Below are 63,892 nucleotides of genomic sequence, written 5' to 3'. Positions count from 1 at the left end.
TATTTCTTACATAACTCTCAGTGATGAACGTGACAGTGTTTATGATCTATAAGAGTACAATTAGCAGGGAAAGTTTTCCCACATAACTTAAAATAAAACGGGTTTTCCCACTTACCAAATGTACTTTATTTCATCCACTGAATAAAACAGAAGTAGTATTAAATAAAACTAGCCCTCTGTGTATAATACTTAATACACATCATCATCATCATCAGCATCATTTAAAGTCCATTTTCCATGCTGGCATAGATTGGACGGTTTAACAGGAACTATTGCACTGGGCTCACACTAGGCAAGAAGTTAAAAAACTTTTTGGCCTAAAACACTACCTGGACCCTAAGTAAGGCATGTGTAAGATTTGAATGAAATTGGTTGTGTAGTTCTCAAGTTTTAGGGATTCACACAGACAGACTCAAAGACACACATTCTCATCTTTATATATATATAGTTATCATTTTGGTTGTTTGTGTGTTTCTGTATGTCTTTCAACATATAGACAATGCAACACAGCCTCTAAAACAAGACTTTCACTATAATGACAGGTTGTTGTTCTTGTTTTTGTTGAACAGGAAATATAGTGAGAGAGGGAGAGAATGAGATAAAGAGAGACAGACAGACAGAGTGGGGAGAGAAATAGAATTAAAATCTGTTTCAAGACAAAAAACAAACAGGTTGTTGTTGTGCATATCAATGTGATCACGGTATTAGCTTCTGCAGAAGTTTTTTTTAATCTTGGCAGCATAGTGATGGATGACTAATTATGTTAACAACAACAAAATAATTTCTTATTTTTGAACTGGAGAGAGGTGGGGGGGGGAATCAACTATGACAATCCCAGCATTTCACTGGCACTTTATTCTATGGACTCCAGACAGATATAAGACAAAGCTGATTTCAGTAGGATTTGAACAAGTTTCATTCCTTTGTTTAATTGCCCATATGGTGAACTTGCAAGGTGAAAATTGTCAAAAAAGCTATTTTTTCACCTGGAACCACAGAGGCCTCTAAATATTATTTTACGCCTTGTACATCATCAATATTTTTATCATGGACAGATCAGTCCCCAAATTGAGGAAGCTCACCAGAGGTTTCTGGTACTACACATCTTAACCTTATTGGGGACCCTTGAATGTTGATTTTTTTTTTTTTTTTCCCCACCCATGAAAAGGTTTATATTTGAAAGCCAATAACTCGAAAATAAAGGGAGACAGAGCGATTCCAATAGCAGATTCTGACAGGCTGGGTTCAAATTCAGTGAAACACTATGATTAGTTTTAAAGATACGCAGCACCAAAATCTGTATAAATTGATATCCGCGCTCCACAATTTATACAGAGCGCAGACATCTGTATAAATTGATAACCGCGCTCCACAAAATTCGAGGGCCAAAATTTTGTGGCCCTCAAATTTTGGTGGGGCATATCTTTGGAACCCTTACAAGTTGATCCCTAAAATTATGCACTTATTCCTTATGCATTTAGAGGTATTACCCCCCCCCCAAAAAAAAAACAACAAAAAAATGGAACCAAATCTGAGTTGGTCAGGTGCAAAATGTTTTTAATTTTGGTTGAATCCATATGGAATGACCCTAACGTTTAACAATTCTGTCAGCTCGATTTTTAACACAGACACAAAAGTACAAATTTTAAGGGTGGGCATAGTCGCAAAAATCGACCTCGTTATTTGAAGTAGCCTTTACGTGGTGCTGTCTCTCTGTCGGAAACTACAAAACGGTATTATTTCATCCACCCGCAAAATACGAAATCGAAGTTAACTTGTCAAAATTTAGGATTGAAAAATAAAGGGACATAACTATTTTAATTGTTATTGTCCCTACATTGGAATTGTCTGCAAGACTCCAGGAGAAAAGTTACAACAAATTAGTCAACTGGTATTGTTTAACGGTTTCATTGCTTTATTTAAGAAATGGAACAAAATGTGACTCACCCGCCACATACGTTTACTGCCATATGAATTGTGTTATTGTGTAGAAGTTATGTTTAATAAGTGACTTTGTTTTATTTCTTTAACAATGATTAATTATAAAACTATTAAATAACATGGTTTGGGAAAGTAAATGGATAATAACAGTTGAAATTAATTCAAAACAAAAGCAAAGAAACAAATAAAATGTTAGGTAACTGAATTATTTGTATAATAGCTTTACAGAAAAAATAAATTCAAAAACAAGTAAACAAATAAAATGTTAGATAATTAAATCATTTGTATAATTACTTATTTATAGTATTTAAATAATATATGACATTTTTCTCTGTGACATTTTATTCTGACAAAAGTGATGATCTTTCTTTTGTGACTTTATTTTCCTAGTATAGAATACACCTTAATAAATATGATAATTACAAAATGACTATTTTTGTTTTAGATTACTAAAAAAAAAAAAAACATGAATTAATGAAATATTCCGGATCACTCAACAATTTTTGCAACACAGTTTAAACAATCTTTTGAGAAATAGGAAAAAAAAAAATGAGCAAAATGCTATAGAAACGAACCAAAACGTATTTTGCATAACTTTATTAGTATTAACTATTGTTGTTATTATTTTTTTTATAGGCATGGCTGCATGGTAAGAAGCCTGCTTCCCCACCACACGGTTCCGGGTTCAGTCCCACTGCGTGGTGTACCTTGGGCAAGTGTCTTCTACTATAGCCTCGGGCTGACCAAAGCCTTGTGAGTGGATTTGGTAGACGGGAACTGAAAGAAGTCCGTCGTATATATATATGTGTGTGTCTGTGTCTGTGTTAATCCCCCCACCATCGCTTGACAACCGATGTTGATGTGTTTACGTCCCCCGTAACTTAGCGGTTCGGCAAAAGAAACCGATAGAATAAGTACTAGGTTTACAAAGAATAAATCCTGGGGTCGATTTGTTCGACTAAATGCGGTGCTCCAGCATGACCACAGTCAAATGACTGAAACAAGTAAAAGAATGGAAAAAAAAAGAAAAATTCCAGAAAATCAGAATTAGAATTAATTTTAATTTATTTGTTTGATGGCTTAAAAAAAATATAGCCAGAAAGTAGATAAAATAAAATATTTCAGTTCAGTCAATCAAGTGATTTCTTGTTATTTCCATACAAAATTTGGAGAAATTACTAAAACATGATCTAGCTTTCAATTAAATGAAATAGAAACAGAACAAAGTATATTTTGCTTAACTTTATTATTCTGCTTTATACGATTCTGCTGACCCCACAACCACTTTTTGCCTCATATATTAATAATCCTTTCTACTATAAGCACAAGGTCGGGATTTTGAGGGGAGGGGATTAAGTCGATTACATCGACCCTAGTACTCAACTGGTACTTGATTTATCGACCCCGAAAAGTTGAAAGGCAAAGTCGACCTCTGCGGAATTTGAACTCAGAACGTAGCGGCAGACGAAATATCGCGCGGCGTGCTAGCGATTCTGCCAGCTCGCCGCCTTCTCCCATATATTAATAATAATAATTGAGAAATGATAATAATTATTATTATTTCTCTTAATTCCACAATAAAAATTAGAATAAATTTTATTTGGTTAGCTTACTGACTTTTTTGAAAATTTTCTCTTGACAATCAGAAAATAGTTATAAATAAAACAAGTTCTGCACTTCAAAATGCACTTTAAGTCAGTCAAACAATTATATCTCTGGACATTCGACTGCTGACTTAAATGCAACAACGGTGTATTTCCGGTTGACAAATCGCTTCTGCCATACACTTTGCCTTACATCCCGTGCAGAAACTAACAATAAATGAATGGAAACCGTTATTACCAAGTATCTAAAAAGTACACGAAGTTCTCTGTCAACTTCAAATTGTGTTGATCAACAATTTAGTATTGTGTACTGGAGTTTTTCTCACCTGTTTATTTAATACACCGGGTCTTTTAGCCTCGCAGACTGTCAGCATGGTTGACACTAGTGGCAACCTTTCAGATTCACCCTATGACAACATTCCTCCAACTCAAATCCAACGACAGCACTTTTATGCTTTGTATACTTTCCACTCGACCAGGTAATCTTTCGCATTATTCAAATGTCATGATACAACAATATCATATATCCATGTTTATGTGTGTGTGCGCGCGTGTGGATGTGTGTCCAGTAAATGTTTTGCTGTCAAGTCTAAAGTACACACGTCTTAGAAAAGTTTTGTTGATTTATTTATTTATTCAGTGATTTCTGTTTTGCTCTTTAGTTGTTTGTTTATTCGTTGTTGTCTTCTTTGATCTTTGTAGCAGACAGAAAATTATGTTCAACGTAGGCAAAGTAACCATCTTATATAAGAATCTACTGCTTCTGCTGCTAAAAAGTGTCTTCTGGGGCTTATAGACATATCTAAACCACAGACACGTACAAGAACGAGACGATGTTTCTTTATCTATAAGCTCATATGGATTTTCATTGTGTATGATTCGCTCTAGCTTTTATGTTATTGATCTTGTTTATTAAGGACAAAGAACGTGTAGCAACATGAATATATATATATATATATATATATATATATATATATATATATGGGTGGTACTTCTAAGATTAAGCAAGTGTTTCGCGTTGGAAAGTCAAATAGGATTTTCTTTGGTCTGTATTAGTTACATGTAAACATGTAGAAATGTTCCAATAAAGAATTATATGGGTCAAAAGCTGCTATGCTTTCGAATGCCAGATCATCTGTTTGGCATGGAAATAGCGATACAATCAACATTCGTTTACACAAACTCATTCATACATACAATTCACCTTAATACATTTCGATGTAAACAAACCGTGTCTATTTCCTTTGTCATAAAATTCTAGGTTGTTTTACGTTTCGTTACTATTTTCATTAATGGATCGTTATCTATAAAGATTCTCCTCTCTGTACATATTAATGATTTAAAAGAATTGATTTTTTTTTTTATTATCAGAGGGGCGGGATTGGTGATAGTACTAACTTTAAATCGATTTCCTTTTCTTTTTTTTTTTGTTATAGATATTTTTTCGTTACCTTCTTGTCGATCTTTGATTAATGCGTGTCACTTTCACTTAGATCGTTTAGAATTTGGTGATGATTGGTGTTCGAAATGTGATATTAAGGAATTTTGGCTGCTGTTTCTAGCAAGTCAAGCGACTGCATAGAGGCGAGAATGCTTTTCTTTTAACGAAACATTGCCGAAAAATTAATTTGTTTCTGTTTTGTAGTTTTAGAGGCAAAATAAATAAATTATTAACTGGAGTTTTGTTATCAGCTTTTGGAAACTCTTAAGTTTTCCCTTCAGTTTTGTAAATGAATGCCAACAGTATGCTCTGATAATAATTTTGAACTAAATGAAGGACGTTTTTGGCCCGTGTTCAACCACCGCAGTCAAAGTAATTTTATATTATGGAAAAGTAAATCCATAAAATAAATAAACTGTTATAGGCCATATTGATCAGAAATGGCAATGATAATCTTTTAAAATGATTGCCCACCACCTCTATCCCGACCTTATTTATACCATCATTGAAATTCTTTGAGATTGATTTCATCTAAAAGACGGCGCTGTTCTTTCATTCACCTTCGGTGAATGTCGCTTAAGACTAACTGAGGTTACTAGGCGGTGTCCACTCGATCCTGTTTATAAATGTCGTTTATCATCACTGGAATTCTTTCACGTAATTCTTAAAAATTCTTCGGTGTTTTGGGATTTTTTTTCTTGGCATGACACCAAAAGGACACAATATACCGTATGTTTGTGCACTGACAACTAGCAGAATTGGTGAAATACTATCACAACATACTATTGTAGTAACGAGCATGTGTATTAATTCTCTTCCGTCAGAATATTATTTAAACGACGAGCAGTTTTAGTTTCTCTAACGAAATCTATTTCTGCAAAAGCGGAAATGGTTGTTATGTTATGCAACAAACTATCCAAATTTAACAGCTACAAAATTTTCAAAACTCGTGTACAACCCCCTCCCCCTCCCCTCTCTTATTAAACAACTGTAACGCCAAAATATCACCTATGACAACTGGTTGCAGCTACAAAAATCTTCCGCGGTTGCCAAACCGATATATTACAACCGTTATTGTAAGGATATGGAAGTTTAGTAAACCCATTGGCTTCAGATTTCCGGACATCGAGGTCAAATGAATTCGCAATGTTTACATATATATATATGTATATATATATATGTGTGTGTGTGTGTGTGTGTGTGTGTGTGCGTACACGTACACACTTTTATTAGTTTTAATCTCATTGGACTGTAGCCATACCGGGCCACTCAATGCCTTCGTGGGTATTATCGATTATATTAACCTCTCTACTTGATTGACTAGTATACATTTTATTGAATTCTGAAGGATGAAAAGTAAAAATCAGTTTATAGGGGTGTATGCATGCATACATGTACGTGTGTGTATGTGGAGGTGGCAGTAGTAGTAGTCGTTTCTTTAGTGATAGAACTAAAACGTCTACAACTAAAAAAACCGTACTCAACGTGTTTGAAGGCAGAGTTTGTAAATTGACATTTCGAAGTGCACTTAAAAATTGCAAGAACTTTTCATTTGGAAAACAGCAAAACTGCTTCTAGATTGTTATAGTTTTGGATGTAACTAGGAGATGATGTTGGAAAATGTTCACTGTAAAGTGGTACTGGTGCAAGTTTGTGTGATTGTATGTGTACACAAAGACATGTCTTTTAAAACGTAAGGGTTTGCATGGGTTGAGGTGAGGATAGAAAAGTTGATGGGGGGAGGGAAAGAAAGGATAGACTGTTTGGCCTTCAAGATATAAATGTACATATTTACATACATAAATCGTGGCACTCCATCAGTTACAATGATGAGGGTTCCAGTTGATCCGACCAGTGGAACAGCCTGCTTGTGAAATTAACGTGCAAGTGGCTGAGCACTCCACAGACACGTGTACTCTTAACGTAGTTCTCGGGGATATTCAGCATGACACAGAGTGTGACAAGGCTGGCCCTTTGAAATACAGGTACAACAGAAACAGGAGAAAAGAGTGAGAGAAAGTTGTGGTGAAAGAGTACAGCAGGGTTCACCATCACACCCTGCCGGAACCTCGTGGAGCTTTAGATGTTTTCACTCAATAAACACTCACAACGCTTGGTCTGGGAATCGAAACCGCGATCCTACAACCACAAGTTCGCTGTCCTAACCACTGGGCCATTGCACTCCATACATAAATACATATACACAGACATATGTATACAAATACATCTACACAAGAGTATACATACAGATGCACCTATGCAGATAAGTATCCAAATAAGCACATATATTTGGGAAGTTTGTTGGGATAGAATCCCCAAGCATTTCTTCCATAGGATCGTATCATAAGTATCTGCCATTAACCTTTCCTGCTGAATTTCCAAGCATGACCAAGTAAAACTATGGATGTTATCCAACCACCTCATTCCTGGTGTACCCTTATATCTCTGTTTGGAGTAGTGAGGCATGAGAATTTGATAGTGCATTTATTAAATATGTTGTAGTACCTGTGTTGGGGTGGAAAGTGTTTACTCATATAAAGAATATTTTAGCAACAGGTGTTGCAAGATTGAAGATGGGGCATATTTTTTTGTAGCTCCTGGCTGACTGATGCTTTGTAAGTGGAATTGGTTTTGAAAACAGTACAGAGGCCTGTATTCGGCTGTAGGAAATCTGCCTCAATGAACTCCATCTGACCTGTACAAGTATGGCAGAGTGGACGTTAAAACAATGATGAAGACAATGATGGCTACCTCCATAAAACCATCTGCATTGCATCCTGTTTTTATTGCCAATAACAAATGTCCTTACCTTTTCTGCTTTGCTTGCACCCTATCTTTCTTACCATTGTGAATTACCCTCGACATCATAAAAGTTACTTTCCATTCTAGGTCCAAACCTCGGAAGTGTCAAGAGAAAAGTGAAGCTTCAGTAGAGGACCAAGAGAAGGGTGATGATGATATTGAAGAACTAAGGTATGATATGTGTATATATATATATATATATATATATATATATATATATATATATATATATTTGATGTAATGTTCACATTGTTTAATTAAATAGAGTCGCATGAAACGATCATACTGCATTAACTTTGGATATCCTTGTTGCTTATTTTGACTTTATATATATATATATGGGAGAATGTACGAAAAAAACAACAGACGAGGACAGGTGGTGTAAACAACAAAAGGATGTATTAGTATGACGCTCGGGAATATGGAAAGTTTTTAACGTTTCGAGCTACGCTCTTCAACAGAAAGAATACGGAGAAAACAAGGAGAAAAACACGGAGAAAAAAAATTGAATGGTCTTTGGTCAACGATCTATCATGATGGATCCTCTTGTCATGAATGACAATTTCAGCAAAGTGGTAATCATGTTCTATGGATGCGAATGTGTTTCTTGAGGTCTTCTGGTGCCTTGCAAACCTTTGGCTTTCATCAATGTATTTACTATGTTTTTGAGTATTAATCATACATGTGTTCCTTTTTAGTCTTGTCATTAAATTCCCAAACAAAATTTTAATTAAACTTACATTAAATTTTCTTTTGAATTTAATTCTTATTACCATATATATATATATATATATATATATATATATGTGTGTGTGTGTGTGTGTGTGTGTTTATGTTGAGTTATAATAAAAATTATTTAACATTAAATGGAAGGAGTACTCAATACTTTGGTGAAATACATATCATTGCACTTTTCCAAGAAGAGGAGTGGCAGTGACTTTGAAATTTCAGTCTGCTAGTCTTCATAGGACAGTTTGACAAAATCTAGCAGGCCAAAGCTTCAAAGTCACTGTCACTCCTCTTCCTATATATGTATACATTTGTATATATCTTTTTTTTTCTTTACAGTCTTTCTATTGTAGCTACAGATTTAAATGCAGGGATTGAAATTGAGTTGCGGAAGTGTTTGGTACAGCGTTTATCGAAAGGTGTTGACTGCATTGGTAGCGGAAATGTTGTTAGCTTAACTTCTAGGTGAATATTGAAATGTTCTTTTTTAAATTCATGAGGATTTAGATTTTGAAATATTTTAATGGAATTTTCACTCTTTGGATTATGGATAAGCTCCGTAAAATTTCTTTTCTTTACCTTCATCCAAACTTTAGTTATAATTATTTCTTTTGGTGAGGCATAATACCATCTCTTACCAAAAGATTCCCACAGTGATATGAAACCTGGTACTATGCGGTTGCCAAGCGATCTTCTTAACCATGCAATCATTCCTGCTTTCTTCAAATCTTTCTGATACTTGTAAATGTCAATACATTCTTAATTATTATAACTAGCAAAAAGACTGCCTTCCTGGTAGTTTTCTGCTGGTCACTAAATGATATTTACACATCTGATTCCCAACTTGTTTCATTTTACTGATATGTTACCATTAATTTTCTTCTGTATCCTTTATTAGTCTAATGCTGTAGTGAATAGAAATTACTTTCATGTTTGAATTGAGTAGTTGAAATCTTCAATAATAAAAGATGCTTGAAAACCAATTTTGATACAAAAATATATATTACAATTGGAATTTATAAGAATTTTCTAGATAATATAGACTTTAATAATTGCTTTCCTTTAGTAAAAGTTATATACTCCAAGCTAATTAATAAACAGCTTTCTTTATCACATAGATAGATGTACACTTATTAACTCTAGTACTTTGCTCAGCTCCACAATAACATTTCTCTCAGATTCTGATTGAAACTTAAATTCGGTCAGTCATTGTAGAAATCTCAGAATTCTGTTTGGTTGACTAATTCATACTTTAAATTAAGGATCAGATCTCCACTCTTAGACAAAGGACAGGACTCTACCTGTCCAGCTAAATATTGATCCATTTCACAGTAGAGTAGCTGAGAGTCCTGTTGTTTAGCTCTACCTCAGCATTGATATGTGACATTCCATCCATGACTACCCTCTCTTTTTCTTTATCAAGGACAACTTTAAAAATAACATTGTCTTCTTTTGACTTGCCTGCTATTTCTAGCTGGTAGTATAACCATTCTGTGAATTTATTTATTATTTATTTAATTTCATACATGATTCATTTTTGTTTCAATTTTATAAAAAAGAAATAAATTCTTTTTCAGTGAAAATTCAGATTTTCCATCAGTCTGCTATTATTGTCTATGGAAATCTGATTCAAATCCTGCCTGCAAAAGTACACCGGTGCTACCCCCATCACCAAAATCTCGGACAACATCTACTGGAGATTATTTAGTATGTTTCCTGTTTAGTCAAGAAGATTCACTTGAACAATATCCTTTACTATTAACTTGTTGTGTCCATCTTCTCTTTCTAGTATTTTTATTCTCTTTCTTTTGCATTGAGTTAAACATGAATTTTTGGAGTTATTTTCCGTTTTGTTTTCTCTTTTAATTACAGAGACTAATGGTTCTTTGAACTTAGTGATTTAGCTTCCTATTAAAGGACTGGATGCGGAATGGCTCTGTCCTACATAATGTATACATGTGTGTTGGTTTGTTTGTGTCTCCTTATCTTGACATTGTGCAATAGTTGTAAGCAAGCATCATCTCTATGGTAGAAGACACTTGTCTACAATGTCATGTAGAGGGAATGAACCTGGAACCACATATTTGCAAAACAAATTTCATAATTATGCAGCCATGTTTATGTACCTATGCAATATCAAATACCATTTACAATACAATCTCAGCTGTGAATTCATAATCTGTTAATATTTGTTATTCGTTTTCTTGATCATATTTGCTTTGAAGGAACGGAAACAAAATTCAGAGGACTGTTCTTATTGGAGACAAGACAACCTTTCTTGTACTGGTGCCAGAATAAAATGTACCCCGTACACTTAGTAAGGTAGTTGACAAACAAAGGCAATATAGATAGTAGTCTCTTTTTATCTGGCTGTTGATATGACAACTTCTCTAGTGCTGTTACCACAATAATATGCACCCAGTACACTCTGTAAGTAATTGATAAACAAAAACATCATAGAGGGTGGACTTTATGGTCTAGATGAGGACAGCAATCCTTCTAGTGCTGGTGCCACATTAAAATACACCTAGTACATTCTGTATAGTGGTTGGTGTTAGAAGGCTATGCAATTGTAGAAACCATAGCAAAAATGAAGTATAGGGGTAAGATATGATCCTTTGATTTGCTTTTGAGGACAATCATCTGAATAAGAATGGATATGAAAATCTGTTCAACCTATGCCAGACTGGAAATGTCATAGAACAATGATGATGATTACAACACCGTTAAAAGTATTGGAACACATAGGAATCTGTTCCTGATAAACTGAAGGCCTTCTTTTATTTATAGAATTTAACATAATCATCATCTTATGCAATGAAAGAATTATAGAATCAGGTGTTGCACATCATCATCATTTAATGTCCATTTTCCATGCTGGCATGGGTTGGACGGCTTGACTGAGGTCTGGAGATCCAGCGGCTGCACCAGGCTCCAATCTGATCTAGCAAGGTTTCTACAGCTGGATGACCTTCCTAATGCCAACCACTCCGAGAGTGTAGCAGGTGCTTTTTATGTGCCACCGGCACAGGAGCCAGTCAGGCGGGCCTGGCATCAATCATGTTCGGATAGTGCTTTTTACATGCCACCGGCATGGGGGCTAGTCAGGGGGTACTGGCATCAGCCATATTTGGCACAACATTTTATTATTCATCTCAATTGTCTTGACTTAACGAACTGTTTGAAGATCCATCAATATTGATATTTAACCCTTTAGCATTCAGATTACTGTCAAATGCAATGCATTTTTATTCACATTGTTTTTGAATTAATCATGTATTACTTCATAACTTCAAGAGTTCAATAATGTGATTGTATATTTTAAGAATGACATTGCAGGTAGGTGTGAGAGGCCAAATCTGGCCAGTTTGAACACAAGTAGAACACAGGTAAAATATTTCAGCTGGATGTGACCGGATTAACTGCTAAAGGGTTAAACAGTTATTTTTTTTCTTTTGTCTGCAAAAAAAAAATAAATAAATAAAATCAGAGAGTAATTGATAAATTAATCACGCATTATTACAGATTTCTATACAACCATCTACATCCTTTGATTCTCCTTAACAATTGCCTACCTTTCGTGTTGATCTTGATGATTATAGTGGAGGTGTTCTACAATACCTTGATGCTGAGGTAATATAGTCACTCATATTTTATGATCTTTGAAACTAAACCAACATAAATGTGTATGAATAATTTAGATGTTTTGTCTTCAGGTTATTTCTTTTGTTTTGTTTTGTTTTGTTTGTTTTTGTTGCATCTTGTAACTTAATTAATTTCTTACACTCCACATTAGTGTGACTTTTGTAGTTTTTGTTTTATATATATCAGAATGTATTTATCTGGTTTTTGTTTGTATTGCTAACTCAGAGAAATGGCTTGTTATGACAGAATAGAAAGTAATTTGCTTGTCTAATTTAGTGTGAAACCTTGTATTGTTTATATCTATAAATACACACAGACACACATAATATATATATGTATATACTTTATTAAAAAGCAACAAAAATAACACAAAAACGGTTACTCAGATTTTCCCGTTCCCGTTCGTCAGACAGCTTTGTTTAGAATGGAACAAGATCAAGTTATATGCAGAAACACAATTACTTTGATAGATACACATTTGAAAATGGTTTTGTTTCATTGGTCCTTTCAACTAACGGTCTTTTCAATAATCAGTTGCATAAAATAACAAATTGCAGTATAAAATCATATTATTATAAAAATCAAAGAAGACCTTAAATCAAAAATAGCTTATAAAGAAGGGCAGAGCCTGACTACCCAGAGTAAATAATTAGCTGTAAAATATTAATAAATTAATTCAAAATTTTAATTTATTAATTGATTAATATTTTACAGTTAATTATTTACCCTAGGTATTCAGGCTCTGTCCTTCTTCATAAGCTATTTTTGATTTAAGGTTTTCGTTAATTTTTATAATAATATGATTTTATACCACAATTTGTTATTGCATGCAATCAGATTGGAGCCTGGTGTAGCCATCTGGTTTCACCAGTCCTCAGTCAAATCGTCCAACCCATGCTAGCATGGAAAGCGGACGTTAAACGATGATGATGATGATGCAACCGGTTATTGAAAGGATCAATGAAACAAAACCATTTTCAATTGTGTATCTATCAAACTAATTGTATATTTTTGCTTATAACCTTATTTTTGTTCCATTCTAAACAAAATTTGAAACAGCGAAAATGTATTCAGGTGGTCATTTTAACATTAATGACGAACAGGAACGTGAAACTCTGAGTAACAGTTTTTGTGATATTTTTGCTGCTTTTTAATAAAGCATATTGCTCTACCTCTGGTATTCGAGTACTATTTTTTCCACTTTGTTTCACATTTATGTGCTTATTCTGGTATATAATATATATATATATATATATATATATATATATATATATATATATATATATATATATAGTGTGTGTGTGTGTATGTTTGGATTGTTGTTATTTAGGTTTAGTTATTGTTGTCAAAACTTGATTTTATATAGCATGATATAGATACTAATATCGATAGATAAATAGATATTTTGTATATTCATATAGGAGAACAATATCATTTTCTCAGTATCTATTGTCAGTTGGGTGTACATAATTATTAACTAACATCAGTATTGTCGTCAGACTTTTAATTTCACTGTGAAGTTAATTTAATCTTAAAATGACCACCTGAATACATTTTTGCTCTTTCAAATTATGTTTTTTATGTGGTCGATTCATTATTTGTAGGAACATGGTTATATGGCTGTCTCTTTTAAAGAAAAAAATTCACTGGAATGATTTCTTTTCATTTAGCCTAATTGTCATTAGTAGCGGTGGGGTGAAGGGCTGTATAGTTCATTGAATCAACCCCAGTATAATACTGGTACATATATATTTCATTGGTTCTGGAGTCAAAACTTTCATGAATTGAATGCAAAGTAGTGAATTGTTAAATATATGTTAAGTGTAAGGCAGCAAGCTGGCAAAATTGTTAGCATGCCGGACAAAATGCTTAGCAGTATTTTGTCTGTCTTTACATTCTGAGTTCAAATTCTGCCAAGGTTGTCTTTGCCTTTCATCCTTTTGGGGGTCAATAAAATAAGTACCACCTGAGAACCGGAGTCGATATAGTTGGCTAGCCCTCTCCCCTGAAATTGCTGGCCTGTTTTTGATATTTCTGTAAATCTATAAACTAAATCATTAATGTTCTCTTTAGCTTTTGAAATTTTACTAGAATAGATTTTTAATTAAATTTAGATATTTAGTTAATGAATATCTAAGATTTAAATTCAAGAAACTGAAGAAAAAACAAAGTTAATTCTAGTTTACTTCTTTGTATTTAGTCAACACATAAAACACTTACAGCTCAGTCACTTGTAATTCATCTAACTATTCAACTACTAAATTAAATTTCATCATTATTTCAATGATGATATTAAATATCCACTTAGAAATATAAATGTTGTTTTCTGTCAGGTCATGTTGCCTTAATAAACTTGACATGTCTCCTGAAATGCTGTGATGCCACCTCAAGTATAAATACATCTATGCCGCTCTCAGTCTTGATGGTGTTATCTGCTTCTCAAACATGGCAGGTTCTTTCTTTTGCACCAGCTCTCATTCTTCCAATTCTGTCTTAATAACCATGTTACCCCAGAGCAGTGGAAAATTGCCAGTGTCATTTCTCTGTTCAAAAAGGGTGACCACACATCACCTGTCAACTATCATCCAGTCAGTCTTATTAGCTGCATTGCCAAACTGATGGAGTCCCGTTATCAGAGTAACACTCTGGAATTTCTGGAACTCTCACAGCCTTATTCAACCCTCATTATATGGATTTATCCCAAACTGCTGTGGCCATCTCATTGAGTTTCTTGAAGACATCACTTGAATCGAATTAAACGATTCATTCACTGTTCACTTCCTGTACATTATTCTATGTACTGTCCATGCACTTTTGGCTACTTTCTCTGAGTTGTGTACCCGAGCACTATACAAGAAGTTCATTATATACATTATATATAAAACTGTTTTTCGCAGTTAATTTTCAATGAAATTTTCAGTGGATTTATCTGATTTCCACAGTAAAAGGGTTAATCAGAATGTTCAAGAAATTGCAATAATAAATTGTGATGAGACATTAGATTAACTAAAATGTTTGTTCTTTTCCCAAGAACGATAATGATTGAGAGAGAGAGAGAGAGAGAGAGAGAGAGAAAAGAATTAGGCAACTGAGAATGATTGGCCAAAAGTTTTAATAAGAGAAGATTGCTTGCATCAAATAACTAAAAACCTAGCTAGATTCATTAACTTATTAAAACTAGTTTCTTTTTTTATTAATAACATGCATTTTTACTTAAGATTGTTACCATCAAAACCTGGATAAAGTTTGCATGTTTCTACTTTTGGACTTAGGAAAAGTATCTAAAAACTCCTTATATTTATGTTATTCAAAACTAAAAAATATAGTTTATTAACTTGTCATAATTTGATGACTTTGTTGGTAATAAAGGATTAAAAATATTTCAAAACTAGCATATACAACTTATTTTCAATTTATCAAGATTGATGTAACTCTTCTTGAAGGCAAATACACAATAGAAAAAGCATATAGCAATATGTAATAAAATACAGATTGATTTTATTTATTGAAGTGAACAACATTGTTAAAATATTGTTCATTTCAATAAGCAAAGTCAATCTGTATTTATTACATATTGCATCATGCTGTTCTGATTGTGTTGTATGATTATTATTATTACTATTATTATTATTACGGTGGCAAACTGGCAGAATCATTAGCATACTGGGTGAAATGCATAGCAGTATTTTATCTGTCTTTACGTTCTGAGTTCAAATGCCACCAGGGTTGACTTTGCCTTTCATCCTGTTGGTGTTGATAGATTAAGTACCAGTTGAGTTCTAGGATTAATGTTATCGACTTACTCCTCCTCTGAAACTTCAGGCCTTATGCCTTCAGTAGAAAGGATTATTATTGTTATGAGTTTTTCTTTTTTCGATTTTGTTTCCATTTCTTGCTGAGTGCCTTCCTAACACCTAGGGCAAAGAAATTCACTCTCTACATCAATAGGCCATTAAAATAAGCACATCAGTTTATTCATTTACAAAATCAAACGAAACTATGTAGAAAAAACAAAAAAAAGAAGGCAATCGCTCTCACAGCAACAATGGTCTTCTCAATAAATGTGATGTACCAGTTAAAACAGTCTTTTGCACTTCTTTATTATTATTATTATTATTATTGTTATCATCATATTTTTTTCTGACTCCTGTCTGCAGGGAATTTTTTGTAATCAATGAAATAATCTGTATTATACCAGTATTGATCCAATTGCCTATACAAATCTCTTCCATTGGCAAAATTATATTGTTACTATAATTTATTACAATTTAAACAAAAATTTGTTGCAATTTATTAGTTAATTGATTTTATTAAGAATATATTATGACATTAGTTTCGTTTTTACTATCAGATAGGCAATGTTTAAATCAGAAATTATTAGAAATTAAATTAGAAATGGGAAGCTTCAGAAATTTGGTCTTTATGTTCATGTATTTATGCTTTCTAAAATTTAATATTCCAACTCCTGAAATTTAGTTTTTACATAAAAAATTTAACTCCTGAAATTTAAAATGTTAAGATAAAATGCAAATATCTATTTAATCTGATGCTATCGGAATATGTATTTATGTTAATTTCCATTGCTTATTATTTAGAAATTATTCCTTTTTTTTTTTATATTCAACAATAGCAATCTAGAATTTAATCAATGTTGGCTGATTTTCTTTCCATGAACTTTATAGCACTGCCATTTAATTTTTTTTTCTTTTCTTTAAATCCTTATTTACTGCTTTGATGTGTGTTTTTTTTCTTTTCTTTTTTTTTTTTATTAATGTGTATTAACTATGTTTCAATGAATAGATTACCAAAGTGACAGACAAAAACAGCAAGGTACTGAATGATTTTGCTATTCCTTCACAATCACTGTAGTTCACCTGGTCGCAGCTGCTGTTTCTTATAGCTGCCCAACACTCACTCATTCATTTTAGAGAGTTACAGTTTAATACATTAAACTTGGCAACTTTGTCCTCTTATTACATCCTGATTTGTAAAGATTACAAAAGATTTCAAACAAACAACATATACACTGAAGAATTATGTATAGTATATTTACCAAATTATAGACATTACATGTAAACATATTGGGCTTTTATTAGATTAAATATATTAGTCTTTTTTGAAACAGATAGAATGAAGTATAGCAGTGTAAGTATGCATAAAATTATGCATTCCTATATATATGTACGTTTCAGGTATGCATAATAAATAATAGGAAATGCATCTATTACATAAGATCTTCCTCAGTTAAAACATTTCAATATATATATATATATATATATATATATATATATATATATATATATATATATATATATATATATATATATATATATATATATATATATATATATATATGTAAAGGTGCATGGCTTAGTGGTTAGGGCATTCGGCTCATGGTCGTAAGGTCGTGAGTTCAATTCCCGGCGATGCATTGTGTCCTTGAGCAAGACACTTTATTTCATTTTGCTCCAGGCCACTCAGCTGTCAAAAATGAGCAGTACCTATATTTCAAAGGGCCAGACTTGTCACACTCTGTGTCACGCTGAATCTCCCTGAGAACTACGTTATGGGTACACGTGCCTGTGGAGTGCTCAGCCACTTGCATGTTAATTTCACAAGCAGGTTGTTCTGCTGATCGGATCAGCTGGGACCCCTTGTCGTAACCGACAGAGTGCTACTTATATATATATATATATATACATTCGCAATATATATATAGTCCCATATATATATATATAGTAGTGATGATGAAACTCCTATATTTTATAATCAACGTTTTAATTTTAAATAATGAAGCTTATCTCAGGTTAAAGTGTCAACAAGATATTTGTGTGTATGTGTGTGATTTAATTGCTAGATTAGATGGATGTAGTGAATAAAACATGATTATTCGGTTTATTGTAAACAACTTCTGTTAAATCAAGTCACAAGTCTAATAGCCATTCTTTGAAACTTTGCAGTTGGCAGCAACAAAATTCCATTAGGAAAAAACTCTTGACTGGAATCCATTATTAATATTTTTGAATAAATGTAGTACACTTAGTTTTTTTCTGGTTTAGATTTGAAGAAAAATAACCTTTGCGTCTTAAGACTTGTTTAATTTTCTTTTAGTGACATCTGCCTAGTTTTATTGTGGCAAGAATACTCTTCACATCTGGGTAGGAAGAGCTGGGAATAGTGATTAGCTCAGTGAAGGAGGTGAAAGACAGAATAGGTGATGTGAAGAATAAAGACAAGTATGTCAGAGAAAAGTTAGGGGTGTATGTAGTATGCAAAATAACTAGTTTAAGGATTAGAGGTAATGGTAGAAATGGTCGTATAAAATACTGAGAGAAGAGACAGCATATGTTAGTGAATACCTTCTTGCCAGTCAATCAGTTAGCTTTCTTCAAGTTGCGCTGTCTTGGATGTTCATGAGGATCACTACCCCAAATTGGGAACTAATATACGATTCTGGGTCACATTTCAGTTTTCTGGAGACACATATTTTATATTATTGCTGCAATTTAACATACATGTGGTTATTTGACTGGGAACTACGGCTACAGCTACTTTCAGTTATTTATGGAGTGAGCGTGTAAGGGAGAGAGCAATTACTATGAGGTAAGACAGAGGGTGAATATTCTCCTTAAGGGGAGAGAACTGCATCTGGGTTTCTCTTTTTCTTTTCAATTGTGTGAATAGAAAACCTCAGTTGTAATTCTTTAATATGAGTGGTGAGTGGCATAGATCCCCAATATTTTTGTAGACTAATCCAACTCATCATGTATGCTGCATTCTTTAACTTTTATTTAATTATTTTCTCTATTTCATTTCAATTCTCCCAACAAAATATAATCGCAGTTCAGAAGTTCCTACACATTCTCTTTTTCCTCCTTCACTTTTCCTTTCTCACTTTCCTTCTCTCTCTCCCTCTCTCCCTGCCTTCATATTACCTTATTATTATTATTATCATTATTATTAGGGCGCCGAGCTGGCAGAATCATTAGTATGCCAGGCAAAATGCTTAGCGTCACTATGTTCTGAGTTCAAATTCTGCCAAGGTCGACTTTGCCTTTCATCCTTTCAGGGTTGATAAATTAAGTACCAGTGAAACACTGGGGGTCGATGTACTCGACTAGTCCCCTCTCCCAAAATTCCAGGCCTTGTGCCTTTAATAGAAAGGATCATTATTATTACTAAGGCAGCAAGCTAGCAGAATTGTTAGCACACCGAGCGAAATGCTTAGTGGTATTTCATACATCTGTACATTGGGAGTTCAAATTCCGCCGAGGTCAACTTTGCCTTTCATCGTTTCGGGATGAACTTGCTGGCTTTGTGCCATAATTTGAAATCATTATATTATTTTTATTATTATTATTATTATTATTGAGTTAGCAGAAATGGTAGCACACTGAACAAAATACTCAATAGTATTTCATGTGGCTCTTTATGTTCTGAGTTCAAATTCCACTAAATTCCTTTTGGCTGTCAAGTACTGGAGTCAGTATAATCACTTAAATATCTCTCCTAAAATTGCTGACCTTGGGTCAAAATTTGAAGCTGATAGACCCATTAGTTGATCACTGGGGTTAATGTAATCGACTTACCTTCGCCTCCAAAATTGCTGGCCTTGTGCCAAAATTTGGAACCTATGTTATTATTATATGATACCTCGAAACCCCCACGGCTTATTTTGCTGGGTTTGATGGAAAGTGCCAGCTGCCCACAGCCAGCAGACTAAGGTGACACTTGTTTACTGGTCATGCTTCAAGAACCCTGCAGAGAACTCTTGCAGTTCCAAGCAATGCTGATTTTTGTAGGTGTTCTACCTTCACACTTGCACCAATCTTTTTCAGCCATGCTGGAAGTTGAGTGCTGATACTTCCAAATGCGCCAATCACTATTGGTATCACGTCTACTCTCTTCATTGACCACAACCTTCGTATTTCCTTCTTCAAATCATAGATGTTTATTTTTCTTTCTTCTATTATTATTATTATTATTATTATTATTATTATTATTATTATTATTATTATTATTATGCCATAATTGGAGATTCTATATCTGGAGGACTACAACATTTATTTGTTCACATATTCTGTATACTTTTACCTCATTTTACTCTCACCTTCCCCTTTTCTTTACCTCTTGTGTAAACCCTCATACGAATTGTAAACTATCCTTGTAATGTCCCCCTCATCTGACGCCCCTGTGGCAAATACAGGAAAATATTGTTATGATTATTAAGGTGGTGAGTGGCAGAATTGTTAGCACATTAGACACAGTGCTTAGCAGCATTTCTTCTGGTTCTATACATTCTAAGTTCAAATGCTGCCAAGATCAACTTAACCTTTTATCCGTCCAGGGTTGATGAAATAAGATACCAGTCAAGTACTTGGGTCAATTGTAATTGACCAATCCTTTACCCCACCCATTCTGAGTTCAAATTCTGCCAAGATCAACTTTACCTTTCTTTCTTTTGGGGCTGATAAAATAGGTATCAATCGGCTACCGGGGTCGATATAATAAACTAGCACCTTTTTTCCCCAAAATTTCAAGCCTTCTGCTTATAGGAAAAAGATTTTATTATTATTATTATTATTATTATTATTATTATTGAGTAAGAGAGCAGCATTTGCCATCAAAGTGATGCTGGGATACAAATATACAAAGCCCAGTATACCGGCCACGACTACCTGTCTGATAATGTTGCACTAGGCACATGCATCACAACCAATATGTGTGCACCATGGTGACCTCATATCAAAATGATAAGTAGTGCATGACTTTGCAGGTGGAGCCCAGTTAGAATTTTCTTCAGGTTGAGTAGCCCATCCCATTCAAAAGGTCCCTGAATAAGAGTTGTCTAAGGATGATGAACGAAACACCCATGTTTCCTGGGGTGAATTATTCAAACCCGAAGAATCCCTCTCAATACATGGCTATGATGCTTCCCCTTTACTGCTTGTGATCAGAGATGCACATATCGTCATCCACCAAGGGACATGCTCAACTGCTTAAGGCCAAGCAGCTGATAAGCAAATTTGTCATCTATTTAATTTACAAATCTTTATTTTCTCTGTAATTTCTTACTTCATTTTCTTTATCAAGTCATTAGTTGTGTTATCTAATAAACTCTAAATGCTTTCCACTTACAGTTACACTCTTAATAAAATTACTAACAGTATATTTAAAATACTAACATTTTATTAACAGCTTAAACATGATTCTTACATTTTCCACCGTCTTATTCAAATCACTTTAATATGCAGGCATAAATGATTCTCCTGATAAACCAAAGCTTTAGCAGGGGACATCATTTTGGAGAATTCTTTTTTTAATCTTGGTTTGTATAACTCTATCAAATCCAAAGTTCTAGGCTTTTTTCCTTCGTTCCTTTTACAGTTTTACTCTTTTTTTTTTTTTATGTAGTCCCATAATACTGGATACTGGAAAATGTATTTTTACAAATACATTCTATACAGGATTAACTAAGTAATATTCTTAATGCTGACTACTAATGTGAAATTAGTGTAGCAGATTTCTAGTTTCGTTACTTCTAACGACTATAGATGAAACAAACTAGGTAGCAAGGTTTTGCAGTTCCTGAATTTATATCTACTTCAGGTGTTTCACTGTTGGATAGGACACTATATTCAACATGCCTCATTCATGTAGCTATGGGGAATAGAGCCCCTATCATTTAGAACAGTTGTGGGCAGACTGTATCCCATGGGGGCTTTCTGAATGGCACAAAGCCAATTGGTAAAAATCAGCTGAAATTGATCTACACTACTGCATTGTGTGTGTGTGTGTGTGTTATTTAAGACTGATCTGAAAGGAGGATTTGGTAGCAAAACTCACTTACTACAGTTGATTTCTATACTAAACTCTAAACCTAGCTGGAGTTTAGAGGCTTTCAGTGGGGGATTTTGCTTGATTCTTTGATCATGAAGGGAGAAGGGGTAGGGGAGGGAAGCACAGGACCTTAAACTAAAAGTGAAAGAGATGTAATATTATCAATCTTCTCACAGCCCCTTCTGTTCCATACCTTTGGCACATCCATTATAACATTTTATCTTACACTCACTGACAACTTGTATTCATAATTCCACTCCCCAATATACACACAAACACTGTCTTTTCCTTATAGCATGGCATTTTATTTGCCATTGAATTCATTCAGTTGATATATTCATCACTATCAACTTTCATTCTCTTACCACTACCACCACCACTACCGTTTCCTTCATTATTTTACTTTAGTATCTCATTATTTAAATCTCTTCGTTATATTTCTACTAATTAATGTATGAGAATGCTTCATATTTGCTGAACAAATAGAATTTTATCTCATTTTCCATTGCATACTTTCAAAACGGAGTTTTTTAATCATTAAAACCAACATTTATTTATGTTTTCCTCATAAACTACACATCATATCAAGATATAATATTTTCTAAACTGAATGTTACTTTTCTATTTCTATAGGAAGTAATGACGGTACAATTCTCTATAATTAAAAATAATTAGTACCCCCCCCCCCCACACACACACACCAAAAACATCTTATTTTCTGTAAAAGTCTTTGAAATTATCCTGATGGTTTTTCTCTCGGAATACTAAAGCAAAAAATTCCAATAGGACTAGCTACATACATATGTACACACACACACACACACACACACACACACACACAATGATGATGTACCATAATCCTTCAGGTCACTGAGACTTCATTGTAGAGTTTGATTTTTGTGTATTTAGAACAAGATAACCTAGAAGGGGTTATATTGGGGGGGGGGGTTCTCAGACTTCATTATCTAATAAGTCCTTCCTTAATTTTTAAAGCATAATGTGAGAGAGTTTTGGCTGCTATTTCAAGCATGAAGGGACTTCTTTGTTGCCTCTCATTTTTCTGTATTTGTGTTTATTCAAATAGTTTTTTAGATTTTAAACAGAACTTTAAGAAGCTAATTAAAAAAATATAAACTACTAACTTATTCATAGAGATATAAGTAAGTTATATTTAGAACTGGTGGCATATGTTAGAAATGTTGTAAAATCACTGTTTTTATTGCTAAGGGGTCAAATTGTTTTTAGTTGAATTACCTCCCTTTTTTTTCTTACTATATATATATATTACATTTTTTTCCACTTCACTTTAGGCCCCTATCATAACTCATAAAAAGATAATGTTTTAGAGGCCATATTTTAAGTCATAAATTTTGACCAGTACAAATCTGAAACATTCTCATTTGGCATACTACACATTATTTAATTTAACAAGAATGAAGCATACAGCAAGGTGAACTTAACTGCTAATAACCATCTCATGTCTAGTCTAATTGCAAATTACCGTACTTGCTTTTTGCCTTCATAAATACTAATTAGATTTGCTTTAAAGCAAGGGTTCTCAGCTGGTGTCCACATGAAACCCCGCCTCCCCGCAGGGTCCACAAAAGCTTTAAGGTGGTCCACAAGTGAAAAATTGTAATTTGTGGGTCCAAATATAAATTTTGTTTACTAGGAGAGATACCTGTATTTATTGAAATTTTCAACATTTGTATTTGGAATTTATGTCATGAATATAACAAAATTGTTTCATTGTTAGTTTTTACTAACCTACAAACAAATATTTTATTTCAATAATTTACATGTGCTTATATGGGGTCCACACATGATAAGATAGCTCTCAGGGAGTCCACAAGCAAAATAAGGTTGGGAACCTCTGCTTTAAAGCATAGAATATCTACTGACATTAGTACATTTAGTAACCCTGATATTTTTCATTTATCCATAATCTAATTCGCTTTAAAAAAAAAAAATCATTGAGTCTTTAATACAAAATTACTTTTGTAAAAGCAACATCATCATCAGTTGCTTTGGTTAATTACTTCTTTTTTTGTAAATGCAAGAAAATTGCTTGTAGCTATTTTAAAATTTATTTTCAAATTTGCTTGTATTATTTTTTTAAAATTGCATCAAATGACTTATGTTGGTTATATTAAACTTTTTATATATTTTTGATAACTTTTTAACTCTCATAAATATTTGCATTTAAGCTGGAATAATCGTATGTAAATTATAATTAACAATAATTTTTTTTTTTTCAACCAGTTATATTTATTTTCCTTTTTAGATTCACTTTTTAAGCAGGTGATTTTTGTTAGAACTCTCCCTTCCCTGGGAGGACCACATCGAGGAGGCAAATGAGAATAAAAGGAGGAAAGATTCAGAGTTAATGGAACTATGCCAAAGTAATGGGTGGCAAGCGAAGTGTGACCCCCATTGAGATAAGACCTAGAAGGTTCACAAGCCAGCCCCTCTGCAGAGATTATAACATGCTGGGTATCACAGGGGCCAGTAAGCAAAGGGTCATTAAACTGGTTGTAGAGGCAGCAGAGGTTGCCTTCAAGGCGACTGAGAATCGGGAGGTATGAGCTCTGGAAGGGGCGGTACTAACTGGACCACAGGCTCGGACTTGGTCAATCCTGGCCCAGGTCTCCTGGGTGAGGGTGTCTGATGTTGAAAGACCCAAATCACCTAATGACCCTAGGAAACATCACTGATGATGTGCTGAGGTGCATTACAGGATGATGTATGGTAAAACAGTAAATATTGTACAATATCATTCATATATGACTCAAACATTTGATTTGAATGTAAAAGAATCTATGAGTATGTAAGAATATTTTTTAATGATCTGCTTCATATTTTAAGAGACCAAGATGGAGGCCTATCTGTGAGATATAACTAAGCCTTACTACATGCAATGACATCGTTTTCTTATTGTATGACTCTGTAAGGTGGCAAGTTGGCATGTTAGTATGCTGGACAAAATGCCTAATGGTAAATCGTCCATCTGTACCTTCTGAATTCAAATTCCACTGGGGTCAACTTCACCTTTTATGGTCATTAAGTACATATTTGAACTGATGTAATTGCCTATCGTTTCGATAATTGCTGGCTCTGTGCCAAAATTTGAAAATATTTATTTTTATTATTATTTCTATAATTATTATTATTATTATCACTTCAAATTCTGCTGGGGTCGACTTTGCCGTTCATCCTTTTGGGGTCGATTAGATAAGTACCAGTTATGCATTGGGGGTCAATGTAATCAACCTAATCCCTTCTCCCAAATTTGAGGCCTTCTGCTTCCAGTAGAAAGGATTATTATTATTATTGTTATTATTATTATTATTATCATCACTGTCTCATTTCAAGGACAATATAATGAGGGCATGTTAAGAACTGGAATTGATTTAATCGACTTCATTTTATGATAAAGTTTGTCACACTGTAGCAATGCTAGAAATTATTATTGCTGAAGGAGGCAAGCTGGAAGAATCGTTGGCATGCTGGGCAAAATGTTTAGTGGCATTTTGACCATCTTTACATTCTGAGTTTAAATTCCACCCAGGGTTGACTTTGCCTTTCATCTTTTGGGGTCGAGAAAATAAGTACCAGTTGAACACTGAGGTTGATGTTATCGACTCATCCCCTACCCCAAAACTGTTGCCCTTGTGGCAAAATTTGAAACCATTATCATCATCAGCATCATCATTATTGTTAAGGTAGCAAACAGGCAAAATCGTTAAGATGCTGGGCAAAATGCTTAGCAGTATTTCATCTGGCTTTACATTCTGAGTTCAAATTCCACCAAGGTCAGCTATGCCTTTCATCCTTTCGGGGTTGATAAAATGAGTACCAGTTACACACTGGGGTTGATGTAATTGACTATCCCCTTCCCCCAAATTTCAAGCTTTGTGCCTATAGTACAAAGGATTATTATTATTATTATTATTATTATTATTATTATTATTATTATTATTATTATTATTATTGTTGTTGTTGTTGTTGTTGTTGTTGTTGTTGTTGTTGTTGTTGTTGTTGTTGTTGTTGTTGTTGTTGTTGTTGTTGTTGTTGTTGTTGTTGTTGTTGTTGTTGTTGTTGTTGTTGTTGTTGTTGTTGTTGTTGTTGTTGTTGTTGTTGTTGTTGTTGTTGTTGTTGTTGTTGTTGTTGTTGTTGTTGTTGTTGTTGTTGATGTTGTTGATGTTGTTGTTGTTGTTGTTGTTGTTGTTGTTGTTGTTGTTGTTGTTGTTGTTGTTGTTGTTGTTGTTGCAAGCTGGCAGAATCATTAGCACATTGGGTGAAATACTTAGTGGCACTTGGTCTGTATTTACATTCTGAATTCAATTTCCACTGGGTTTGGTTTTGCCTTTTATCCTTTCAGAATCAATAAAATAATGTACCAGTTGAGCATTGGGGTTGATGTAATGACTAGCTCACAACCCCAAAATTGCTGGCCTTGTGCCAAAATTTGAAACCATTATTATTATTATTATTATTATTATTATTAGTAGTAGTAGTAGTAGTAGTAGTATTAGTATTATTATTATCATTATTATTATTATTATTATTATTATTATTATTATTAAGGTGGTGAACTGACAGAAATGTTAGCATGCTGGGCAAAATGCTCAGCGGTATTTCGCCTGTCGCTACATTCTGAGTTCAAATTCCGCTGAGGTCGACTTTGCCTTTCATCCTTTCAGGGTCGATAAATTCAGTACCAGATGCATACTGTGGTCAATCAGATCGACTGGCCCCCTCCCCCAAAATTTCAGGCCTTGTACCTATAGTAGAAAAGATTATTATTATTATTATTATTATTATTATTATTATTGAAATAATGATACCGCAGTATCAGACAAAATGCCTTGTGGTATTTAGTTACTGTTCTTTGCATGTGAGTGCAAGTCCTATCTTGTCTTTCATCCTTCCGAGCTTGAAAATACTAAAATTGATGTCCCTGTTTGTGTTCCTCCTCCTCCTCACAAATTTTCTGGCCTTTGCCTGTTTGAGAAATTAGGGCAAAGCATTGGCAGAATATGTGTAGGTGCATAGGCTAGTGCTTAAAGTTTTGGGCTGATGATAATAAGGTCTTGGTTTCAATTCCCAAAGTGTACAGCATATTGAGTTATTTGAGCAAAACACTTAATTTCTTATTGCCCCTGCCCACTCAGCTGGAAACAAGTACCAGCAACAGCAATGGACTGGCATCTTGTTCAGTGAGAAGTTTTGTATTCTCTGTCATTATAGCCACAGAAACCAGGAAAAGCTCCAGGCTAATGAACCTGCATATAGACAAACCTAAGGTCCTTAGATTGGTTGAATAGGTATTGTCAAATAAAATACCTTGAACTTGAATCATGCTAGCTTCTAGTTTGCCTTTCATCCTTCTAGGGGGTCAATAAAGTGAATACCTGTGATATACTGGGGTTGATATTGACAATAATTGCCCCAGAGTTTTGTGGCCATGTAATCAATGTTAGAACCCTATTTCAATAAATGCTATTTATCTTCTTCCAGTTGAGTCAGATTGACACTTGTGTGAAAGACTACCTTGAAGCCTGGCCAGTGATTGCTATGGACTATTTATGTCGGTGCATAGATGTTTTACATGACAGCATCCATCACTTGATTTATTGTGTAAGTTCTCATTCATAACTGAAACACAGTGCTTTCCACTCTGTGTGTGTCATAAAATTGTCTGAGGTCAGAATATTTTATCTCTAATTTTTCACATTTGCAAATGATAACACTAATTACATATTTTGATAGTGCATGATTGCTCTTGTACATAAACCTAAATATATTCTATCTTTCAGTTATATGAGATTTAACCCTTTTGATACCACCCCACCTATGGTACAAACTTTCTGTTTTAATGTGGTCTAAATTAAAACCTTCCATCAAAATTCCATGTTAATTTATGTTCCAAATGTGGTGATCTGGGAGAATTGTTAGCATACCGGACAAAATGCTTAGTGGTATTTCATCTGTCTTTACGTTCTGAATTAAAATTCCTTTGAGGTCACCTTTGCCTTTCAACCTTTCAGGGTTGATAAAATAAGTACCAGTTGAGCACTGGGATTGATACAATCAATTTAACCCCTCCTCCAAAATTCCAGGGTTTGTGCCTAATTTTTCATTACTTTCAAAATTGGAAGAAATGCTATTTATTTTAACAAAGTACGGTAACAATGGTTTAAAAGGGTTAATTTGGAAAAAAAATGTAGATTAATAGTGTGTTGTCTTGATTTTAATGAAACAAAATATGTCGTTCTTTAAAAGGCTGGGAAGCACTACCCTAAAATAATACAAAACTGTAAATGTAATTACTTTTAGAAATTGAAATTAATTACATGAGTTTTGTTCTACTCTTTACTCTTTTACTCTTTTACTTGTTTCAGTCATTTGACTGTGGCCATGCTGGAGCACCGCCTTTAGTTGAGTAAATTGACTCCAGGACTTATTCTTTGTAAGCCTAGTACTTATCCTATCGGTCTCTTTTGCCGAACCGCTAAGTTACGGGGCCGTAAACACACCAGCATCAGTTGTCAAGCGATGTTGTGGGGACAAACACAAACACACATACATATATACGACGGGCTTCTTTCAGTTTCTGTCTACCAAATCCACTCACAAGGCTTTGGTCGGCCTGAGGCTCAGTTGTGTGTGTGTGTGTATATCCCTTACCACTGTTTGACAACTGGTGTTGCTTTGTTTATGTCCTTATACCTTAGTGGAATAAATGTCAGGCTTAAATAGAATAAATTTCAGGCTTAAATAGATAAACAACAAACACACACACACATTAAACATATAATCAGTGAGTTCTATTGGAATGTTATCCTATTTCTTTTATTCAATGCACAATAGTTATGATGCATGCTTATCATGTTTTGTAGGCATTACTTGGAATACAGCTGGAAATCAATGGAGGTTCTGAACAACTGAAGAAAGATATACAAAAGTAAGCAATGTCAACTAATATTTTATTATTATTATTATTATTATTATCATCAAAAGAGGTAGTATGGTGGACACGTTTGAAAGGGCTAAAAACAGGCACTTTCCTCTTTTCAAGTTTCACTTGAAAAGGAAGTTGGGGTTGGAGAGGGAAGTATTGCCTTGTAGCAAGTTTGTTGAAAGGTGGGTGAATGTTGAAAGAATGGCCAGTGTGAAAGGACCAATTCTGAGCTTACACCTGTAAAAAAAAAAGAAGGGTCTTGCCTTCAGGCACCCGTGGCTTTTCTGGGTTTTTCCATGAGGTCCTTAAAGCACCTCCCCTATTGGGAGTTTTAATTTGTTTAATTTTTAATTGTTATTTACATAATTTACACATTGTAAAACCCATTCTTTTGTCCTGTTTTTGCCTTTTATATTGTCGTATGTCTTTTAATGTAATTTTATGTGAGCCCTTGAGGCCAATAAAAGAATGAATTATTATTATTATCATTATTAAGAAGGTGATGAGCTGACAGAATTGTTAGTATGCTGAGCAAAATGCTTGGCAGCATTTTGTCTGTTTTTATGTTCTGAGTTCAAATTCCACCGAGGCTGACTTTGCCTGTCATCCTTTTGGGGTCGATAAAGTAAATACCAGCTCATCACTGGAGTCTATGTAATCGACTATCCCACTGCCCAGAAATTGCTGGCTTTGTGCCAAAATTTAAGACCATTATTATTATTATTATTGTTATTTAAGGCAGCAAGCAGGGATCTTTTTTATGATGTAATACTAATGTACAGGGTGTCCATAAAGTCTGGGTACATGGGGATTAACACATACTTTAAGAAATTATTATTGCTTATATTTAACTGTTCATGTTATGATTTTATTTACTCTATGTACCCAGACCTTGTGGACACCCTGTAGAAGCGATAGGATGGAAGCCTACTGAAGACTGTTTGGAAATTGCAAAAAATTGGGAGATTCTATATGTGGATTAGGGATGAAAGCAAATGGCTCTAAAATAAAGCCCTTTTCTTTGTTTTACAGATTTATTAGGAGTTGTACACTTGATGGTATCAGTAACCTTCATAGTAGCTGTAATATGTCTTCCAGTGGAGACAGCTGGCAGACTTTGGATGTTCAACCAGTTGTGCATACAGGTACATCCACTGCTAACTACCCAGCCAAAGGGGAAAAAGAAAGCAGTAAGACAATCTGTCTGACTATTGATCAAGGAAAAAATTTCAAATTTGAACCAGATGGTAAGTTTTGGCAAACAGTTTTTCATTTCACTGTGAGGGCAGCTTTTTAAAGGATCCCTATTGTTGTTTGTGACCATCCCATCTATTGTTAAAACATAGTGTATTTAAAAAAGCACATTATCCAATATGCCCTGCCCTTTTTTTTTTTTTTTTTTTTTTGAGGCAACAGATGAAATTTGAATATTTGGCTGCTTATCAAAGAAAATTTATGAAAGATTCATTTTGTAAAGGTGTAATATAGAGGTGTATGTTTAAGGATAAATTCTGATTTAAAAGCCAGATATCTTATATAATTTCATGTTATATATGGCTTCACGGAGACGATGACAAGTGATTGAGACCTTTTGTGATATGCTGTGCTTGAGAAGACTTGTCGAAGCCAAGTGAAATCATAGTCGTTGCCAATGTCATGTAAATGGCACCCCTGTGAAATTGTAGTTGTAGCTTTTGCCAGTGTTGTGTAAATGGCACTCGTGCCAGTGGCACATAAAAAGCACCCATTACTCTCTCAGAGTGGTTGGCGTTAGGAAGGGCATCCAGCTGTAGAAAGCCTGTCAAATCAGACTGGAACCTAGTTCTGCCATCCAGCTTACCAGTTCCAGTCAAACTGCCTAACCCATGCCAGCATGGAAAGCAGACGTTAAATGATGATAATGGTGGTGGTGGTGGTGGTGGTGGTGGTCACTGCTAGAAGACATGATTTTTTGAAGTGTTGCAGAAAAAGTCCTCCATGAGTCATAATGTATTAGTCATAATAAAATTAGTAGAAGTGTTATTGATCGTTCTAAATATATCCATCCAAACTCTGCCAGAATGGAAAGCAGATATAAATGGTGATGATGTATATTCTATTACATTTTGACTAATAAAACAGTAAAAGAAAGAACAGATGCTATTTAACCCCATGGTTTCTTCAGTGTATTTCTACATTGATCACCTACTTCAAGCTTACATCATTTCTGGGTAGCATTTATGCAATTACTCAGTCTACTAGAAATAACTATGAAATCTTCTTCAAATCACATTTTCTTCTTCTTCTTCTTCATCATCATCGTCATCGTCATCAGCATCATCATCACCACCATCACCACCATCATCATCATCATCATCATCATCATCATCAGCATCATTTGTTTTCCATGCTGACGTGGGTTGGACACTCCTCTCTTAAAAATGGATTGACTCACTGGACAATATAGTCGCTGATATACAAAAAAAAAAAAACCTGGTTACATCTGGAATATTTTTGATCATTAGACTGATTTAGAAATAAACAACAACAAAAGTTTATCATTCATTCTGATGAAACATCTGCCTATTTTCATACATCTACCCCCATGCATACTTTAATTCATCATCATCATTTAACGTCCATTTTCCATGCTAGCATGGGTTGGACGATTTGACTGAGGACTAGCGAACCAGATGGTTACACCAGACTCCAGTCTGATCTGGCAGAGTTTCTACAGCTGGATGCCCTTCCTAATGCCAACCACTCTGAGAGTGTAGTGGTTGCTTTTTACGTGCCACCGGCACGAGGGCCAGTCCGGCGGTACTGGTAACAGCCATGCTCAAATGGTGTTTTTTTACGTACCACCTGCACAGTAGTCAGTCCAATGTTTTGTTCACATGTCAACGGTGCTTTTTACGTGCCACCGGCACGGAAGCGAGACTGTTGCCCTGGCAGTGATCCCGCTCAGATGGTGCTGTTAGCACTCCACTAGCACGGGTGCCAGTCATCGAATTTGGATCAGTTTGGATCACACTTGCCCCAACAGGTCTTCACAAGCTGAGTTTAGTGTCCAATGAAGGAAGGTTGGCATGGGTGCCAGTCAACGAGGCAAGTAAAATCGAAATCGAAAATTGAACTTTAATTATTGCATCTAATACTCTGTGTTCTCTCAATTTTCAGAAAGCTGCAGGTTTTGTAAAGATTGGGCTGAGAAACTTATTAACAGTGACCGACACAATGCATTGTGTCTCAAAGTAACTATTGATTCATACAAGCTCCAGGTAGGAAGGAATTATTTTTCACCAGCTTAACCACTTTTGTCTAACATACAATTATATTTCGTTTACAAACACAATATATAAAATAGACTAACCAATTCTCTCTAAGATATCATTATGGTTCATTTATAAACACGAATGCGAAACAGACCTATACCCAACTAAATTCTATATAAACAATAAAAGAAAGATCCAAAGTCTGTTTTAATTAGTGTTGGTCTTTGTTGGCAAAAATTAATTAAACTCTCTTTACTCTTTTACTTGTTTCAGTCATTTGACTGCGGCCATGCTGGAGCACTACCTTTTAGTCGAGCAAATCGACCTTAGTACTTATTCTTTGGAAGCCTAGTACTTATTCTATCGGTCTCTTTTGCCGAACCGCTAGATTACGGGGACGTAAACACACCACCATCGGTTGTCAAGCGATGCTGGGGGGACAAACATAGACACACAAACATATACACACACATACATATATACATATATAAACGATTTGACCGAGGACTGGTGAACCAGAGGGCTGCACCAGGCTCCAATCTGATCTGGCAGAGTTTCTACAGCTGGATCCCCTTCCTAATGCCAAACACTCCGAGAGTGTAGTGGGTGCTTTACATGCCACCAGCACAAGGGCCAGTCATGCGGTACTGGCAACGGCCATGCTCAAAATGGTGTTTCTTTACGTGCCGCCTGCACAGCAGCCAGTCCAGCGGCACTGGCAACGACCTCGCTTGAATGATTTTCTAATGTGCCAGTTTGAACATAAAACAGGTAGATTATTTTGGCCAGATATGACCAGTTTAAATGCTAAAGGGTTAAGGAGTGTATTTTATGCTCTCAAAATCTTTAATCAATAGTCTTTCACATGACATATTCTACTTTATATGTGAATTGACTGAATTACAAAAAACAAATGAATTCAAAATTTCTTTATTTTAATCAAACATGAAAATTAAAACAGCTTATGAAGATTTTAAGACACAAAGTCTACATGTTATTGCTTGAAACTTTACTGTTGAACTTTTCTTTTACAGTGTATACAAGATATAAATACTTTAAATAGATTCCTAAAACTTGCCGAAAATGACCATTATGCTTTATATAGGTAAGAACTGATTGTTTTTATGTTTTACTCTTCTCTTAGCCTTGTAGACTTAAATTTTTTCACACAAATTATTTTGTCTTTTAAGTTGGTGTCATTGCTGGATAGATGCTAGTTTAGTTTGCAGCAAATGCTTTGTGACTTCAATCCTTTTGATACCAATCTGATATCACTTCTTGTTTCATGATACAAAACTGACTGTTTTAAAGAGTTCGAACTCTTTTATCCTGGTAATTTTAATATTTTACTCTAATAATACAGTTATGGCCAAAAGTTTGGAACATTTTTTAAAAATTAAAATTTTCATTCCCAAGTACAATTCGATTCAAATATATACACCATAGATATATACTTACCTAATAACTGATCCAATATCTAGAAGAAAATATAGGCAAAATCAAAAATATAGTTCTAGACTAAATTGCTACACCATATTGTAAATTAAATATAACTTTGGGCATTTAATATAAAAATTCTTATTTTCAGACCTATGTTCCAAACTGTTGGCCACAACTGTGTATGTTAAATATTGAAAATGGGGCAGCAATTGGTATTACTGATTTATATTTCAGGGCTTATATGTTTCTCAAATATTCTGGCTATACAAACATCCTCTTGAAATACTGCCAGTTGTTAGACTTGAAATCAGATGACAAAGATGCTCTCGCAGTTCTGAAAGAATTCATTCAAGAAACTGAGGAAATGTCTCAAACTATGTCGTGAAAAAGGGAAAAGAATGAACGAAAAAACCTGAAAACTCCAAATCACATATTGTAAATTGATATTGATTCTTGTTTTTATTTATTTTTGATTTTTAAAAAAAAAATTTATTTATTTATTGATGATGATGGTTTATTTCTGTTGTGTTCCATACTGGTGCCTTTGGAGTATCGTAATGGAGTGATCGAGGGAAGGTATTGTTAGGTCTTGTTAGCTCAAAGTGATGATTCCTTCTTTTTTAAGGTCATTGTTAAATTGATATTTACTTCAGGTTAACATTTCAGTCTTAAATTATTTTTATTATTGTTATTATTATTATTATTTTCAGCAAGCCAACGAGCTGGCAGAATTGTTAGCACTCCAAGCAAAATGCTTTAATAGCATTTCAGCCATCTTTACATTCTGAGTTCAAATTCTGCCAAGGTCGACTTTGCCTTTCGTCCTTTTGGGGTCGATAAAATAAGTACCAGCTGTGTACTGGGGTCGATGTAATTGACTAGCCCCCTCCCCCAAAATTTCAGGCCTTGTGCCTATAATAGAAAGGATCATTATTATTTTCGGTCTTAATGAAGCACTTACTTGTTAACAGCCGACATTGGTTTGACAGTTTTTAATTGCCAAAGGCACAACTATGATGGCTGTTCCTACAAGGAAGTGGTTTATCATGTTTAAGAGAGCAGTTAATTAATGAAAGCTTTTCAATCGAAGTTAAGCATTTGTATGTATGCATGTTACATCTAGAGAAAGAAGAGGGTTTATGTATATGTGTGTATATGTGAATATATCAATATGTGCTTGTTGGAGTAATATATATGTATGTATAATGACTGATGAAACGCCAGTTCTTGGCCAAATTCTTATATTAAGGGTGACAAAGTTTATTATGCAAGTTTTGATTTTAGGTTCATCTGGGTTTATTTTTAATATTTTTATCACAAGATCTACCATATTTTCATCCCTTTTCTTGTAATGTAGCATACATCAGTATACACACACACACACACACACACACACACACACACATACACATTACTTTTGAACCTTTTGTCTAAGGAGATACATGCAATATGTTGTGATATTAAAAAATCCTTTATATTCATATGAATATATATATATATATATAATAATATTAGGGATAAAGATCCAAATTTACAGGTAAAAACTCAATTAAATTCAATTTATCAAAAATTAAAATTAAATTAAGTTTTACAATATATAATAAATAAATATATAATTTAGAGAAAAGAACCAAAGTTCACGAACTCATCCACGAAAATCCACAGTCACATATAGAAAAATTTAATTAGTAAATACACTAAAAAGAACTATAATAAAATACAAAGTAATAATCATTAAAATAATATCTAATATTAAAATATTATGTAATATTAAAATGATATGTAATATATTATTTTAATGTTTATTATTTTAATGATTATTACTTTGTATTTTATTATAGTTCTTTTTAGTGTGTTTACTTATTAAATTTTTCTATGTGACTGTGGATTTTCATGGATGAGTTCATGAACTTTAGTTCTTTTCTCTAAATTATATATATATATATATATATATATATATATATATATATATATATATATATATATATATATATATATTTAATATTTATATTAATGGAATGTATACACCATGTAGTGTTGTAGTGCATGTAACTAGAGAATTAGATGTAATACAATAAATTTCACTCTTTGATTTGATGTGTGTGTATGTATATGTGTTGTGTGTTTGGTGTGTGAATGAAAACCTTGAAATCTGAATTATGTTGCCGGTTTTAGAATTCAAGTGAAATTGTTTTGTCACTATTTTTAATCCAAGTGTGAGATATTTTCTCCACCTTAAAAACTAGGAAGCATTAGCATTGCCATTTGATCTCTGGATTACTGAGCAGTTTTAATCCACCATGCTATTACACTCACTGTTGAAAACCTGATAGCTGCATATAATGATAAAGTCTTATATAGCTTCCCAGTTGTAATGCAAAAATAATATTTTGTATTATGGTGCATAGTTAGTTATATTACTTCAGTTGGAATATAATTACTCTTTATAGAAAACAAGTAGTTACTCCCATTAGAAAACAAAGTAATATAATTGCTTCCTTTAAAAAACAAAATAGCTTTTAACTTCTTGTTGACTGTTTTCAGTTTCCTGATTAGAACTGGTGTTGATGGTCATTACAGTTTATTTTTGTTGTTAAATGATTGCCTGGTGCTTTGATCAGAAATGTTCTTTAAATTCAAGTGTAAATGGATCAGTTTTCACAAAGATTCTTTGATGATATTTTAAGAGTTGTTTTGAAACAAAACTATATAAATCTGAGCTTCCAAGAAATGTTGCTGAAGACAAAGACCAACTATTAGATTTCATTTTTTTTTTGTTTTTTTTTGTTTTTGGTTATATATATTAACATGAATTTTTTCATTACCATGAAAATTTCCATTTTCATAGTTTAAATAGTGTTGGACAAAATGTGTAAAAGTCAGTGTGACTAATTCCATACTTTTGTCTTTTAAAAATGTTCTGGGCATTGCAAAACATCTAAATTTCATGCTGCTTATTTTATTGATGACAACTATGTTCAGTTAGTGTTGTCTCCATCTTCTTAGCAAAATATTTGTGATCTTTGGATTATGGTTATTCAGTACTTCCATAGATTAAATGTCTTTGTGAATTTATGTGGGAAGCCCTTTTACTCTTAATTTGAAGTCTTGAGAAAACAGTCAGTCAAGTTGTTGACTGACATGAGAAATTAGAACAAGAAAGTTATGAATTCTTATCTCAGGGAACTGGGTCTAATTGTTTAGCCAAAAAGTAAAAATGGAAGTAGGCATGTTTGCTAACAAATTAACTCCTTACGAAAATAGAGAAACCTTTTGGTAAAATAAAGTCAATGAATCTAATAATTTTAATAAATTCTGTTTTAAAAGTATGATTAGCTCTTAGCATTTAAATCCTCCTGTTCAATGAACATCGGGCTACTAGAGTCTTCCAGTCATCTTTATCAAATGTCAGATCCCAAACCTCATCCTTTCATCCTGGGACCCTGTAGAGGGGTTTGATAGTGTTGACTTCTGATTCTGGTAGTTTTGGTAGTGGTGAATTATTTTATGGGATTGGGTGCCAACCCACCACCAATACACCTTTTACAACACATTGGGACTGGCTTTGGTGGAGTATGATAAGAGTACTTGAATTCTATTTAGCAAATTTGTTCTCCGTAGTTATTTCAACCATTTTCAAATTTATTTTATAATTTTGGTAATGATTTATTAAAGGCCGAAAATAAAAATAAAATACTTCAAATTTGTGTGAAGGTGCATGGCCTAGTGGTTGGGGTGTTGCACTTAGAATTCTGTGATCATAGTTTCAATTCCCAGAGTGGGTGGTGTGTTGTGTTCTTGAGCAAAACACTTCATTTCACATTGCTGCAGTCCACTCAGCTGTAAATGAGTTCCACCAATAGCTCGGAAGTCAACCCTGCAATGGATCGCTGTCCCATTCAGTGAGGAGTGTTGTTACCTCAGTCACTTACTCACTAAGGAAACTGGATTAAGCTTATCCCGTCTTATCAGTCCTGGGGCTCACAACAGGCCTAAGTCCTAAGCATTTTTCTATTATTTTTCAGTGGATTGGATTGCCTTGCCCATGTTCAGCCCACTGCAGGACAGGGATCTCAGCATGTTCTCTCCACCAACCACAGTCTGATGTGGAGGTCATGAATTTGAGTTTCAGATCACACTGGCCCAAAGTAACTTGGCAGAGGGATGCGGTTTTTATACTCATACCCAGGAGTAAAGTCAATTACACTGACCTCGCTGCTCAACTGGTACTTGTAAATTTTTCAGTAGTAATATATAAAACGACTGAAAACAGAAATAAAATACTTGAAATAAATCTTTATCACATCTAATTTAATAGCATCAATTCATATGGAATCCTTGAATTGGAATAACAATTTTTATACTTTTATATACTCTCTTTTACTCTTTTACTTGTTTCAGTCATTTGACTGTGGCCATGCTGGAGCACCGCCTTTAGTCGAGCAAATCGACCCCAGGACTTATTCTTTGTAAGCCTAGTACTTATTCTATCGGTCTCTTTTGCCGAACCGCTAAGTTACAGGGACATAAACACACCAGCATTGGTTGTCAAGCGATGTTGGGAGGAACAAACAGACACACATACATACATACATACATACATATATATATATATATATATATATATATATATATATATACGATGGGCTTCTTTCAGTTTCCGTCTACCAAATCCTCTCACAAGGCTTTGGTCGGCCCGAGGCTATAGTAGAAGACACTTGCCCAAGGTGCGATGCAGTGGGACTGAACCCGGAACCATATGGTTGGTAAGCAAGCTATTTACCACACAGCCACTCCTATGATAAATTTCTAAGTTGAATTCTAGTCCTTTTATTAATCTGAGCAATCGGACTATATGTTCGCTAAGCAAGATCGCTTCAATGTTTTAGAAAGTGTTTCACCAAAATACTTGTTTCAAAGCATTCCATTTAACCTTGCTCTTAGAATTGAGCTCCACTGTAGGTTATAGACTGAATAGGCCATGCTTCTGCTTTTTAAATATACCTTCATTAATTATTGAGATGTTATGACAAAGGTTATTGATTTACAACTAATCACCAGTCAGGTTTTCTTATCAAACAAAAATTCTATCTCTAAGAATTTTTATTATTCTAGAACTTGAACTCTTCTCTGAGTGGTTGGCGTTAGGAAGGGCATCCAGCTGTAGAAACTCTGCCAAATTTAGATTGGAGCCTGGTGTTGCCATCCGGTTTCACCAGTCCTCAGTCAAATCGTCCAACCCATGCTAGCATGGAAAGCGGACGTTAAACGATGATGATGATGATGATGATGATATATATATTTGTTTAGTGTTGACTGTTGGAAGAAAGAGTACTTTATGTCATTCTAGAAAAGAATATTTTTATTTTGATCAAGTCTCCTGCTACTCTATGTATCCACAAGCGAAACACAGAATGGCAAATCCCTGATTCAACCAAAATAAAAACAATTCATACATGTATTTACTGATTTTACTATATATACAATACAAAATCAACTGACTCCCTCCCCACAAATTGCTGCCATTCTGCCTAAATTAGAAACTTTTATCTATTGAAGTTTAGTGGTTATGGGTTTGATGGGTTGGTAGCACTGTTAGAAGACATTCATAATAATATTCTAATATTTAGTCGTTTGTTTGATTGCTGGCGATGTTTGTGAAATTAATATTTTGAAACTATTTTGTAATATATCTATTTTTCATGTTAAAGGTGCTATTTGGAATAATAAATTAATTTTGTTGAATTGACTGCATATAAATAGAAATTCATATTTCATTTTGTCTCCAGATATCTGAGATGATTATGATTATCATTGTTATTATTATTGCTAAGGCGGTGAGCTGGCAGAATCGTTAGCACCTCGGGCGAAATGTTTAGCGGTATTTCACCCATCGTTCTGAGTTCAAATTCTGCCGAGGTCGACTTTGCCTTTCATCCTTTCGGAGTCGATAAATTAAGTACCAGTTGCATACTGGGGTCGATCTAACTGACTGGCCCCTACCTAAATTTTTGGGCCTTGTGCCTAGAGTAGAAAAGATTATTATTATTAAGGTAGTGAGCTGGCAGAATTGTTAGCACACCAGGTGAAATGCTTAGCGCTATTTTGCCCATTGCTGCATTCTGAGTTCAAATTCTGCCGAGGTCAACTTTGCTTTTCATCCTTTCGGGGGTCGATAAATTAAGCACCAGTTGTGTACTGGGGTCGATGTAATCGACTTAAGCCCCTCCCCAAATTTCAGGCCTTGTGCCTATAGTAGAAAGGATTATTATTATTAAAATGGCAAGCTGGCAGAATCATTACAATCTGAGTTCAAATTCCGCCAAGGTCGACTTTGCCTTTCATCCTTTTGTGGGTTGATAAAATAAGTACCAGTTGAGCACTGGAGTCGATGTAATTGACTAAACCCCACTCCCCAGAAATTGCTGGCCTTGTACCAAAATTTGAAAGCATTATTATTGTTACTATGATATAGTAATTCTTGACCACACAAATTTTGGTTTGAAGCTCTGAACTTAGAAGTTTACATTAACTTAAGATCATACTTGATGAAAGCATCAATAAAATGAGTTTGTCTATGTAGATGTGTATAATATGAATATTATGTATATTTTACATACAGTTCACACTACAGTACGTTATAAACCAGAGATCACAATGATTTTCAGCACCTTCTGAGATCATCACCTTGCTGTTGAGCAGCATTGATGGTGTCAAAGAATACCTAAATTCCTTTGGCTTACATTGATCTAATTTGATTCCTGAGACAGTTGTCTGCAGGCTTGAACTTAAAATGCTAAGCAACCAGTGAAGTGCTGTACTTCATTATTTACAGTTCTATTAGATTTAAGCCAAGAGTAGAAAAGTAGTCCAAGTAGTTGTTGTTATTTTACATTCTGGAATATTATGGAATGCCACATATTTTCCCATGAATCTGTTGGCTGCTTTTACATTTTATGGCAATAGTCATTTTCTGTGCTTTATCTTTACTTTCTTAAGCCTTCGTTACCAACCCTAATTCTATTTTTGGTGAGTTGTAGTGCACTTGAGCACTATACACAATATTATTATTATTATTATTATCATCATTATTATTATTATAAAACCCTGTTTTAAAATGTTCATATTTTATGAAAAATTTTCATTGTAATTTTATATAAGAAATTTTAGTTATAGTTTGTTCCAAATATTAGCTTAATATTGCAAAAATATATGAAAAAAAAATAATGAATAGTCCCATTATTTTACTAAATCCCTCCATATTCTTACTTATTTTCAAATTTAACCGAAACACACATTGTATTTCATTAGAAATGTAGTCAAGAACGGATTAAAGTAATATTTATTGGAGATAAAATACAGTATGTTACATAGTAATATGTACACGACCTTGAGCCAAAGTCATAAATTATATATATATATTTATATATATATATATATATATATATATATATATATATATATATATATATATATATAACCAGCTGGAAGTGATTCACATCAAACCTACATTGACATACCTTTGCACCCGGTGCAAAATAAAGAAGAAAAGTCTGTCTCAACAATTGGACTAATTAGCCATCAAAAGGCACATAAATGTTTACATTTTCTACATTACATAATAAATCAATAACCTAGTGGATATCTTGTCTGGTAATGAGGGATTCAACAACAGCAATATAATATTTGAATAAAAGAAGCTGTGATAACGCATACATGTGTGCACACATATGTATATATATATATATGTGTGTGTGTGTTTATAATGTTAAGAGGTTAAAAACAAAAGGAGAAATTACTTAGAGAACTTTTCCATTAGTAAAAGGAGGAAAATTTTTATCAAATTATGCTACTGGTTTCAATTAATTAAGCCATTTTACTCATGTAATAAAAGGAAATTAATGTTTCACGAAAGCAGTTCTGAAAGTTCACGATAACAGTTGTCGGTCTCCTGATGACTACTGAGTCACAATGGTAGAATCAGTTTTAGCAGTGGCTGTTGTTAAAACTGTTACTACTACTACTGCTACTGCTGCCCAACTGCCATCAGAAGGAGGTCAACTACTAACATTATGTGAATTTTATAAGAAAAATATGAACTTTCAGAACTGCTATCATGAAATATTAATTTAATTTAATTTCAATTATTTTCACTTTTAAATTGGCTTAAGCAATTGATACCAGTAACATATTTTGACAAAAATGTAAATATTTTCTTCCTATTATTCAAGTTCTCAAAAGTACTTTTTGTTTTTAACACACACACACACAAACATACACACATACAACTTCTTTTATTCAAATTTCAAATTCACAATGCTTTCTCACCCCCACCATTTACATGATGTACAATAAAATCGTATCAAAGTTAGCATATGTCAAATAAACTGCTGTAGATTGTGTATGAAATGTGCAGAATAGGTGCTAAACAAACGAAAACTGCTGTTGTTGCTCTTACAACAGATTCTGCTGCTATTCTTTAAATGCAGATATATATATACTCTTTTACTTGTTTCAGTCATTTGACTGTGGCCATGCTGGAGCACCACCTTTAGTCGAGCAAATCGACCCCAGGACTTATTCTTTGGAAGCCTAGTACTTATTCTATCAGTCTCTTTTGCCGAACCGGTAAGTTACGGGGACTTAAACACACCAGCATCGGTTGTCAAGTGATGTTGGGGGGACAAACACAGACACACAAACACATACACACACATACATATATATATATTTATATATACATATATACGACAGGCTTCTTTCAGTTTCCGTCTACCAAATCCACTCACAAGGCTTTCGTCGGCTCGAGGCTATAGTAGAAGACACTTGCCCAAGGTGCCACACTATACATTCTTTTAGAATATCTGATTGTTGTTTAGACCCAGGTCAACCTTGATCAAACAATCTTATAACGAAAGGCATTCTAGCTGTGACCACCCTGTCGTTTTAGGAAGGGATGTAAGAATACATTATCTAATGTGTGCTTGCTTATTGGAGGGTTTGGTTGCTGGTCAAGCAATCATATAAAGCTTTTCTCATTGGCATATAGTAATATGTATCTGCTATTTATTTGTTTTTTCCTAATGTGTGCCAGGGCTTTGATTTCATCCTAATTGAAGTCATTTAATTTCTCTTATATTGCTAATATCATTAGAGATAACATCTTTCTTTAACCCTTTTGATACCATCTCACCTAAAACCACCTCTGGTTCTGTAATATAAACTTCCTGTTTTAAAGTGATCTTCCAACAAAACTTCATGTTAATTTATGTTCCAAACACCAGCTTGAAAATGATAATTATTTTACAAAATTCTCTCTAATTTTCAAAAGTAAATGAAACAAAGGCAGTCTATTTCAACAGAAATTTGGTAACAAAAGGGTTAATAAATATATATATACTGCTTCATACCTGTATGAGAAAGCATGGTTTTTATTTTCTTCCTTGTTATCATTGCAAATGTGGTGTGTTAGAGAAATGCCACATGGTCTGACTAAATGCTCTGTAGTATTCAAATTCAATCTTCTACATTTTTCTCTTCAAATCCCACCCAAGTCAACTTTTCTTTCATCCATATAGAGTAGCGTTGGGCATCATTGATTAAGTACCAGTAACACCTTTTATATTTCACTTGCTTCAGTCATTGGACTGCAGCCATGCTGGGACATTGCTTTGATGGGTGTAGTTGAACAAATCGAGCCTAGTACATATGTTTGTTTTTTTTTTAAGTCTGGTACTTATTCTATTGATCCCTTTGGATGAGCCTCTAAGTTATAGGGACATAAACAAACCAACACCACTTATCAAACAATGGTGAGGGGACTAGCACATAGATACACACACACACACAATGGGATTCCATACAGTTTCCATCTAGCAAATTCACTCACAGGGCATTGCCCAAGGTGTCGTGCAGTAGAACTGAACCCAAAACCATGTGGTTGCCAAGCAAGCTTCTTAACCACACATCAATGAATGCTATGCCGATACTGAAAAAATAGTCTCTTTTTTTTTCAAGTTACTCCTCTGTAACATATGTCTGAAGATCTAATTAATGGCGCTTCCATGCATTTAGGTGCAGTAGTGAAGAAACATTACCAATATAAGATATTTTGAGAGTTTTATTTATTTATTTTATATTTGAAGAAAATTATCTTCAAAAATGTATTGCAACAGGTCAACAATGATTTAGCAGACCCAGAATCAAAGATATACCAACCATTACCATTCCCCGTTCTTTTTTTTTTTTTTTTTTTTCCACATAAGGGACTACAATATCTGATATGTCTTCTTTTTTTTTTTAATCTATAATGGTAAGGTGTAATCTGAGGGAGATTTTATCTGCTTGGCAGGTCAAAAGACCACATAAAGCCATCCTTGTTGGTTCATCAAAGATGCTGGTTGTGGTGAAAGATTAGTGTTTTTGGCATTTGGAATTTTTGACTTTCTGGGATGTAAGGAAGAAAAAGGTAGAAAAACAACAGATTGGTGCATGAACAGTTCTAATGTTAATTATTAAAATTGAAGGAGGCAATACTATACAAGGCCATCATCACTCTAATAATTTGGCCTTTAATTTGATGTATGTATATCATATATAAATGTGTATGTATGTTTGTTTTTATGTACAGTTATATATAAAAACAGTAAAATATTAACTGAAGGATCAGTTGAAAAATTTAAGTAGAATGTCATATTTATTTTTACAAGGAAAAGATTGGCAGTGACTTTGAAGTTTTGTTGTCTTTTTATAAGCTACCAAAAACACTATTAAACCACACCTACATTGCAACCACTAAGCCCCATCCATAAGATGAACCAAAATATATATGAAAAGCCTGTAAAGCTAGAAAACTTTACAGTATGATAAAAACAATGACAACAAAACTTTGAAGTCACTGTCAACTGTTAACTTGTTAAAAACACACACATACATATGATAAATTGTGTGCTTGTTAGAGTTAAGAAATTTTAAAATGCTTTATGTAAATTTACTATGAACAAGCAAATGTAGCTTGGAATTGTGGACTATTATGAAATTCAGTTTAATGTCAGGACTGACTCTTAAATGTGTTACATATAAGGACTGTGATAATTTATACTGAAAATGATAAATTTTAATTAAAACCATGGTTTTATGTAGACATAAGAAACTCAAGATAATTTTAACAATAAACTGTGTTTAATTAATGTTAATTAAAAGCATAATGATTTTTACTGAAAAGTGCATTTATATAACAAATAAAATAAAATTTGTATTTTGGATGTTTTAAATAAATTCAAATTACATATTTGTAGTTTTTTTTCATTTTTATTTATATTTGAAGTACATGTCAATTATAAAGTATCTCTCAGGGATCATTTTTCATGTAGCTTTCTTACCTTGTATAAAGGGGTTTTTTTTTTCATCGTTTTCACTGTTAAATATATAAATTAATTTAATTTCAATATCATTATAGAGATCACAGGAAAATCAAGTGGGGAACAGACATTGTATTGTTTATAGCTCAAGACATATTTTTCACTGGCTGAGTTAAGTTAGACTTAGCCCATTGGCATTTAAAGCAGTAATTTCCAACCTGAATATTCAGCCTGTTTTACATTCAAACCAATCAGATCCAACCTCTCACACCTACCCTACAATGTCATTCTAAAAAAATAAACAATCATCATCAAACTCTTGAAATTTACAAGATAATGTATGATTAATTCAAAGGAATGAAGGACCCCACTTCGGTCATGAATGATCATGGGGGTAAGGTTGTTTATAGAAGACCAGCAGTCACCCATGCATACTGGCCTCCCCTCTCCACAACAGCGGTGTTACCCAAGGGAAAGACAAAGGCTGACACAGCTTGGCACCAGTGACATCACAACTCATTTCTACAGCTGAGTTAACTGGAGCAACGTGAAATAAAGCGTCTTGCTCAAAAACACAACACAGTCTGATCCGGGAATTGAACTCACTACCTCATGATTGTGAGCCCAACACTTTAACCAATGAGCCATGTACCTTCACAATTAATTCAAAGCAATGTGAATACATTGGCATTTCTTTGACAGAATAATCTGAATGTCAAAGGATTAAGTTGTTATTTAGCCAAAGGCCAAACAGACCCCTGGCTAAAGATGTTCCACACGACTTATTTTTACAGGCATTGTACACCAAAGACTACATTATTCAATGTGTCCTCCATTTTGAAGACGATGCAGTGTAATTTGAAGGAGATTTGACTGCTGTTACACATAAACACTCCTTTGTCAGCTGCAAGTTGTCTAACACTAGGTCAGTCTTAATATAGCTGATCCATGATGAAAGCCAATCCAACCATGACCAGCCAGTGCTTTTTTTTTCTTTCAAGATTACATTATCCCGTGTCCAATGTATCTTTTTTTAAGACAGTAGAATATCATCATCACCATCACCATCACCATTTCAACATCCACTTTTCCATGCTTCCATGGATCAGACAGAATTTGTTGAGGCAGATTTCTTACAGCTAGATAACCTTCTTGTTGCCAACCCTCATTTGTTTCCAAGTAAGATGATATTTCTCTCTGATCAGACATGTTTACAACAGTCATGTGATGTCAAGGCTATAAAACACAGACATACATACATTATATATATACATATATATATATATATATATACACACACACACACATTTTATTTGTGGATTAACCAGGCTACCATTGGTTTCATGTTGAGAGAGAGATCTCTTAACAATTATCAATTCTGTCACATGGGACGTAGGTGTTTGTCTCCATCTTGGATAAAAACTTAATAAAATAAACAAGGTTGCATGAGATTTTGGAGTAAACAAATAAATATGCATAACAGGGGAAACAACTCTCAAAATATCCACCAATGCAGTGTTGAGCATTCATTCTCACTTCATTAATGTGTACAAGTATATATATATACACACACACAAACACACAACAGACTTCTTTCAGTTTCCATCTACCAAATCCTTCCTTAAGGCTACAGTAGAAGATGAATAAGATATTCAAAATAATAAATTTTAGTAAATTTAATGAATATGTCTTGCTTGCTTAAGATATAAGAGGGAAAAGAAAAGATTTTTTTTCTAAAAAAGAAACAATTACATGATAATTTATAGTTTTGTTTAAAATCCAAAGAAACATATCTAGTTTCAATGTTTAAAATCTAAATTTATTTTTGAAAGTTTTATTTAAGGTACCACACTGGAACTGAACCCGAAACAATATCATTGGGAAGCAAACATTTTACCACACAACCACAGGAGGAAAATGCGACTGCTATTTCTACCATGCTGAATGATCAGCTAAAGGCTCCATTCATTAATGCAGATATACTTTGCAATGATTATAGAACCAACAAATCATTTGTTAGTTTACAATAGTGTTGAATTTCCTCAACAGGGAAAACTATCTGCATTGAGACAATTTGTCTGCTTAATGTCTTATATTTGTAATGAACCTACAGGCTCATTAGGCCAGAACTTATCTTGATTTCCCCAATATATAAGCAACCAAAAGTACAAAACATCCCCCTTTTTTTTTTGAACAGGACACAAGTTTATTTCGTGAGGAGATGAAGTAGGCACTTGGACAAAATCATCATCATCATTATCATTGTTGTTTTGATATTCATTTTTCCAAGACTTGCACAAGGTCAGAGGTTACTGAGGATGCTTTTCCTGTGGCCAAACCTCATCTGTAAAGTAATATTTCCCTCATGGCTGGACACATTTTCATGGAAGATTGAAAATGATGTTGACACTCATTCACAATTATCATATCAAGATAAGATACAAATACACATATATATACACACTTAGAATATGGATGTTAAATGATGATAGATAAATAAATAATATATATATATATATATAATAATAATACAAATGATATGTGAGCATATGTATATATACATACATATATGTACATACCTACATCTACATGTATATATAGATGCATATCCAAGTACAGGATGTCAAAAAAGGAATGGGAACATAAACAAAGCACAAAAAAAACGAACTTTTTTTATGGACAACAGAATGAACATATAGGAAAACAGACAAGCCACGTATGGAACTTTTCCTTCATCAGCTGCCTCTATTCTAAACTAGGCGTTTCAAAGATGAGGCAGAACACGCTCTTAGAATAGCTCTCTCTCTATATATATATACATGACATTCTTTTTCAGTTTCCAACTACCAAATCTTTGGTTTTGGTTGGCCTGGAAGACAATTTACCAAAGTGTCAAGCAATAGGACTGACTCCCAAACCATGTAATTGAGAAGCAAACTTCTTACTAAAAATATACATTTTCTTTAGCCATGTTTGTATGGAAAATCTGACGTAAAAATAAGCAGAAACGAAATACATGTATGTAGAAAATGTAGCAATTGATAAAAGTCAAATCTGAAGTGATTGAGAAAGACAAGATAATATCAGAAAATAAATTTTTAAAAAAGAAATTATCAGTGCATTTTTTCTAGAAATTTATACAAAAAAAAAAACTAGGGTTTAAATTAAAAAATTTTTTTTAATTTACAAAAAATTATAGTTTACCTTGTTTTATTTTTTCTTTTATTTTTTTTTCTTCTATAGTTTCAGCTGAAAGCTGCGGCCATGTTGATGCACCGCCGTTTATTGATTATATTTGTTTATTTTATGTCTGTTTGTCCATGCTAGCACTGGTTAAATATATTTTTTTGAGGTTTGTGTTATGGTTGGATGCACTTCCTGTTGCTTACCCTTACCTGTTTTTTCCAAGTAAGAGATCTCATATTTAACAAGTATTTAAAGGCATGAAACAAATGGAGGATTTGTTGATAAGAAATGTGATAAAAACCGCCCCATCCATTGCTTGCAATTTTTGTAGGTTAAAATCTAAGCATAAACATACATAGCTTATACAATGGACTTGCTTCACTTTCCACATATCAAATTCACTCACAAAGGATTTCATCATTCTAGGGCCACATTGTTACACCACAAGAGAATTGGGCAATTAAATACGAGCAAGTAGTTGATGCTTTAGTTTAGAGAAATTTGAGTATTTCGTCTGTTTTTCTGAGTTCAAATTCCACCAAGGTTGACTTTGCCTTTCAATCTTTCGGGGTCGATAAATTAAGTACCAGTTGCATACTGGGGTCAATCTAATCAACCTACCCCCTTCCCGAAAATTTTGGGCCTTGTGCCTAGAGTGGAAAAGTTTAGAGGAATTTGATATCCGGATGGCTGCCCCAGGCTCCAATCTGATCTGGCAGAGTTTCTACAGCTGGATGCCCTTCCTAACGCCAACCACTCCGAGAGTGTAGTGGGTGCTCTTACATGCCACCGGCACGAAGGCTAGTCAGGTGGTACTGGCAACAGCCACGCTCAAAATGGTGTTTTATACATGCCACCTGCACAGGAGCCAGTCCAGCGGCACTGGTAATGACCTCGCTTGAATGTTTTCTAACGTGCCACCGGCACAAGTTCCAGTAAGGCGACGCTGGTAACGATCCTGCTCAAATGGTGCTATTTACATGCCACTGGAACAGAAGCCAGACAGTTGCTTTGGCAATGATCACACTTGGACGGTGCTGTTAGTGCTCCACTGGCACAGGTGCCAGTCATCGAATATCGTTCAAACTACGATTTCGATTTCACTTGCCCCAACAGGTCTTGTGTGTAATATTTAGCATATTTTAGTGCATTTGGACATATGACCTGCTGCAGAAATAGTCCTGAATGCATTTGAACATGTTAATTATGACTTTATGTGAATATATTTTATTCAACACTACCTTCTACAACATTATTTAATTCTAGCTTGACCAAATTTTATCCATATTGGTAAACTTACCAATTGCTGTTTTGATGAGAATAATCTTTATTTTTATCAAGCTGTGAATGACATATTTTGTTTTCATGGGCAACAAAGTGAAATGCACCTTTTCTGCAATCCAATGATATTCACAACCCTAAATGGGTTTTCACATGTAGAGGAGAATTTTCTCTCAGATCTATTTTTGTAGCAGCAGGTCTTATCACATCCAAAGGTGTTAAATATGACTTTATACGAATGTGTGTGTGTGACTGTTTCTGTATGCATTCAGATCAAGTAAATTAAAATTGAAATTAAGTTTACAAATATAATTTTTAAAAAAAACAGCTTTATTTTTTTTCTCATTATTACTGTTAAAAATATTAAAACAACAACAGTATGCAAAATAGCTGAAAATCTTTAATGAACAGTACTTTTACAAATTATGTTTTGTGTGTTAAAAGATTTGAACAGTGGTAACCATGACAACAATAATTGTTATATAGAATGGTAGTCTTTCTATATATTAAACATAGTGGAAAATTCAAAATTATTAATAATAATAATAATAATAATAATAATTCTTTCAACTTTTGGCACAAGGCCAGCAATTTTAGTAGGAGGTGGGTAGTCAATTATATTGATCCCAGTTTCCGAGTGGTACTTTATTTAATCGACCACAAAAGAATGAAAGGCAAAGTTGGCCTTGGTGGAATTTGAACTAACGTAATGACTTGGAAGAAATACTGCAAAGCATTTTTTTTTTTCCGAGGCTCTAATAATTCTGCCAGCTCACCACCTTAATAATAATAATAATAATAATAATAATAATAATTATAGTCATAAAAGATTTACTGTTTGATTACAAAGGTGGATACTTACTTCATTAAAGACAGAAGTATAAAAAGATAAGATATTCAAAATATTAAATTTTAGTAAATTCAATGAATATGTCTTGTTTGCTTAAGATATATGAGAAAAAAGAAAATATTTTTTTTAAAAAAAAAGAGAAAATTACATGATAATTTATAGTTTAAAGATTAAAGTTTTTAATTATAATTTTGTTTAAAATCCAAAGAAACATATCTAGTTTCAATGTTTAAAATCTAAATTTATTTTTGAAAGTTTTATTTAAGATTACTTAAAGAGAATTTCTATTTTGGAAAAAAAAAATGTAATGGATTGTAATTGTAAAATATTACTGATGTCAAAAAAATAGGCATGTACGTGTTTATGTGCATGTGTGTGTATGTGTATGTGTGCATGTGCATGTATATATATATATATATGTATTTTAATATTTCACTTAAGCATAGTGATTGCACAAATGCTTCAGAATGAAGCATCAGTTAAGTATAGAGTTGAATAAGGAATTAGAATGATAAGGGAATAAACAATTATATTATGAACTTCATAACATAATTATTTATTTATTCCTTTGTCATTCTATTTTCTCATCTCCATTTTTTGTCTTTGTTGTTGTACACATTCCCTTGCTTTCTTACAAAAAAATCTAATGCTCTTAGTTTAGACTTTTTTGTGGGGCAACCAGATTTCAACAGTCTCAAGTGTCACTTGCCCAAAACTGTAGGGACGATCTGGAAACTTGACTGATGAAAGAAGGCTACAAATGACTCATTCATTTTTTTTCCTGTCCCTCTATTTGTTGTTTTCTTGTCTGCCTTTGTATCATGTATCTGTCCAGATGTTTTAATGTCCTCTATTGCATTTTTGTTCCATTTTATATATATATATATATATAGATAGATAGATAGATAGATATACACACACACAATATATATAGTATTAATAATCATCAGGAGAATGGAGATTTTCCACATCTATAATTTTATTAAATAGGTCTATGAAAGAATACGGTAAATAACTGTTTAATAAAATCATACATGAGGGAAATCTCTGTTCTCTTGACCATTATAAATTCTATTAGTTACTCAACAGAAACTATGCAGTTCTGAAAAGGACACTCGGATTTACCAAGTGTGAATAATTACCTGAGTCAAGTAACTTATTACTAACTCAGGTATAACCAACATCCGGTGTGGTTAGCCAGCATTGAAAATTAGTTTAAGAAGAAACACGGTAACCACCAGGATTATATATCCTTTTGGAACCATATATATATAGACAGATAGATAAATAGACATATACACACATTATATATACATATGTGTGTGTATACATTTTTGGGGGTAAACACTTGTGTACTGAGGGTGCTGTTGTATTCTGTCTCGAAATGCTGTAGTTGATGGTGGTGAAGCAGCCCTGTAGGTGTTTCAGCCCCTTCCACACACACACACACACACACAGGTCCAACTACATGTTTAAGAAGTTCTGCTTTGCAACCATGTGATTTCAGATTTAGTGCTGCTTCTTGGGTGTTTTCTACTGTTAGCCCCAGGTCAACTAATGTCATGCGAGGGAATTTGGTAGAAGGAAACTGAATGAAGCCTGTCAACAGGTACTCTCTCCTCACACTCTTATAACCATCTATCTGCCTCCCTGATCCACTGCCCATGTCAACTATCCTCGAAGGTTTTAATTTGGGACCCCATCACTACCTTCTTACCTTTGTCCCAGATACTCCTAATCATTGTTATGTAAATGTGGGGGTGGCCATTACTTTCTCTATAGCATGACACCTTTGCTTGTCTCTCTTCACCCTATCAGATAACCCTCTCCCACTTAGTCACTTAGTAGTGTGGGTTTGTCCCTTTATTTGTTCTTTCCAGTCTTGCAAGTCACTTGGCAACCCCACAAGTGCTGGTGCCATGAAAAAAGTACCCGGTATATACTGTAAAGTAGTTGGTGTTAGGAAGGGCATCCAGCCATAGAAGCCATGCCAAAGGTCAGCTGGATCCTATCAAATCATCCATCCCATGCCAGTATGGGAAACCAGTGTCGCATAACCAGCCCATTTAAAAGTACCCTTGATTGCTGGGCAAGACGTTGTGCTTAATAAGACCTGTTGAGTCAAGTGGAATTGTAGTCATGGCCAGCACCCGTGCTGGTGGCATGTAATAAGCACCAATGTAGCCAGTGCTCCCTGACTGGCTCCCATGCCTGTGGCATGAAAAAAGTACCATCCGAACGTGGTCAATGCCAGTGCCGACTAGCCCTGTTCAAACCATCCAACCCAAGCCAGCTTGGACAACAGACATTAAACAATAATGATGATGATGATACATCAGACTAGGAAGTTGGAAAAATGTTTCGGTACTATTTATTCACCATTACACATGTTTCGTTTTCTAATGGGAATTACAAAGTTGTACCTGTTGGATAAACATGTAAGAAATCAAATAATAAAACTACATACTGGATTGTAATACTGGAATAAGCAGATGTGCCTCAAGAGGGCACAGCTTGGATTTTACCCCACCTAAGAGTGAGAGATAATCCATTGCCTGGTTTAACATCTTCTGAGTGTCTTTAAAGGAGACCACTCAGTTGCAAGCATCCAGGCCAGGTCATTTGTTTGAGGATATCTGTGAAGGGCCATAGACAGCAGATTGGGTAGACAGAAACCGAAAGAAGCTCGTTGTCTGTATGTGTGCACGTGTGTGTGTGTATATATATATATATATATACGAAGATGCATGACTTACAACTTCACATTCAAGATTGCTAGATCATGGGTTCAATCCTGGACCAAGGGATACATTGTGTTCTGGAGGAAAACAACTTCACGTTGCTCCAGTTCGCTCAGCTGTAAATGAGTAATCCTACAATGGATAAGCAGGGAGAATGATGGCCTGCTCACCGTGCCAGCATTATTTGAAAGCAAAAATGATACAAATGGAATTGTTACCAGTGATGTATAATAACAACTGGGAATATGGTTGATCACAATCTATACACACACACGCATATATACATATACACATACATACATTTATAAACAAATATACATACATGTGTGTGTGTGTGTTTCTTTGTCTAGACATAATATGATGATTGTAAACAAGCATCCCCACCATACAAGTGAGGTTGTTTGTTTCCAGTCTTCCTTGGAAAATGTCTACCTATGAAGTAAAATATTACCTTGCATGGAAAACAGGTAAGGGTTGGTAACAAAAGGGGCATCCAGCTCCAGAAAATCTACCTCTACAAATGTCTTCTGACCCATGAAAGAATGAAAAAGTGGACATTAAATATTGATAATGACAATGATGATGATATATAGTGCCTTTGTGTTTATATGGGATGGAGTGGGGTACTTTTTCAGGGGTTATATTCAGTTCAAGCACATGGAAAGAAACTTACCTGTTCTTGCATATTTACTCCTTGAACTTCCTTGGTGCAACCATGGCTATGTGGTTAAGATACCAGCTTTGCAACTCAACCATCTCAGGTTCAAGCTCACTGCACAACACCTTGGATTAGTGTGAAATTTGGTTAATGGAAACTGCACAGAATCCCATCTAGAGAACTGTTCAATTCTTAACTGGTAGACTTGGATCTGATAGTCAGGGTAACACTACCCACCACCTGGCCATTTTTTTTTGGTGCCTTTAGTAGGGTACCATACTGTTGCAAGCCTTCAGACCATAACACAAGTCAGAGGGAATTTTCCTACCTCCCTCCTATCAGTCTAAGAAGCCCTTAAAAAGAGAGATCAAAAGGGTTATTGGTGTTGCCTTTCCCATTCATGCATAAAAAAAATGGAAAAAAAGAGAAAGAAATAAAGCCCTCATACAGTATCACTGAAATACTGGAAAAGAAGATAACTTGAGAAGGAAAAAGATATGTACATTATTTCAGTAAGTAAAAAATATGAAAAATTGTAATGATATATTTGAAACAAAGTAATTGAGTTAAAGAAAAGTTGTCTCATGCTTTAAAAGAAAATAACAGTTGCATATGGATGCACACACACACACACACACACACACATTATTCTTAAACAAAAATGTTTCTGACAGTGACTTAGTTTTGGCCAACTAAGCCATCGCTGAGTTGCTCAACAATGGCTTCGCTGACCGAAACTTCAAAGTCACTGGCAATAACATTCTTGTTTGAGAATAATAAATTTGTACTCTACAAAAATATAGAGTAACCCATCAGATTAATGTAAAATTGTTTTTTTTTTTATTATAACTGAATGTAAAACAAACATTAATATAATGTTTATATACATGTACACATAATTGAATTTAGATTTATAAATTATTTACTCGTGGGTAAATGATTTTGAAAGTCAATATGTATACATGTGTGTGTGTGTATGAGTATGTGTGTGTGTATATATATATATATATATATATATATATATATATATATATATATATTAAATTATGCCTTTTCACACTGATATGCAAAGCCAATGTACTAGTAATGTATAAAATTGTATATCAATACAACTGTAATTATACACCTGTATTATATGCATAAACACACACACACACACACACATACATATATATATATATATATATATGAACTTAAAGTTCATGTGTAATATGTATGTATGTATGTATATATATATATATATATATATATATATATATATATATATATATATATATATATATACATACATACATACATACATACATACATATTACACATGAACTTAGTAAAACTATGTTTGTGACATATTCTAACTTCTAAAGACAAATTCACTGTAGTTACTGTGAAGAAAAACTTCTTGCACATGTGTGGGTGTGTGTGTAAGAATCCACCTTTTGATGCAAGTCCAATGAAGTGCCACTCCAATGTTAATCTACCATAGATACTGCATAATTTTTCACATGGAACTATTTAAGTGCAATGGTATTAAAAATGGAACGGCACCAAAACAACCGTAGCTAGTAATAAAGATATGCTAAGTTCACTCTTTCTCGTCTTATGCATACATTATATATATATATGTATGTATGTAAAAGTGAACATGAAAATGGCGACAACCAGGAATCGAAATTGGAACATTACAGTGCTTGTCAAATGGCTGTTTATTTGATGTGTACACAAATACGACACAAAAACAGAGAAAAAGATGGGGAGAGAGTTATATGCACAATCATAAAATACATACTGAATTAAACATGGGTTATTTACATGTTCTTAAAAGCACTTTTTTCATTTGTTATCACAGAAGGAAACTATAAACTGGGTCTTAAAAGGAAATGTGTTCAAGAGACAATAAAATGAAATACAGTAAATTTGAAAAATGAAAATCAATAACATTATGTTATGGACGGGCTGCCAGCACTTGAACAATCCCAAAATGGTCCAAGGAAGTGTGTTTCGCAAACCTTTAGTTTTTCTTAGTAGTATTCCAAAGAGTCAAGTGGATACCATGTTAACAAATCTAATTACCATCTGCTATATTGCTCATTATATATATATATATATATATATATATATATATATATATATATGTATATACACATGCAGATACATACATATATATGGATGTAGCTATGTATGTGTGAGTGTACACACACACACACACGCATATATGTAACTTACAACATGCTTGCCATTACAGAGGACAGTAGAGGGAAGACCATCATGTTGGCTGTGGAGGCAGTGGAGGTTGTTGTGGATAAAGAAGCGTGAACACTGGAAAGACCAGGGGGTGGGGTGAGGGACTACCTGGGTGAGAACGTCTGATGTTGAAAGACCCAAAACACCGAATGACTCCAGGAAACATCACCAATGATGTGACCAAGTGCATTACAGGATAATCTAGGAAAAAATTACATATACACACACCGATTGAGTATGTACTTCATGTGAACATATGTATGTATATGTGTGTGTGTGTGTGTGTGTGTAAATGCAACTTTTGCCTGAGGAAATGAACACGTATTAATATTCCCCTTAAAATCCATGGATTATGCAAATCATATATGTAAGATCCTATGGATGGGGAATACAACTAAAACATGAGGTTTGTAGAAATGTACACAGCAATACATTAAAAGATTCATGAATTTCCATCCAAAAGTTCTTATTACTGTATATATATATATATATATATATATATATATATATATATATATTGTGTTGGAATGCATGTTTTATGTATTCTTGTTTATTGACGATTATATTCTAATTCAGTGTTTCTTTATATCACAATAATATTAAGTCAAAAATGAAGATCATGTTTACTTTGTGTATAATAAATACGAAGAAGAAAAAAAAAAGAAAGATGAGATAAAAACTACAAAAATTGGATATACCAGAAGTGTGTGTATGTATGTGTGCATATATATATATATATATATATATATATATATATATATATATGTATGTATATATATATATATATATATATATATATGTTAAGGTTGTTAAAAAAATTAATGACAGCAAAAGTTTTGCTGATGAAAGGACTCAATACTCGTAGTAGAGTCTAATTTATATGTAAAATAATATTACACACATACACTCACATATGTGTGTGTTTGTGTGTGTGTGTGGAGAGTTAGTTTCCCCAAGGTTGTGTATAGAACTGGTCATTAACAAATTAGTGTTTATAGATTTGTATTATATATATATATAAGAACGAAGTGTGTATGTAAGCATACACACACACACACACACACGTACATTGTGTGTTTAAATCAGAGATGTGAACTACGTTAGGTGCAAACAGAAATATTGTATTGGTATTTATTCACGACTGAGTTACTTCCCCTCATCGGAAAGCCACTTTTTATTTTCATATCTTGTGTGAATGATGAAATGAGTACCAGACAAAGTACAGGAGTTGATACAATAGTCTAAAACCTCAAAGGTGTCTGAACATGGCCCACAGTCCAACGAATGAAACCAACAAATATAGAATACAAGAAGATATATACAAGCTGCAGTGCCAGGATTAAGCCAGGAGCCAGAGTAGCATATGCAAGAAGCCCTGCATTTTCAGGTCCCCTACTGATAATTGCTTTGTCAGTATGTAATACTATATTGCCTTCAGCTTTTGTAACTTGATGTTTAAGGTTGATCCAATACATCTAATATAATAATGAGCATAGTGATTTGATATATTTGTATGTGTGTGCGCGTGTGTGTATTTGTCCAAAATCACAGAGTAGGGGAAAGGGTAGTATAAGTGAAGAGAGAGGAGAGGAAATAGTAATTCAGTGAAGTAGTGAGAGTAATAGCCCTGACTAAGAGACAGTGAGAGAAAGGAAGGGGTGATAGATAAATGACGACGGAGGGGGTGAAAAAAAATCAGCGTTTCAACTCTGTGTGAGTATATGTGTGTATGTGAATGCTTTGCATGTGTGTGTGTGTGTGTGCAATGGAAGTGGGATGGTGAATATTCAATGCTGAAAAGAAAAATCAAACAGCATTTCAAGTCTGTGTGAGTATGTGTGTGTATATATGCGCATGTACAAGGGAAGTATGAGAACGTTTGTATCTGTGAATATTATGCACCATATTTTGTACCTTATTCATATATAAAACACTACCATTAGCTGTCATTTTTGACGGCAGAGGATCAGCTAGTTTTAAATAAAATACTTGCAAGCTGTCAATTCCTATTTAATGATCCAGCATTTTCTCTATCATATACTACCTTCAGCTTTTGTGAATGATTGGTTGTTTAAAAACTTGAGCCAATGCTCAGAATACTTTCAAGATCCAATATATTTTGAATTAACTCTTTAGCACTCAGATTATTTAGTCAAATGTTAAGCTTATTTATTCACATCGTTTTGAATTAATCAGGCATTATCTCGCAGCCTTAAGGTTTTGATGATGTGATTGTGTATTTTCGAATGATATTATAGGGTACATGTTGAGAGGACATATCTGTCTGGTCCGAACATAAAATAGATACAATATTTGGGTTGGATATGGTCAGTTTAAATGCTAAAGGGTTAAATAAATTACAACAACCAAATTGAAGAGCAACAATAAATAGGCTGATTTAATTTTTGTCAGTTTTTAATAAATAGACTTGTCATTCTGTTTCTCTATTTTAATGTGTTAAACTCATCATATAATAAATAATTAGATGTAAATATTTTTCTGTTGCATCTTGGGAGGGTCATTGTGCAAATAATAAACACACACGCTGGTTATATTTCACTTCTTTATCATTTATTCGTCAATTGGTTAACTATTTAACCAATTAATTAATTGATTGATTGATTGATTGATTGACTGAATGATTAATCAAACAATTATTCATTCAGTCAATCAATCAAGCAGTTAGGTTTGTCAAAGTCCTTTCATTGCCATTAGCAACCTCATCAATGACATGCCGTCTGTGCTTCAAGTCTGCTTCAGGTCTTATAAATTAAATAGGCTGAACAAATTAAATTATTGCTAAATATGATAGTTGCCATAATACTAACCACCTTCATTAAATTAAATCCAGATTTTTAAACAGATAAAGAATATTTTGTGTACAGCTTTCTACATTAACTATAAGCTGTTAAATAAAACTATGAAATTAAATAAGTTTAAATCATTATAGACCACATAAACAATTTATATTTTAAGGTTGGGTATTAGGCAAGAATATTTAACTTGTACATCTTAATCTTAAACAATCAATAATTAAAATTCAATAAAATAGCTAAACTTTTTTTAGTTGTTTTTTCATCGAGAGCTCCCTTTGTAATATATGCTAAAGGCTCTGCCCTAGCTTAATCCAACCCTACAGGCTGTAAACCTTTTATGTAGCTATAGGCATGAAAATAAAATATTTGCAGAACACAGACAAGAAAAGTGACTCAAAATCTTCACCCAAATATAATTACGAATGTCTGTGGCTGATGAAAGAGATTTTGCAAATTATTTGAATAAAATTTGAAATTTTTCTAAATGTAAATGATGAAAATAAGTCATATATTCAAATATTTAACATAAAACTAATGTGTACAAAAGCTGTAATTATACATACTGACTTCTGACAAGAGAACCATTGGCTAAGAAAAAAAAAAAAGTTATGTATAAAATAGAATATTTCTTGGCTACTCCTTCCTTGTTTTAGGAGTTGCATTTTGAAGCCCCAAATAAAGTGAAAATGTGTATTTACAGCTAGAGAAAATTGGTCCACAAGAATCAATCTCAGATTCAAAAACAAGGAATGAATTTGATCAAATTTCAATTGAGACAAATTGCATTAAATCAATAACTATGAATAAAATAAATATATCTGGATGACACATGAAGACATCACTGAAGAACAAATATTGGTTGTAGTTTAAAGGCTCATCGACATCAGATATCAACAACCACCATTGGATTAATTGAATCGTTCCAAATTTAGCATCCACACCATAAGTTTCACCAACTAACATTCAAAAACAGTAAATAAAATATACATTAAACAAAAAAAAAAAAACAATTTCTATGTACAAAAGGTAAAGATTTCATGCCTAAAGCTATTTTTATATGAAATCATTTCAACTGACTGTGAGAACTGTAATGCTATTTCCACTGCCAGAGGAAATATAAAGCACTGCTAATACGAGAAAAAGAGGGGTTTTATTTATATATATATATATATATATATATATATATATATATATAAATATATATATATATGTTTCTTATTTCTTTTACAGAAGCAATGAGAGAAGGTGTGAAAAAATGATATAAGAGATAACCATGGTGCTACTGTAAATCCTGTGTGAGTACAGAACTGCAATGGCGCTTACACAAACTGCTTTATTTATTCAAAATATTGTACATGTTTTCGATCTGTAAGTGAAAATATTTGGCGACGTCTTGTCGTTTCATCTTCATAGTAGGCGTTAACAGTCCATTTTCAATGGTCATCAACTCTGAGTGGAGATGTAAAGATTTCACCTGCAAAACAGAAACAGGATGATCAGAGGAACACCTTTAAAATTTTGAAAACGCAATTGAAAAATATATAGACATGACTATATAAGATAATAAGTAAAGATAACCATTTTTGTTACCACATATCTTTTGAAATAGATTATTTTCTACTATTATTTTCAGCTAGAGGCTGTGGCCATACTGGGATACCACCATTAGTGTTAATGCTGTTATTCTTTTATTTGTTTCAGTCATTTGACTGGCCATCCTGGAGCACCGCCTTTAGTCGAGCAAATCGACCTCAGGACTTATTCTTTCTAAGCCTAGTACTTATTCTATCAGTCTATTTTACCGAACTGCTAAGTTGCAGGGACATAAACACACCAGCATTGGTTATCAAGCGATAGTGGGGGCCAACCACAGCCACACGAACACACACACACACACACACACACACACACACACACATATATATATATATATATATATATATATATATATATATATATATATATATATACACACACACACAATGGGCTTCTTTCAGTTTCCGTCTACCAAATCCACTCACAAGGTATTGGTCGGCCTGAGGCTATAGAAGACACTTGCCCAAGGTGCCATGCAGTGGGACTGAACCCGGAACCATGTGATTGGTAAGCAAGCTAATTACCACACAGCCACTCCTGCTTATTTTAGACTCAATTCCTGCCCTTGTTTCTGGAATCTATCCTGATGAAATACTGAGTTGAACAGATTTGATCTTCTTTGCATTTCTTACTGTCATCTGTGTTCATCTGATGTGTCAGATGAACGTTTGTCTAATCGTTCTTTGAACACATCCACCTCTTACACCTCACAGATGTCTGAAGCCTATTGGCAAGGTACTGAAAATTCGTGGGCTTTTGAACTCTAAGCCATAACAATATTGGGTCCTTACTTTGGATGGGTCTTTGGTCTTGAGATCTTTGGTACTTTGCACAGATGCCCAACTCAGTGATGGATATAGCTTTCAGTCCCAATTTTAATTAATTTTGAAAATAAGGAATTTATCAAAATAACTTTTGGCATTATTAATCTGGTGTTTGGAAGGATTTCATTCAGATTATCTTAAAACAGGAAGTTTGTATCATAGAACTAAGGAGTGTTTCAGGCAGGGTGTGATAAAAAAAATTGGAAAGGTAAAAAAAATTCAAATATCAATTTCAAAATAAACGAATTGAAATACCTTTTTTCCAATTATATATTATTTAAATGTATAACTTTTAAAGACATTTAAATATATGGAATGAAGAGCAAGGGCCGTTCTTCAGTTATTTATTTAAAGCTGTATATGGCTATGATGCAGCCACACTTGGAACCCTATCTTGCTCCTCGGGACACTGACCTCCTGGAAACTGTTCGGAGATGTGCAACCAAGCAAATACCCTCCATCAGGCATCTACCATACTCTGAATACCTTGCTTCCCTGGGCAGAGATACATCAAAACACCCACAAAATTATTAACCATCGCGCCAACAACCACCTTGAGCACCTTTTTGAGCTCCATGTGTCTAACACATGTGGGCATACCTACAAAGTCAGAAAACAGCACAGCTCCCATGACTTTTGGAAATGTTTTTTCACACTCAGAGTTGCTGAAGCATGGAACAAACTACCTGCATCAATTGTTAGTTGCTGAGACACTGCATCTTTTAAAACCTCCATGCTTCCTGAAATTTACCAACACTACACCTGATACCCCACCCTCCATACATTGTTGTTGGCACTCCGTCGTTTACGACGTCGAGGGTTCCAGTTGATCCGATCAACGGAACAGCCTGCTCGTGAAATTAACGTGCAAGTGGCTGAGCACTCCACAGACACGTGTACCCTTAACGTAGTTCTCGGGGATATTCAGCGTGACACAGTGTGACAAGGCTGACCCTTTGAATTACAGGCACAACAGAAACAGGAAATAAGATTAAGAGAAAGTTGTGGTGAAAGAGTACAGCAGGGTTCGCCACCATCCCCTGCTGGAGCCTCGTGGAGCTTTTAGGTGTTTTCGCTCAATAAACACTCACAATGCCCGGTCTGGGAATCGAAACCGCAATCCTATGACCGCGAGTCCGCTGCCCTAACCACTGGACTATTGCGCCTCCACTACCCTCCATACATATGCACACATGTATATCATGACTCCTACACTATTCACTTTCCTGACTTTTGTACATAATTCTATGTACCGTACATGTACCTTCGATGAGCTGTAGGACACCTGAGCCCTATACACAATAATTTCATTATTGTTATTTTTTTAATTACAGTAATATAAAAAACAAATAACGCATAATTGTTTCAAATTCTGACACAAGACCAACAATTTTGGGGGAAGCAGGAGAGACAATTCCTTGGACTAAAGTGCTCGACTGATACTTATTTAATTGACCCTGAAAGAATGAAAGGTAAGGTCAACCTTGGTAGAATTTTAATTCATAACATACAGTGCCAGAATCAATACCACTAAACATTTTGTCTGGCATGCTAACGATTCAGCTTGCTGCCTTACCAATTATAGATAATAATAGTTTCAAACTTACCTGTTCAAATGAATTCAAATTACCCTCTTTGCCAAGCTTAACAATATCATCTAATATGTCTTTCTTTAATCTCTGGAATAACACAAAGTACAATTATAAACAAATATGCAGACTGAAATTAAAATTACTATTTTCATTTAAGGATAAGTAAACTGACAAAATATTCAAATCAAGATTTCCATTGGCAAAGTTCATAAACCTATTTCTTTCTATATTTCTGTTGAAATACACAGCCTTCAGTTCGGTTAATAATGGTTTCAAATTTTGGCACAAGGCTTGCAATTTTGAGGCCATGTAAAAGCACCCACTACACTCTCGGAGTGGTTGGCATTAGGAATCCAGCTGTAGAAACTCTGCCAGATCAGATTGGAGCCTGGTACAGCCATTTGGTTCGCCAGTTCTCAGTCAAATCGTCCAACCCATGCTAGCATGGAAAGTGGACGTTAAACGATGATGATGATGATGATGATGATATCATCATCATTGTTGTTTAACATCTGCCTTCGATGCTGGCATGGGTGGGATGGTTTGACAGGAGCTGGCCAAGCAGAAGCCTGCCCCAGACTTCTGTGACTGTTTTGGCAGGATTTTTACAGCTGGATGCCCTTCCTATCACCAACCACTCAGCAGTTATATACATATAACTGTCACTGCCTTGGTTACAACAACAAGGGTTCCAGTTGATTTAATCAACAAAACAGCCTGCTCATGTAATTAACTCCACAGACACACAGGCATTAAATTCAGCATGACACAGAATATGATAAGACTGGCCCAGTGAATTACAGGTACAACTCATTTTTGCCAGCTGAGTGGACTGGAGCCACGTGAAATAAAGTGTCTTGCTCAAGAATACAATGTGACACCAACAATTGAACTTGTGACCTTACAATCACAAGCTTAATATGCCAACCACTAAGACACACACACACACACACATATATATATACATACATACACACATATATACAGGCAGGCAGATAGGTTGAGATACAGAAGAGAACTTCTACCAGTGACTTTATGATATGAGGTAAAATTAGGTTTAGATCTGAGGTTTAGATAAAAACAAATA

At 34.0% G+C, this 63,892-nt stretch overlaps 2 protein-coding genes across 4 annotated transcripts in view; one reads left to right on the top strand and one right to left on the bottom strand.

Moving 5' to 3' along the window:
* The first annotated feature begins 3,638 nt into the window (after nucleotides 1-3,638).
* LOC106875138 (protein Njmu-R1) lies at nucleotides 3,639-34,049 on the top strand. 2 transcript variants are annotated; one of them, XM_052968633.2, is made up of 12 exons: nucleotides 3,659-4,024; nucleotides 7,876-7,959; nucleotides 8,857-8,982; nucleotides 10,095-10,262; nucleotides 12,093-12,150; nucleotides 16,963-16,992; nucleotides 27,523-27,642; nucleotides 28,905-28,969; nucleotides 29,999-30,213; nucleotides 32,126-32,226; nucleotides 33,255-33,325; nucleotides 33,895-34,049. In XM_052968633.2, exons 1-12 carry the CDS (start codon nucleotides 3,918-3,920, stop codon nucleotides 34,043-34,045), a joined length of 1,296 nt encoding a protein of 431 aa, XP_052824593.1. In that variant the 5' UTR covers nucleotides 3,659-3,917; the 3' UTR covers nucleotides 34,046-34,049. The 2 variants fall into 2 exon arrangements, with proteins under 2 accessions (XP_052824594.1, XP_052824593.1); XM_052968634.2 differs by lacking the exon at nucleotides 16,963-16,992 and having other exon boundaries at nucleotides 3,639-4,024.
* Nucleotides 34,050-60,073: 26,024 nt separating this feature from the next.
* LOC106881287 (long-chain-fatty-acid--CoA ligase 5) overlaps nucleotides 60,074-63,892 on the bottom strand; it is a 97,855-nt gene continuing 94,036 nt past the window's right edge. For both annotated transcript variants that reach the window (XM_052968637.2, XM_052968636.2), the window contains 2 exons: nucleotides 62,821-62,892; nucleotides 60,074-60,267 (listed from right to left, as the gene is read on the bottom strand). In XM_052968637.2, coding sequence (XP_052824597.1) covers nucleotides 60,127-60,267; nucleotides 62,821-62,892 — 213 coding nt within the window. In that variant the 3' untranslated portion in view covers nucleotides 60,074-60,126. The remainder of the gene's footprint in view (nucleotides 60,268-62,820; nucleotides 62,893-63,892) is intronic.

This window comes from Octopus bimaculoides, chromosome 6 (genome assembly GCF_046866305.1).
Source record: "Octopus bimaculoides isolate indiv1 chromosome 6, ASM4686630v1, whole genome shotgun sequence".
NCBI classification, from domain to species: domain Eukaryota; kingdom Metazoa; phylum Mollusca; class Cephalopoda; order Octopoda; family Octopodidae; genus Octopus; species Octopus bimaculoides.
This window is presented reverse-complemented; position numbering and strand designations above follow the sequence as displayed.

What these genes read in the sequence shown, in the direction of transcription:
- LOC106875138 (XM_052968633.2), top strand. Translation starts at nt 3,918, where the DNA reads ATGGTTGACACTAGTGGCAACCTTTCAGATTCACCCTATGACAACATT. An exon ending in CAAGAAGATTCACTTGAACA is followed by an intron (nt 10,263 to 12,092) that starts ATATCCTTTACT and finishes ACAATTGCCTAC; the next exon opens with CTTTCGTGTTGATCTTGATG. An exon ending in TTTCAAATTTGAACCAGATG is followed by an intron (nt 30,214 to 32,125) that starts GTAAGTTTTGGC and finishes CTCAATTTTCAG; the next exon opens with AAAGCTGCAGGTTTTGTAAA.